The sequence below is a fragment of the Sorex araneus genome, chromosome 1 (assembly GCF_027595985.1).
Source record: "Sorex araneus isolate mSorAra2 chromosome 1, mSorAra2.pri, whole genome shotgun sequence".
In the NCBI taxonomy this organism is placed as follows: Eukaryota; Metazoa; Chordata; class Mammalia; order Eulipotyphla; family Soricidae; genus Sorex; species Sorex araneus.
The window spans coordinates 323,318,867-323,390,955 of NC_073302.1; the positions used below are offsets into that span (position 1 = coordinate 323,318,867).

At 42.3% G+C, this 72,089-nt stretch overlaps 2 protein-coding genes across 2 annotated transcripts; both read left to right on the forward strand.

Moving 5' to 3' along the window:
• The first annotated feature begins 20,561 nt into the window (after positions 1-20,561).
• FRG1 (FSHD region gene 1) lies at positions 20,562-45,724 on the forward strand. The gene is made up of 9 exons (XM_004610336.2): positions 20,562-20,836; positions 23,275-23,345; positions 29,472-29,597; positions 30,626-30,683; positions 33,010-33,124; positions 34,741-34,845; positions 39,522-39,613; positions 43,272-43,382; positions 45,624-45,724. The coding sequence occupies exons 1-9, from the start codon at positions 20,775-20,777 to the stop codon at positions 45,658-45,660; spliced, it is 777 nt and encodes a 258-aa protein (XP_004610393.1). The 5' UTR covers positions 20,562-20,774; the 3' UTR covers positions 45,661-45,724.
• A 3,731-nt stretch (positions 45,725-49,455) lies between these two features.
• Positions 49,456-51,539, forward strand: LOC129404430 (protein TFG-like). Its single transcript, XM_055137072.1, has one exon. The coding sequence runs from the start codon at positions 49,909-49,911 to the stop codon at positions 51,112-51,114; it is 1,206 nt and encodes a 401-aa protein (XP_054993047.1). The 5' UTR covers positions 49,456-49,908; the 3' UTR covers positions 51,115-51,539.
• The last annotated feature ends 20,550 nt before the right edge of the window (positions 51,540-72,089 follow it).

Consider the following 72,089-nt stretch of genomic DNA (forward strand, 5'->3'; position numbering starts at 1 on the left):
CAATTCTCACAATGGAGATGTTACTGGTGCCTGCTCGAACAAATCGATGAACAATAGGATGACAGTGATACAGTGCTACCATCCACAGCCCCGCAACCTGACATTAGCTATTTGCCAAGGTCCTAGACTGGGAGCACTGTCCTGAGCTTTAAGGCCTGAGTTGGATCTGAGCACCAACCTCAGAAGTAGACACAGGGCGTCTGATAACCATCACTATTGTTCAACCCACAAAAAGCCAACTGAGGGGGCAAATGGGGACTGAAATCCCCTTGCTCTCTGCTCTGGAGGCCACGTGCCCTGAACAGCTGCATCTCCACACTCCGTGGTGCTCAAGGCCTCCACCTGGCTCTGTGCTCAGGGGATCCTTTGTGCTCAGGGCACGATAGGTCCCAGAGACTGAACCAGGGCCAGCTGTGTGCAATTCAACACTTTACCCTCTATACTAGCTCTCTAGCCCCCAAGTGAGCATACCGTACCCCTGGTAGTAGAGCAGGTTGATAGAAGGGCATGAGATCTCAGAGAAATCTGAAGTCTCTTTCTGAAATGATTAGAAGTTTTCTTCCAGGGTTTGTGGAGCTGATGAAGTAGAACCTGGAAATGAGTCTGAATGACCACAGCCCACCATGAAGGGAAGACCTTTACTTTTTCTTTTGTATCTGGGAGGGCCTCTCTGCAGTGCTCAGTGATACTCAAGCAGCAGTGATTGCCCGAAAGTTCCAGGCTTGGTCCAGGTCCTGCAATTGGTGCTGTTTGGGCAGAAGCGCTCAAGTCTTTTTTTTTTTAAATTAAAGTAACATTGCATCGTAACATATTTTAGGTATGTATCATTGAGAACCAACACGCATATATACCATAGTTAGTTCACCATTAAAAATTCCGTTTGGGGGCTGGAGCAATAGTACACAGGTTGGACACTTGCCTTGCACATCACCAACCTGGTTTCAATCTTCAGCATCCCAGGTGGTCTACCAGGAGTAACCCTGAGTGCAGAGCCAGGAGTAAGCCCTGAGCACTTCAGGTATGGCCAAAATATAAAAAACTTGTCACTGTCACTTGTCATCCCATTGCTCATCGATTTGCTCAAGCAGGCGCCAATAACATCTCCATTCATCCCTGTCGCATACCAGTGTAGCCCAATGGCGTCTGCTCGCTCCAGGAACATGAAGAGCATCAAACCATTCATTCATATATAAGTAAACAAAATAAAATTAGATATAAGTCAATTTTTTTTTAAATTCAATTTTATCTTCTACATACTAGTGTTCTCTTTGTTTGAACTTACTACTTTTTCTCCTTCCTTTCTGATAACCACTAATGATTTTAGTTCATATATTTTTGTTTCATTTAGTTCATGATATTTTTTCTATTATGTACCTAACATGAGTGAAATGATATGCTGTCCTTCACCATTTCACTTGTTTCACTAAGCTTACTTTCTAGGTCCATCTATATTGCTAGAAATAGCAGGATGTCTTTTTTATAGTTGAGTAGTATTCCACTGTGTATATATACCACATCTTCTTTGCCAATTCAGTAGTCACTTGGGTTTCCATTTTGTGGCTATTATAAATAATACACAGGCCTCTCTCTCTCCCTCTCTCCAAGCAGTGATCAGGGGTCCAGGGGCCTCTTCTGACTGTACCTTTCTGCCTTGGGGCCAACTGATAAGGCACCTGTCTTGCATTTGAGTGACCCCAGTATTGCCTCTAGTTCCCTGAACACTGCCAGGAGTGTCCCCTGATTACAGAGCCAGAGAAAGGCCCTGGACACCACAGGGGGTTGATGCAGCAGGAGTGGAAAAGTCGGGCACCAGTTGAATTTAGCTGGTCAGTTTTAAATCTCGCCCACGGAAAAGGCATCCAATCAGAATCGATAATGCGATGCCTGGGAGTGGGAGCTAACTGCAGATCCCGCCAATCTACCTGCTCACACTCTCTTCCCATGTGCCTGAATGAACAACAGGAGCAGGTAGGGCTGGCATACCCCCCAAGATGGCTGAGCACAGGAGGCCTCAGAGGCCTGGAGGGTGCAGCCTACAGACAGGGTTCAAATGCCCAGAAAAGCTCAGGGTCAGGCAGGGCTCAGAGATGCCCATTCAGTGACAAGGTGCTGAGCACAAAACTCTCCCCCTGTGCACAGAGCAGTGGCCAGAGGTGAGGAAAGCCAGGATAAACGGCAGGAACTGCTGGGATACAGTAGAGAAGCCCGGGGGTCTCACTCATGCACACTGGGCTGTGGCCAGGAACTAGGAAAGCCACGACAACAGGAACTGCTGAGGTACTTTTGAGAGAAGGCCAGCAACAAGATTTCCGAAGTCATTCACTGGGCTGGGCATGTGAGGCAGAATAGTCATATATGGAGGAAGGAGAGGCCTGGACATTTGGGGAGGGACCCTGACCTGTCTACTTAAACTATGCAATAAATTCTAACTTCTTAACCTTCCAAGCTTTGTATGCAGATTTTTTCATACAATTCTCAAGTCACCAGGCCAGGAAAATCCACTTTCAAGCTTACAGTGGTTCAAACTCTCCCCACGCCACAAAAATGTAAAAGCTTTACTTTCAATAAATCAGCAGATTGCAAGGTTGTGAACTCGGTCCCTCAAAGCATTATCATGTCTGCAAGGCCAGGAGAAGAGTTTTTTATAGAGAAAGTGAATGGGGGAAAATGTTTTCTGGAAGGGTGAGTTTCAAAACAACAGGCACCAGAACAATAAAACCCCCCTAGCACCATCCTCTGAGCACACACAGGCACACTGTCTTAACCACAAATTCCAACAAAGTGAGTAAAACTTGTGAAGGGGGGTGGGGGATGGCCTTGAGGCTAAACTGAGGACAAATTGTCCTTATCTTTAGGCTTTGGGGAAAGGACAGTTAGCTGTCCTTGTCTGTATTACGCTTTGGCCAGGTTTCAGAAATGTAAATGAATTTTGCCTAGCAGAATGAAATTTATTACCAACTTGGGACATTAACCAATTTTGCATCTAATGTAAATTTGTTTTAACCTACCTCTTTGGCTGTGTGAGTAGTCTTTGAATTCAGCTTTCAGTCAGTTGTAGTATCTCCTTATTAATTAATGACCTTTCCAATCTTGGACACATTTATTTTATGTTTAAATGAGAGTAAATATTTTGCCTTTTGAAAAAAAAATATTCTTGTTTGTTTGCTTTGTGGGGCAAGGGTTTACTTACTCCAGGCTCTCACTCTTTACTATCTCTTTACCCATCTCCCACCCCCGATTATCCTCTAATACCAGCAATCCACCTACCATAACAGTTGGGAGGGGGACCATATATATGTTGCCAGTTATCAAACCCAGAGAGTCTCTTGCCCAAGCGCCTGGCTGTCCTCCCCAGGGCCCCTCGGAGGGGATGGACTCCAGTTTCCCTCCCCACCTGAAGCAGAGCTCCTGTGGCCGAAGACCTCCAGAGCCTAGCCACAGCCATGCTCAAGGCCCCTCTCCACATGTTCGGATGAGCCTCACACATAAAGGTACCGGCAGAGGAACCCAAGTACGTGGGACCCGGGGCTGAGACCTCCAACCCTGCTCGGATCAGGAATGGGCCTCTTCCATGTAGATGCCCCATTTTCCAGTAGCTAGGCAGTCACACCCAGGAACTGCCCCAGGCGCCGTGTATTCCCACCAACAGCCAACAGCCAGAGACTTAAAACCAAGCTCCTGGAAGTTTGCGGCCACTTTGAGGCCAAGCGACATCTTATAGCCTACTTCTCTGAAAGAACCTGGCAAGCTACTGAGAGTTTCCTGCCCACATGGGAAAGCCTCACAAACTCCCCATGGTGTATTCACATGCCAAAACCAGTAACAATGTTGGGTCTCATTCCCCTGACCCTGAAAGAGCCTCCAATACGGCATCTTTGGTAAGGACAAGTAAAGAGAGTCTTCTAAAACTTCAGGGCTAGGACGAATGGAGACGTTACTGAGACTGCTTGAGAAATTTGACAATCAACGGGATGATGATGATGATGATGATGATGATGATGATGATGATGATGATGATGGTGATGATGATGATGATGATATAACCCTAGGAACCAAACCCATGCAAGGGTGATTTACCCCAGGTACTATCTCCTAGCCCCCTCCCTCCAGATAATTCTTTAGTCACCAGCAACCCACCTACCACAGCATTTGGAGCGGAGGGGAGTTGCAGGCAGTTGAACGATAACTAGAACTGATCATTCTGTGATAGTACTTGCAATGTAAGGTAAGGAAGCAAAAATATTAGAGCCCAAAGTTTATCTGTCATAAAGCTAATATAAGGCAGAATGGAAGTTATCTTTGAAAACTAGCTATGAAAATATCTCCCTGAGGTGCCTCTCCCTGGAATATCTAATCTCCTTATCTTGCGGGCGAGGGGGAGAAGGAAGAACTTTAGTCTTTATTTTCTAAGCCTACTTAACTCTCTCTCCCAAATGCTCCTTTTGTTCTTCCCAATATCCTCTGCATTAGTTACCTGCATTTAACAGATAGCCTCTGGACCCGAGTGGGTGAGTTACTCAGCTGTATGGATCTTTCCCAGGGTAAGGAGATATGCATATTGTTAATAAATTTATCCTTAGTTTTCCTCAAATCAGTCTCTCTGGTACATGCCTGATTATTTATCCAGCCTCTGAAGAACCCAGAGGGGTACAGAATGCTTTCTTTGGTCCCAGACCATTCGATGAATAAAGGATACTCAAACAAAAAATGAAATGAGGCTTGACCAAAATTTTCATCTAGAGATACAGGGGTGGGGGAGAGGGGAAGGGACACACACATTTCTTATGTAAATAAAATCTTAGAAAGACAAAGAATTGCAATTTGATTATTTCACAAGTCAAGTCTGTTAAAAACCCATGGAAAAAATTCTGGGCCACTAGATGGTCATGGGTTTCAGAAGAGGGCTGTTTCAGTAGTAAGATAGGAGTGGATGACAGATCCCACACAGTAGGCAAGTGCAGAGGTGGACAGGGACACCAGGTAATCTAGGCAATTCATTAACTCCTTTAAAATCTCACCTGCATTGTGGTATCCAGTCAGGCAGCAGAAATAGCTAAGGGCAGGAATGTAGCACTGTCACTGTCATCCCATAGTTTATCGATTTGCTTGAGCGGGCACCAGTAACATCTCCATTGAAAGACTTGTTGTTTCTGTTTTTGGCATAATGAATACACCACGGGTAGCTTGCCAGGCTCTGCCTTGCAGGCAGAATATTCTCGGTAGCTTGACGGGCTCTCCGAGAGGGACGGAGAAATCAAACCCAGGTCACCTGCATGCAAGGCAAACGCCCTACCCGCTATGCTATTGCTGCAGTATGACCTGCCAACTTGGTGGCAGAGAAATGGGCCAGCATCACTTCTTCAAAGAATATGATACTGAGGTAGGCAGGATAGGGAAGGCCCCCTCCCAAGGCAATGGCAAAAGCTGACCTTGCAGAAAACAGAAAAAAAAAACAAAAAACCAGGAACTAAAGTCTGATAAGACCCTCACCTATCTACAGCAATAGACCCAGGGATGCTCCTGCAGAAACAAAAGGCCAGGAAAGGAATTTCAAAGAAGACCATCACCATTCCAACCCCCCTTGTAACCTCCTTAGCAATGACTTTCATCTAGGTAGAAGCCCCACATGGGGGCAAGTTGGAGAAACCCTATAAAGGCCACCTTGAACAAAGGAAGGGTGCGTATATGCTGCTTGCATCCATGTGATGTTTGCGCCCATGTGGCCGAGCACATGTGGCACCCGAGCACAATTGGCGCCCACATCTCCTGTCTTGAGATGTGTATTTTCATGCTTTCATGTCTAATAATGGATGTGTGTAGGGGCGCTCTCCACTGTTGGAGAAGCCCGGAGAAGTCTTGAGCACATAACTTCCTCTTCCTCCTTCCCTTCAAAACCTCCAAATAAAATCTGTTTTACTTCACTGTTTGTCTACTCCTGAAATTCTTTTTTGTGAGACGAGACAAGAACCCAGTAATCCTGCATCCTGGGTGGCAGAGGCAAATGGGGAGAAAGTGACCGTCTTTCTCCTCTCCGCTTCACATAAGTCACCAGTGGGGCCCACCGACATCAATACCACCAAATCTTCCCAGGTAGACTGGTCCAGGCTGAGAGAACTCTGAGACCTTCTCCAACGGGGCCATGCAAATTCCCTTCTCTGCCTGAAGGCCCAGCAGCAGAAGCCACACCCAACACCCTCCTACACACAAACAGCTCAGCTCCACAACTGATCTTCATCAAACTACAAACCCCCGAATTGTTCCCACTCTATGGCTGCCAGACATCACGGCCACATACGTGCCTTTCAACTCCGAATTTCATAGTACTGTCCTAGTACTGTCCGTCCAATAGGGTAGGATCACAACAAAATCTGATGAGAACGTTGCAGAGAAGTCCAGTGAGCCTCAACAACACAGAAGTCTCTACCAGCACGAGCTGGCACAAAGGATCCTCAGACAATGACTTTAGAGACATTATTGTCAGATATATCAATTATTACAAATTGACTCTTATTGATCAAAGTTTTGGAAATTCCATTTGCCTTTGGGTTGCTAACAAACAATATGAAGTAAATCTGTGCTTGCAAGGAGGCAGGCTAGGGTGGTGAGTGGGAAACTGGGAAATTTGGTGGAGGAAAGTCATACTGCTAGTGAGACTGGTGTTGGAATATTTAATGCCTAAAACAACTGCATTATGAACAACTTGGTAAATCATGGTATTGTAATAAAATGTATAATAAAATTTTTTTAAAAACCATCTCCCCAGCTCTAACCTTCTTTCTGACTCCCACACCTGCACACACAGGGACGAGAGATAAAACAACAGATCATATACACATGCATGGATGGAGAAAGACAAACTAGCAGGGCAAATGGCAGAAGGCACCAGCATGGAGACAGACCACAGAGCACCAACAGCAGAACTCTGAGTATTGGTTATCATGGGCTGGGCATCACAAGACCCAGACAGCCTGAATATTCTAGGATATGAACACTGGATATGGTGAGACCACAGCAGACTAAAGTCAGGATTCATACACCGAACAACATGGGACCAGTGTGGGACCAGCTTGGGACCTGAGACTACACACAGAAGCAGAAGCATACTTGCTTATGATATCAAAGTAACTACCATCCCCTATATGTACACATAATGGACTACTATGCAGCTGTATGGAATGACAAAATCATGCAAAGCTGCAATGTGAATGGAACTAGAAGATAATGTGTTGAATGAAGTATGCCATAAAAAGAACAAATACCACTTTCCTGTGGTTTATAAAATAATTGGGCAAGGAAATGCAATGTATAAAAGCAGGGATGACTCGATCACACATGACCCCAACGTATAAAAGGAAGATGACAGAGAAAGATAGAAATCGAGGTCAGGGAGAGGGGAGGGATAGGGATAAGAAGAGTCAGGAGAGAAATAATTGGGGACAGAGGTCAAAGGCCTCAGATACATCAGTGATGTAGAGAAGTAGTATAACTGTGTACATGAAGTGCAAAAACAACAACAGTGAAAACATTAAAATCAAACCACAACCAAATTTTAAAATGTGCTTGGCAGGGAGGCAGAGTGGGCTGAGAACAAACCTGGGGCACTGGAGAAGAGAAACTTACATTGTTGGTGGAACTGGTGCTGAAAGAAGTGTACATCTAAAACTCAACTTTGAATAACTTTATAAATTATGGTGCTTTAATTTAAAAAAAATAAAGGACTACATGCCAAAGACATCAGGGAGTCTCCCTACTAATTTTACTTAGTTTCCCCAAGGGTCCAGGAGATCACTGAGTTAAAAAGAGAAGAATGTGTAAATGAAAATCTTCCAGATGTTTAGCTGTTAAGAGAAAAACAGCTAGTAGCTAAATGATGGTGTAAACACCACAGGTTTGGGGGTTTTCTCTAATATAGGAGGATTTGACTATTTGGATGTTTTATTATTATTATTATTATTATTATTATTATTATTATTATTATTTAATTCCCCTTCCCTATGGTTATTGAGATCAACAGTGTGCACACAATTTTGTTTATAATGCACAAAAGATCCCACCATTTTTTTTTTGCAGTATGCAATCTCAAAGAGCAGTGCTGCTGAAACTGCTCTTGACACAGCCAGGACCATGACAGTGTTAACGTGTGAGGGGAGGCTGGGCACCAGGACACATAACGCCACTGGCCCTCATTCTTCTGTTTCCCCAAAGCATATTTTATGAAAAAAAAATATTTAAAGCAAATCTTTATTTCAAAAGGTCCAGGAAGCATATGAAGGAAGTTAACATCCAGCTGTGGATAGAGTTAAGAAGTCATTTAAGGAAAAAAAGTAGCAAAGACACTCCTGCAAACACAGGGCATGAAAGCCCTAAAGGGCAACACCAGTGCTGTCTGTCTGTCTCTTTTGATGGTTTCATATTTCCCACCATTCCTCTTCCCTCTCGCCCTCCTCCCCACACAGGAGTTTGAAGTCCACATCTCCAACTTTCATGACAACTCAAAACCATCATGACATCTGTAGGTGTGGTTTTGATATGTTAGAGCATTGTAATGACTGTATAATAAGCGAAGGTTCTCTTAGCATCACCTAGGACTGACCTATGTTTGCTTCCCTAATTGTAATAAAGGGAGAGAGACCTTGCTGGGTGCTATAACGTCCAATAAAGTTTTTTACACAATCATTAGAACTGGTCAGATTGGAGCCTCACTGCCAGGCAGCCTGTTAACATTGTTCATCCTACCCAGGTTCTTATGACCTTACTCGGACCATGTGCTTTCAATCTTCCTAATGAGGGAATCAAACTCAAAGCCTCACACTTGCAAGGCAGCTTCTTTTTCTAGTGAGCTATTCCTGGGCTCCCTAGTTGTATGTTCTGGCAGGAAGACTTTAGAAGAAAGTGAAACAAATAACTGATGGAGCAAAGGCCTTGAGGCTGAAGGGGAAAGGGACACACAGGATTTATAAGATTAACTCTGAGTAGAAGGAAAGAAGGAAAGCAAGCTAATGGGTGTAGTGAAAGAGAGCAGAAAGGACAGCTTTATGGCCATAATTTAAAGCAACTAGACAAAGATTATGGGATTATTTTAGAGAATTGAGAAGAAATCTAGCTAGAAATACAAATACTAGTCTATAAAAAAAATAAATATAGACTAATTTAGACATGATACTGTGATTTGTAAGAAAATATATATATTTGGAAAATAAGATAACCAAGTTATATTTATCCTGTGTACTTAGGCTTCATCTACAGTTTCTGGCTCACAGTTCTAAAAACCTTGGAATTTCCTAAATGACAATGTGCTAAATAGATCCATTGCTAGATTAATGAAGGAAGCGTTGAGGAAACAGCTAAGGATGGGAGCAAGTTGCTAGGTAAGCTATCTTAAATAGAATGTGGAACTTCCAGTCCTGCCTCTGATTTCAAGGGAAAAGAGGAGGATTGAAGGCTGAGTTCATTTGCCAGTAGCCTTGAGATGATCAATGATGCATCTGACAAAGACTGAAGGGACAATGTTTCAAAGATCTGAACACATGGCACTTCCTGGAGAAGAGCATGTCAGGAGAAGACATGTGAGCTGTGTGCCCTTTGCCTTGTGTGCTCCTTCTGTCATCTGTGAAAGCATAGGAACAACTGAATAGACAAGAGGGGTTTTATTGAGATTAAAACAACTTAATCTGGGAAGGATGCCCGCCAGCGCAGGTTGAAGAACAGCTTCTAAGAGTTCTGCTCTAAGAGTTCTGCTTCTAAGGGTTTCTGCTTTGATGTCCAGCAGAGATAGAGTCAAGTAACAGTTCATACATACTATTGTTTTTCTGAAAACATACATATGCGTGAGGCAGCACACCTAGCTTGGGGAAACAAAGAACATGTAATAAACAAATAGCAAATGTACAGCAAAAGACAGAATAACATCAAGATTGTGGTTTGGTTTGGCTTGGTTTTCAGTATGGCAATAAAGAGAAAGGAGACTAGAAGTTGAGAAGGATTCTACTGCAGTCTCCACTGGTCTGGTTCAGGCCAATCAAAGGCAAGAGAATGCAATGGTGTGACTTCTCCGAGGAGAGGCTGTCACGTCCTCCTAACTACAGGCCTCAGGCTTTCGCTATTTGAGAGCCCTTCTAAATTTGATGGGGTGGAGAGAAGGGCAAAGTTGGGAAAAGCTTTGACAGTTCCATCTGGCTGTTCCTGATTTATATCCTTTGTAACAAATTAATGATCTAATAAGCAAATGGATTTTCTGACTTCAGTGAGTCAGTCATTGTATCAAATTAATTGAGCCTGAGGAGGGCATCCGGGGAACCTCTGACTTTTAGCAGGTTGGTTCCAAGGGCAGGGAATAGCAGTCTGGACTTGAGCATCTGAAGTGGAGGATGCTCTTGGAAAAATGGCTCTTAACTGCTATTAGATACTATCTCCATGTAGCTAGTTTCACATGAACTACTGAGTCAGACCCCTGCATCCCTGCCCCCAGCTACTATCCAAGTATTGCTTGTTAGTGTGGGGGAGCCTCTGAAGTAAGCAGGCAAGAGAAAACCCTTGGCATTGAGTTTCCAAGATGTAATGTGAAAAGGAGTTAACTCTCCACCAGCCCAAGGACATAAAAGATGAGGCCCCTTGAAGAAGATTCTTTGGGAACTGTAGCACTGTAGTCGATTTGCTCAATCGGGCATCAGTAACGACTCCAAGTGAGACTTGTTATTGTTTTTGGCATATGGAATGCTCCACGGGTAGCTTGCCAGGCTCTGCCGTGTGGGCGGGATACTCTCCGTAGCTTGCTGGGCTCTCTGAGAGAGACAGAGGAATCAAACCCGGGTCGGCTGCATGCAAGGCAGATGCTCTACCCGCTGTGCTATCAGCTCCAGCCCCTTCAGGAACTAAGGTCTAATAATACTCTGAATGAAGCTAATCTAAATAGCAAAATCTGAAAACTTCTCCCCCTACCTCAACCCCTCTTCTTCTTAAAAGAAGATGTTTCAGCAGAAATAAATGGCCCTTTTAGGACTGAATGGAGACCACCAACAGTTCTTTGATAACCCCGTTATCTGCCACAAGCCTGGGAGGCTTGAAAAAGGTCAATAAAAATCAGCCTTGCTAAAAAGCAAGGGAGAAACTTTATCTCAGAATTGCCTACAACCCCTGTAACTTCTTCCCTTTACATTAAGGCACCTTCCGTTTGGGAGGGATCGCCTGCATCCCAGCTTGAGGAATAGTAAGCATTCCTTTATTTTACTTTGTGGCACCCTCCTTTCTTCCCTCTCTTTCCTGTCCTAAAGGAAAGCAGTTTAGTGCATTGTTTTCCCCTTAAATCTCTTCCTGAACAGATAGACAACAGAAAGGGTTCAGAGCTTCTGTGTCCATGCTGGAAGAGCTCAAGCAGGCTTTGATGAATCCCAACACTCCCAGGCACTTCACCAGCAAGGTCATGAGGGACTAGGCTGAGGGCAACGGCCTCTCTGTGGATTCTATTCTGGATACTTCCCACTCTGTGGGACTCTTCCCCAAGCTCCCTACATGCTACACTTGCACACGCTCAACTTGAAATTAGATTCAGAAACCCAGTGCAGTAACATTTATGGAGTGCTTACTAGTGACAGGGCACTTTCATATCTCTATCCAGGTAAAGTTTCTCAAATTTTCACACAATTGCATATATTTCAAAACTTTAAAAAAATTTAAAGTCTTTCTTTATATCTATTACTGAACTTCTCATTCCTTCTCAGGACAATGGGGCAGAAATGCTCTTAATTACCAATTATCTCAAGCCCTGGCACTGAACCATCACCTTGTTGACTAAGGCAGGTGTTGGGGGGATCAAAGCATGACAGCTAAATAGAACTTTTTCCCATTAACTAGTTCTCTTGCGTATTCTCCCAACTTGCAAGTCAAACTCAGGACTGTTGCTTCCTGAGCCAAAGAGTTTGCCCTCCATGTGTTCCATCCTGCAGAAGGCATCTTGGTGCAGAGAAAATTTAATCTACTTTCTTGGAGGTTATGGGGAAGTGGTAGTGTTCCTAGGATATATTGGTATCTGATACACAGCAGCAAACTCACTGAGTTCACCTATTAATGCAGACCAAAACAAAATACGCAACCAAGGTGGGGCTAGGTAAAGAGAAACTTCTCATGAACAGGCGCCTATATCCACTGGCAGTGTTTATCATAGACTAGAGGAAGCGTGGACTTGTTTAACAACTTCTGTGGAGTGTTTACATTCTACTTTCTGCTCACTTGGTTCACTCACTTGTTCTTTACACTCTTCAGCTTCCTTGTAAAAGCTGTTTCTGGCCTTCCTGAAGCTGGCAACTATCCTTCCTCATATCTTTGAGAGTCTGAAGATCTTCCTTAACTTAAAGCATTTTCAGGGCTGTTTTAGCTTCAGTTACATCCCACTGGAGGACTTTCATCTTCTAGGGACATTATGTTTTTAGATATTTCCACCCCCAATTCACCTTGTTTGGAAGATATACATTTTACTTTATTTAACGCTAGTGAAAGTGAAGTACAGCCTTACACTTATACTGGGATCTCTCTAGTTCCTCATAGGTTGCCTTCAAACGTTCACAGATTGACTCCCTCTCAGAGTTGGCAACCTTTAAAGATGCCTCTAAGTCATTGGGTTTTTACACATTTACCTTTTTCATCTGTTACTGAAAGAAGTTTGGGGTTTTGGGGGCTAGGAGGGAAGAAAAGCACACCCGGCTATACTCAGGGGTTACTCCTGGCTTTGCACTAAAAAAATCACTCCTGGCAGTGTTCGAGGGGCCATATGGGATGCCAAGAATGGAACCTGGGTTAGCCATGTGCAAGGCAAATACCCTACCCATTGTACTATTGTTAGGGTCCGTGATTCAAACATAAGGCACCCTTGAAGAGTTCAAAGATTTTATTAAAGAGACTTGTTACAGAGAGAGAGAGAGAGAGAGAGAGAGAGAGAGAGAGAGAGAGAGAGAGAGCTTGTTACAGACTTACCAGCCAGGGCTGCACCCCATAGAGATGGGGCATGACACCCACCAACTAGTTTAAGTACCCTAAAACCACATTGTTCTTTCTCCCTAACTCACCTGTGAGCTGACTGGTTACTGTCACCTGTGGGTGCCCCTTTGTTCTGTTCTTTCCATGCCTGGCAACCACTAGATTTCTTCTTTTTACTGATTGGCTAGCACTCTCTGCAAGCATTGTAAATTTTGTTCGTTCTGTTCCCTTTCCCAAGATTTGGTCTCAGATTCATATCCAGTTCAGCTGTCAGTTACATAATCATACAGAATAGCAAAATGGCTACTGACAACTCAAATGGCTGCACTTTTGGTTCACGCTGAAAATGGCTATACTTTGGGTCTAATACTGACACTAAGGCCCCATTTCTATAATAAGTTCTAAAAGAAGTTTTGTTTCCTTTGAGAGTAACTTCAGCTTTTTCCACAAAAACAAGAGAATAAAAATCCCAAAAAGAGCTACACAGGGGAGCTGGAGCAATAGCACAGTGGGTAGGGCGTTTGCCTTGCACACAGTTAACCTGGGTTCAATCCCCAGCATTTCCCGAGCACCGCCAGGAGTAATTCCTGAGTGCAGAGCCAGGAGTAAGTAACCCCTGAGCATCTCCGGGTGTGACCCAAAAGACAAAAAGAAAAAAAAAAAAGGCCACACATACCACCAGCTCTGATGAAAAACTAGAATCTGGTTTCTTGTCTTCAAACAATACTGCAACAATGCTGAGGAGCCGCTCCAGGGCAGACCCCATGGGTTGAGAGGGCACAGTCCTGTTCCCCTCCCGGTGTAAGGTCACCTGGCCTATCAGGCCACAGTTAAGACCTGACCTGGCAAAGGACACAAGGCACCAATGTGCAAGCTTGCCCGTTCTGTCTGGAACCCAAACATGGAACTGTGGAACAACCACTCTGAGGTCGCCTGCAGGGGGTTGTGATGGAATATGAAGCTACAAACAGGCTTCAGTATCCTGGCTGGTGACCTGGGGAGTCCACACCACCTTCCTACTTTTAAGTCTCCTGAGGCTCCAAGTGCCCAAGTCCAGCGCCCCCTTCTGGCTGTCCACCTCCTCGGTGCTCAGAAGCACATTTTGAAAAACCACCCTGCACTTTTCTTGTTGGTGTTTCTACTTAGTGCCACCACTGAGCAAACTCCAATAAAGCATATTTCAGCTGTGAGACGAGATACATACACCCTTGCCTTTTTCTATAATTTAATGAAAGTAGACACTATCCTTTAACAAAATAAGGCAAAAAGAGAGAGAAATATTGGATGAACTCATTCATGTGGAAAATAAAGACAGAAGTTAACAATGACCAATGAAACAGTTGCTGAGACTGCCAACAGAACTGGTTTTACTCACAGGGTTGAGCAAGGGGGCTGAACAGAAAGGGCCTACAACAGCAGTGGAGGGACATTGGCACTTTGGTGATGGGTGTGGTATATGCCTGAAATATTAATAATGCTGCTTGTGTAAGCCATGTCATCTCAATAAAAAAAAAGACTAAATTTTAAAAATGAGATCATCTGGTTACTCAAAGGTTGGAGTATTAAGTGAAAAGACAGATGGATTCCCAAACCAAAAAAGGTTTATGTGAAAGTACACTTGAGCTCAAATAGAGCAACTTTGTAGATCAGAAAAATGTGAGAGCTGGGAAGAAAATTTCCTTCCCCTTCCGTGGTAAGCCTAGTATCTCTCTGGCCCTTGAGAATAGTCAGCTTGGAAGTTCCAAGAAACAAGTCCCTTGACCTGAACAGTAAACTCCTCAATGAAATCTCTTGTAGCAATGATGGTGATAAAGCACCCCCAGCTAGGGCTTCAGAGGACATAGACTGGGGAAAAGCTTGTTCCTGGGGAGCCCCTGGAAAGCCTCTAGGAACATCTAGACTTGTCCACTGGGAACATCTAGCGATGATGCTGCATGAACAGCTGAAGACTATGAGTCAACAGAAACCATATACATGAGCCAGAGAGACCCAAAGACTTCTGGAGATACTCTTTGTTACTTTAGAGATGGGAATTCTATTAATGTGTATACACTTAATACAATTTCTGTGTAATTCATAATAATCCTTATAGCTATCTTCAAATCAATCTAAGCATCATTTAAATATAATTATTAATAAGTCAGGGAAAAGCAAAAAACAAGTATATTGTGTAGAACTATAGATGAGTATATTCACTTTGCACAATATCTGGTCTTTGATCAAACTGATGGAGTTGTCTAAAGCTGACTGAGTTTAGTTAGTTTGAAACAGTTAAGCTATAGTCAGATGAACAAGGGCATACAATACAGGATAAACTAACTATAATTCAAGTTCTGATGTTACTTTGGTACCTTTGTTTCTTGGATTAGTTAAATTATCTTTATCTTTAAACTCTTGGTTTTTGGCCTGGGGAAATAGTTCAACCCGTGGAAAACAGGAAATGGCCCCAAATGCCCCAAGCATTATAGGGGTGGCTCCTATAAACATATTAACTAAAGAATATGAAGAGAGGGGGCTGGAGTGATAGCATAGCGGGTAGGGCGTTTGCCTTGCACGCGGCCGACCTGGGTTCAAATCCCAGCATCCCATATGGTCCCCTGAGCACCGCCAGGATTAATTCCTGAGTACAGAACCAGGAATAACCCCTGTGCATCGCCAGGTGTGACCCCCCCCCCCAAAAAAAAGAATATGAAGAGAGCTCAGGAGCTAAGCATATGCCTTGTATGTGCAAAGACCCAAGTTCCATCTCTGCATTACCTGGTCCTTCCCACAGAAATTCTTTGTAGTAGAGCCCTCGAGGGCCCCTAGCACCATTGGAACGCCTCTGACCAAGCTACACAATAACCTTTGTCTCCTTCCAACAACAAGCCCAAAATTGTCTTTGGTAATAGGTTCTGCACATGCTCTGTATGTAAGGTTTGGATGATCAGCATAAATATCAGGCAGCATCCTGTTGGTGCTGGCTCTAAAACATGGTTTCATTCAGGGAATTCTGAAACAAGAACAGCTCAGTAGACTAGTTATTCTACAACCACAGGGGCAGAGCTACAAGAATGGTAACTGAATGGTAACTGCACTGGCTAACATGAGGTCAGTTATATCTTTTCTCTAGGAACTCTGCATTGATGTCTGCTGATACAATCAAAAGCATCTTTACTTAAACACATTCTGGCACCTACTGCTGAAATCTTTGGTCATCCACTACCATTTGTCTATAGTCACCAAAGATAAGAATATTAATATTTTTTATGAGGAGGGCACTATTATTATTCCCATTTTATGGGTTATTAATATTTATGTATTACAAGTAACTAGATTAAGGAAGAAGATATGGTAGGAATACAAAGAAGTAATGGAGGGATGGACCCCAGGGAGATTTTTTATAAGGTGGTAAATTGACAGTAAAGAAGTGAGAGTTGGGAAAAAATCAGGTCAGAGAGTGGGATTTTAGAAGTAGGTTTTAAGTTACTAAGAAGTTACATTTATTGCTATGAGAATGAGTATCTCAATGAAGTGGAAGTAAAAGTCAATGGAGGATTAAATTAAAAAGCATAATATATTACTTGGCACATGTAGATGCTCCAGAAATATTAATAACATGAAAAAAACAGGAACTTCAAGGCTATTTACAGAGAGAGGGCCATTTTCATCATACTCATATACACAAAAATATTATTCTATCTAGAGGGGAAATAATTCCACAGCTTTGTGATTGGCTATTATAAGCTTTCCTCAGAGCATGACCACTGAACAGTGTATCAGAATTGCCTGAGTCACTTATTGTAAGGTAAAGCATTTTCAAATAGGCAGAAGTCATTACTAGATGTATTCAGCAGAAACTCCACTTTGTCTAGCACAACATTCTGAATTATCTCATTCTATCAAAGTCTCTGAGCCTTTCATTGTGTTTAAGCTATTTGTTATGCTCTATAGATCATTGATACTAATATAAATATTTCTTGCTATAGACATTTAAATTAATAATACAAGTGTTAGTATAATTTCCGTCTTATCGTCCATAAAGAAGTGAGCTTTTAGTATATAGAGCAAATCTATTTCAGTGTTCCTTTCTGAGTACATATGGATCTTTGAAACCTTTTTAATTCATTGGGTTGGAGAGATAGTTCAAAAGTACAAATATACACTTTGCATGAAGGAGACCTCGGTTCAATTCTCAGCACTTGCTTGGTCCCCCAAGCACTGCCAGGAGCACCCCAAGAGCACTGAACCAAGAATAGACTGAGCACCAATGAATGTGATACCACCACTCCACAAAAACCACAAATCTTTGACAATGTTTCTAATTCATGCTTCTCCCACTCTTAAGTTATCTTTAACATTACTACTATTGCATAATAATCAGCTTGGAAAATGACACTGATCCCCTTACTCTTCAGCTATTTAATCACTCAAGTCCTTACTGATTACATTCAAATTTTTCAGCTACATAAAACATGTTTTGTCTTAGACATAGAAAGATTGCACTCATCTGTGGAATATAGAATAATAGACTAGGAGTCTAACATCCAAGAATAGTAGAAATAAGTACCAGGAGGTTGACTCCATGACTTGGAGGCTGGTCTCTCATTCTGGGCAACTCAGAGAAGGGAACACCAAGTAAAATGTGGTTGGAGGTCATGCGGGGGAAGGGTGACGCGTGCCGAATGTAGACTAGAGACTGAACGCAATGACGGCTCAACACCTTTATTGCAAACCACAACACCTAATCAGAGAGAGAGAACGAAAGGGAATACCCTGCCATAGTGGCAGTTTGGGATGGGGGGAGACGGGACTGGGGAGGGTGGGAGGGACGCTGGGCTTACTGGTGGTGGAGAATGGGCACTGGTGAAGGGATGGGTTCTTGAACTTTGTATGGGGGAAACATGAGCACAAAAATGTATAAATCTGTAACTGTACACTCACGGTGATTCACTAATTAAAATTTTTTTTTAAAAAATTTAAAAATTAAAAAAAAAACATGTTTTGTCTTGCTCTAGACCCTGCTCAGGTGCCAATTTGACTACTCAGCATCTCCGGATCCCTGAAACATGAAGCCTAGAACATCCCTCAGTATATTTTCACCACATCCTGTCATGGCATTTGGGCTTTTTGGAGCTTACTAGGCAGAGTTCAGAAAGCCTGCGGCCTCAACTATGACTCTCAGCTGGAGGGGTAAGTACTCCACTGTAAGGATCCAAGGACGCTGCTTGAGCACTGTGGTGCCAGCTATTACCCAGGCCACGCTGACAGAGCTAGGGGTCTCTAGGGTCACCCAGTGGTGCGAAGGAAGATGGAGATGATGGAGAGATGGGAATTGAACCTACATGCTTAGCTTGAACCCTAAACACTGTACTATCTTCCAGTCCCTGCAACAGTATTTTGTTTATACCTTCTCAAGCAATCGCTATCCACTAATAATAGTTAACATTAATAATATACTATTTATCAGGAACTTGGTGTCTTCCAGGCCCCAGGATCTGGCTCAGAGGTAGAACACTTACCTGGTCATGGAAAAGATCATGAGTTCAACAATCCCTGGCACTGACATTGTGATCCCCAGCACCATAATAGAGATGAGAACTTCAGATATAGCCATAGAAATCATGACAGCAATAATAAAGGGAAAGAAGGGATAAAGTTTTTTCATATATTACTTCATCTTCATCATAACTCTACAATCATCTCATTTTATATATAGCTGAAGACTTTCCTTCATCCTAATCATAACTTTAGAATTGTCATCTCATTTTACAGCTGAAAAACATAGACATTAAGAGCTTAAATAATTTATTCCAAATCATCTACCATATAGAAGCAGAGTGTGTCCACAAAAGCCATAGGTCTCCAGAACCAGTCTTAAATCTATACCCCACTATACTTTTTTTTGGGGGGGTCACACCAGGCAATGCACAGGGGTTACTCCTGGCTCATGCACTCAGGAATTACTCCTGGCGGTGCTTGGGGAACCATATATGATGTTGGGAATCGAACCCAGGTTGGCCGCATGCAAGGCCTTACCCACTGTGCTATCACTCCAGCTCCCCCACTACACCTTTTTTATGTTTTTGTGTGTTGGGTCACACCCGGAGTGCTGAGGGCTTATTCCTGGCTCAGTGCTCAGGGGTAACTCTTCGTAGTTTTGGAGTTATAATGGATCAGCTGTGTGCAAGGCAAATGCCTGACCTGCTGTATTTTCTCCCTGGCCTCTCACTACACATTTTTAACTTTGATGAAGGCCCTTATGATCAAGCCTTGAGCAAAGTGTTCTGAGGTCATCTTGGACACATGTTTGCAGTGCCTCTGAAGCAACGACCAACCAAAAAAATAATTGGTTGGCTCCTCTTTCTGGGTTACACCTGCACTCTGACTCTATGTGGACCTTTTGTAAACTGCCTCAGAAACAATACTACTTATTCTGAGCATGGTTGCACTCTGACTTGGAGGTAGGGTAGGGGGCCACATCTGGTGGTGTTCAGGGCTTATTCCTGGCTCTGTGCTCAAGGATCACTTCTGGCAGGATTTGCGGGGCAGAGTGGGGGCTAAACGTGGTGTAGGCTACATATAGCCCCAGCCTCTGATTCTTAATTGTATATTCTAACGCTAAGAACATACACACAATTTAGTCAGAGAAATAAAGGATATAAGAAGTCTCTTGGGGGGGGTAGGAAACAGAGAAAGTACAGTAGGTGGGGTGCTCACCTTGCACATGGCTGACCTGGGTTTGATTCCGGGCACCACATCTGATCCACTCAGCTGCCCAGGAGTAATCCCTGAACGAAGAGCCAGGAAAAAGCCCTGAGCACCTCCCAGTATGCCACCCGCCTCCTTCAAAAGGCCACTTTTTATCCACAGAAACGATGCTCAAGTTTGCCTGGAACTTAGTTTTCTTTGAAGGTGACACCAAGAGGTGCTCAAGTGACACTGAGCGAAAGTCAGCCCCCTCCCCCTATACTATCTCTCCAACCACTCTTGAAGTTTGCTCAGAGCCACTGAGCAGAAGGGGTGCAGGTGGAAAGCACCTTCAAAGGCTGCGGGAATTATCATGACTGCAACTGCAACCTGCAACGAGGCGCAGCGGTTGAGCAGTGGGACAAGTGGCCGTGGCCGGGAGGGAAAGCTAAGTGGGACCTTCGGAGAGCAATTTTCCTCCTTAATCCATTCCAATAAGGTAATTACGATTAGTTAGACTTTCGAAGAAAGCAGAAATATGATAGGAGTGTGGCTTGCAAGGAAGGGGAATTAGAAAACCATTGACCGGCCAAACTTATTCAGGATACTTATTCGGGCAAGAAAGACTTTAGTGACCTCGTTGACCCTGCACCCAAATTCTGACAGGCTTGGCCCTGCTGACTTTTCTTCCCTTAGCGTTTGCCGTGCCTTTCTCCAGCTTCCCTACACAAAACATTACGGTAAAGGCTTCCGGAACTGACAAGTGTAACGTGGCGACCACGGTCAGACCCTCAATACTTGGGACTGTGAGACCTGCCGCGGCCACCAGGGGTCGCATCTTTCCGCGGCTCCTCGTTCGGGGAGTTCCGGAAACGGACGCCGAGGTGATTAATTCAGGCCCATCGCGGCTGCCGTAGTTCCGGGCGATAAACAGGAAGTAGGTTTTGCAGGCGAGTAATTGCCTCGGGAGAGGGGCGCAGAGACCCGGCTTGCAATTAAAATTCATCCCTTCTTGCCGTTGCGAACGATTTTAGGGTCTCTGTGCCCCCGTCTCCGTGTCTGAACCCCCGCCAGGCCGTTTCTGCGCCAGCCGCGGTATTTTGTCCCGAGCCGGCTCCCGCCGCGTCCCCAGAGTCATGGCCGAGTACTCGTATGTCAAGTCCACCAAACTCGTCCTCAAGGGAACCAAGGCCAAGAGGTAAGGTCGGAAGTTCGTCCGGGAGGATCCCCAGTTCTTTGCTGCTCAGCCTCCGCGCCCGCTGCCCCGCGGGCCCGTGGGAGACGGTGGGGAGCTGTCCTAGGCGCCCCATCCTGGGGCCTCTCCTGGACCAACCGGGCCCCGGAGATGCGCATCGCCAAGATGCGCCCCCGGGACCAGACCGGTGAAGCGGGAGCCGCAGGTTGGAGCCTTCCTTGAGTCCTTTGCCCCCACCCACCCAGTCCGTTATATAGGACTGTAATCTGATCGTGTAGGCTACAATGGCCTCCTTTATTGGGGGTAATTATTTCCTCATCATCTTCCCCCCCTCCCCACGTACCTCCCCACCACCACCTCCAAAATTCTTGGTTCTTTCAAGCTGAGCGAGATGGAGCAGTATCACAGATGCGGCATCTTCTAGGGGTTTGGACTCTATTCTGGACTCCAGCAGTATTGTGATCTGTGGCAAATTGGTTAACATCTTTGCGCTTTTATTATTCGCTTATTAAGAAGAATGAATAATGCCCCCCCCCAAAAAAAAAGAATCCTTTGAAGGTTAAATGAGATCCAGTGTATTACCTTTTTGATAGAACCAAAAGCAAGGAGGAGCTTGTAAGTGTAATTCAGGACTAGTAGATTTTTAGGAAAAGCTAGATGCCCGTTCATAGCTTCAAATCATTTGGTTCTCTTTCCGGGTCATATCTGGGCAACGTCACGTGCTACTCCCTGGACTCTGCGCTGAGGGGGAGGGATACAACCTGAGACTCCCACATACAAATCATATACTCAGCTGGTTGAGCTATCTCCCCGCCCACTACCTCTCTTTTAACTGGTAGATCTACTTGAAGTTGATGGGTCATGTAAATGTCTCGTTTATACAATTGTCTAGTAAATATAATTTCTATATAAATGTCTAGTAAATATAATTTCATCCTAGTCTCAATGATCACGGGTATTGGGACTTTCAGGAACAGAACCCACTTGATGAATTCTTCCCAGGGTTCTGCCAGCAGGTGGGATTTACCCTGAATAAATTTTGTAGCTTCAGTTATAATAATAAACCTGATACCACTGTGAATTTCCAGGAGGGAGTGAGGAGTTTGCTTCTGAAAGGTTACTTAGCTCTAGATTAGCAGGTCTGATCATTTTAGGAGGGTATCCTAACACAGGTACAGCATTTTTTGTATGCCGAGAACTGTCTTAAACACCTCGCATTTTAGTTTAGGGAGAGTGGAGGGAATCTCCCAAGTGGTACTCAGGATGCCCTGGGCTATAGCAGGGAGATGACAGGCCTCCTGGTGTGGGAAACTTAGATGGGCTCTAACTTCTATGCCTTCTCGCAACCCCTGCATATTACCCTCTTATTACGCTTTGTTTTGTACTATGCGCAGAAGTTGCTCATGGCAATGTTTAGAAAACCATATGCAGTGTCAGGGATTGAACCGGAAGCTCCTGATGTAAATCTAGCACTGACGCTGTCTTGGGAGAGGCGGGGAGGAGGGTACCTATTAGCTTTTTCAAAAATATCACCTTCAGGGGGTGTGGGAGATGACTCAAAAGGTTGGGACTGTGTTCCCCAACCCCTGAACACAGAGATGAGTGTAGCCCCATAACTGGCCACAAAACAAACCAAGTGCTAATAGTTTATTATTATTCATCAGTACAATATCAGTATTCCATAAACTTACCTTTTAAAATTACACTTCACTGGACCTTTTAAAAATAATGATTATGGCCCCAAAATATAAGAAAATAATAATAATTGCCAAACATTTTCATGACCTCAGAAGGAAACCCTTCGCTGACTAAGATTTTATTTGGCGTACTCCTCATCTCCCATTCCCTAAAAACCACTAATCCGCTTTCTGTTCCTCTGGGTTTGCCAGTTCTGAATATTTCGTCTACATGGAGCTGTGCAACCTGCAGCCTGTTGTATTTTCTGAGGGGTCCTCCATCTTACTGCCCGGATCGGTTCTCATTCCTTTATCACGGAATACCATTTCGTTACATGAAAAACGGCACATTTGACTAACAGATACATTTATCAGTTGACGGAGATTTGCTGTTTTACTTTTTGCCTATTAAAAGTAACTGCGGTAAATATTCTTTATACAAGTCCCATGTGAACTTGTTTTCTTATCTCTTAGGTAGGAGTTTCATGAATCTGTTAAAATTTTTTTGGAAACTTTTCCAAAATGGTTGTACCGTTTTACATCCTCCCAAAAAAATAATGAAGTCACCTATTGACTCTTAATCCTCGCAGAGCACTAGAGGACAGGCCCGACATGCACAGAGACCCAGGTTCAAGTCCCAGCACTGCATGGCCTCCCTAGTATCCCAGTAGTAGGGAGGTCAAACAGAATTTTTCGAGATTCTATCTTCAATCATTAACATGCAAATAATATATCTAAACTCATCTATAAAATTATTCCCTGTAGTAAGAAAAAAAAGAGCAAAGAAAAAAAGAGAAAAAGAGAAGAAGATGAAGAAACCCAACTTGATGTTGTTGGTAAGTCCATTTTTAATAGTTTATTCTAAGAAAAGTTAGCATTTGTTGAGATCCCATTAAAAATATTTTCTGGGATTGTGTGAGTGAAAGGGAGGTTTTTCATCTTTACTCTTTTTAACTTTTTTTTAAAACTTTTAAAGATAGTTTATAAACTTCTAAAACATATAATCATTTTCATTGAAGTACCAGGATTTGCAGTACTGTTAATCATGTTACCCAGTCATGCATCATTCCAGTATCACACCCATCATTTGAGAGCCCATTTTCCTCCATCAGTGTCCCAAGGACCACCTCCCACCCCTGTTTTATAGACACAATTTTCAGTTCAGATAACCTTGATCACTTGTTGTTTCCTTCCTAAATTTGAAAGAGACATTTTTAAGCAATTTAAAAGAATTTTTTTTCTGGGCCAAAGAGATAACTGCACAAGCTCGCATGCAGGGGCCTGGATTTAACACTCAATACCACGTAGCCCCTCAGGCTTTGTCAAGAGTGACCCCCAAGTACTGAGCCCAGAATCCCTGGGCCCCACCAAGTGTGTGCACCACCCCCATTCCTATTTACCTTAAAGTACTTAGATGTTACTGTTATTGATTCCCAGCACAGTTGCTGGCACTGTGCCTTCTCCCACTATTGTCCCCCAGATACTACTCCGCACATCAGTTGTTGTTTCTTGTTTGTTTGTCTTTTTCGTTTTTTGGGTTATACCTGGCGATGCACAGGGGTTACTCCTGGCTCAGCACTCAGGAATTACTCCTGGTGGTGCTCAGGGACCATACGGGATGCTAGGAATCCTACCTGGGTCAGACATTTGCAAGGCAAACGCCCTACCCGCTGTGCTATCGATCCAGCCCGTTTTGTTTGTTTGTTTGTTTTTTGGTTTTTGTTTTTTAAAACAAAAAAAGCTTGTCAGTTTGCATTTTGAAACTTTTTGAACCTTTATAAAACACCACTCTTTTGCATTCTAGAGTGCTGATATTGTAGAAGACCTGCTTTAAAATGTTTTAAAAGTAGTGAATCAACAATTTTAAAGTAAGGGTAATTACCTTATGTAGGGAGCTAGTTGTGGAATTGTTTACCTGAAAGGGTAGGTGAACATTTAACCATATTAGAAAACTTCCAAAGACTGGGAATGGGAGGCAAATGGGGGTGTTTGAGTGTTGGGGAGTAGACACTGGTTAAAGATATGTGTTGAAACACTGTCTGGACAAAGATTGCACTCATCTGTGGAATATAAAGTAACAGAATGGGAGAGTAACACCCAAGAGTAGTAGAGATAAGGACTAAGAGGTTAGCTCCATGGTTTGGAAGCTGGCCTCACATGCCGGGGGAGAGGGCAGCTCAGATAGAGAAGGGAACACCAGGTAAAGGGTGTTCTGAGGACCCACTTGGGATGGGAGATATGAGCTGAAAGTAGACTATAGACCAAACATGATGGCCACTCAATACCTCTATTGTAGACCGCAACACCCAAAAGGAGAGAGGGAACAAAAGGGAATGCCCCAACGGGGGTGGGGGGAAGGGGAGGATCGTGGGAGGAATACTGGGATATACTGAGATTATTGATGGTGGAAAATGGGCACTGATGGAGGAATGGGTACTCGATCATTGTGTGACTGGAACACAAGCACTAAAGTTTATAACTCTGTAATTGTACCTCACGGTGATCCACTAATAATAAAAAATAAAAATTAAAAAAAATAAACTCTGTCTGCCTGAAAACCAATCATGAATAACTTTATAATTTCATAATGACAATTTTATAAAAATTAAGAGAAAAAGAAACTGCAAAAAAAATTCTAAAGTTATTGTAGCATTTTAAAAGAGTAGTAGACATCTGTTACCTATGAGGATATTCTAGCCTGTGAGGGTTTTTTTTTTTATTGTCTTAATGATACTTTTAGTAAGCAAAGGTTTTTTTTATGTTCATAAAGCTCAGCTTTTTTCTTACTATGATTACTACCTTCTCTAGTCTGTGCTTGAGGTCAGAGAGATAGTATAGCAGATAAGTCACTTGCCTCCTTGCAGGCAGGTGACCCAGGTTTGATCTTTGACATCAAATAAGGGACCTTATGCACTGCCAGGTGTGATCACTGAGTGCAGAGCCAAGAGTAGGCCCTGAGTGCAGCTGGATGTGGCCCAAAAACCAAAAGGAAAAAAGAAATCCCACAAGGTCACAGATACTTTTTATATTTTTTCCTGGAAGCTTTACTGCTTTTATTTTTGCATCAGATCCATCTCAGATTAATTTTGCATACCTGATCACAGTGTTCACACACGTCATTTGCAATACCCCTGTGGTTGCACAGACTTCGTTGACACTCTGGGATTTTCCAGTGCTGCCAATATCACTCTTAGCGTGTGGGTGATGCCGGCAATCAGACTCTCAGCCTTAAGACTGTAAAGCAGGCACACTGCCTCTGAGCTGTCCCTCAGCACGTAGGTAGAACTTCCTTTATTTGCTAAGCAGCCTTAGCATCTTAGCTAACGGGCTGTTGATTTTATGTTTGTTGATCTATTATTTCTGTACTGTCTGTTCCATCGGGTTGTCAATTTTCTATATAGTTCAATAAAATACTTATCTAATAATCATTACCTTAAAATAAAGTCTAGTTAAAATTATTTGACTTTTCTTTTAATCTTACCAGACTAGATTTTTTTGTTTGTTTTTTGCCTTGTTAGGCCTGTTTGGTTGTTCCCTTAGGCCTGGAATGTGACCCCTACTCTAGGAGGTGTCCCTACTCCCAGGCTCTGCAGACAGCCCGCTCCACTCCAGTGTCTCCCGGCATTTGGGATCCTCGGTATCTCCCATCAGCTCTCAGCCGCTGTTACACAGTGAAACCTGTGGATCTTGCCTTTCTGAGTTCCTTCTCAGTATCTGACTCTGAATTCATCTCACTTCTGCCCTCCAAATCACTTGGCTCACTGAGATTGCCTTTGTCTTCTTGGGCTCCATCTCCCATGGAGAAAACTTCCACAGACCTGACATCAGTTTTCTCGTATGTTCTGGACAGCTTCCTAATCATGGTGGGAGGCAGGTCCAAGAAGGGTCCCTCTGCCGTGGCTGGAAGAGGACGTCACTCTTTTTCTCTTTGCCCTCCCACTTTCTTTTATATTCCACTTTTCCTGTCCTTGTTTCAGCAGTGGAGAGCAGAAGGGGTGGGGGATTTTTATTATTTTAAAACTGTTTTGATCATTTCCTACAAGGATCTTAAGGGAAACTCTAAGCCTAAGTAAATTGGTAAATAGAATGAAGGAAATTACTCCTTTGGTGTGGGAAGTATCAAGTTTGGGCAATAATAACGCAAAGTGGCTGTGTAAGAAAATATCCTCTGTGAACTCGGCTAGGTTTCAAAGTACCTGAATTGATAGTAGAATAATTTGTGAAATTCCTTTATACTTTCCTTTCCCATGAATTAAAGTCAAGTCATTTCTGTGTCAGTTTATAGAACAGTGGGCTGGAGAAATAGCACAGCAGGTGGGGTGCACTAGCTGACCCAGGCTCAATACCTGGCACCCCTTATAGTCCCCCAAGTCCTGAGTTCAGAACCAGGAATAAGCCCTGAGCACCACCGAGTGTGCCCGCCTTCCTCCCACTCCCCACCTTCCTCCACCCAAAAAAGACTAAAGAACTATAGGGAGAGAAAGCTCCATTTCCAAAGCAGAGATATTTGGTTGCTTTGACAGTACAAAACAGATGTAGGGGCACCTTTAGCACAGAGGCTTTGGGTTGGGCCAGTCAGGAGTGAGGTAAACCACACACACACGGAATCTTATCTCTGTCACCTCCCCAGATAGTGGGTGTGTGCACATCCAGAGGAGGCTGTAGGTAGTACTCGGAGATGATTAAGCACAAAGGCCTTTCAAAATACAGGTCCTTCTGCTATCTTCAGTATCTGTAATAGCCTTAATAACAGAAAGAGTGGGTGCCATCGCAGTCTTTTATCAACTAGGACACTTATCGTTCAATATTTATAATATGTCTTCACTGCCTTCTCTCTGTCAGACATGACAAGGTAAAATAGATCTTGTCTCTCACGCTCCGTAGCAGAAATACCTAACAGTCTGCAAAGGGCTTGGGGACGGAGTATCTTGAATTACAGCTGTATTTTGTATTTTAAAATACCAAAAAATGGTTTAAAACGCATTGTCTAATTGAGCTTCATCTGCAGCCTGATAAATGTAGCTTGAGCCCTAATCTGATGCCAAAATCAGCAACCTCAGATTCCACTTTCCGCAGTCTTTACCTCTTTTTTTTTTCCCCCTTTTTGGGTCATACCTGGCGATGCGATGCACAGGGGTTATTCCTAGCTCTGCACTCAGGAATTACTGCTGGCAGTGCTCAGGGAGACCATATGGGTTGCCAGGAATCAACCCCGGGTTGGTTGCATGCAAGGCAAACACCCTACCCCCTGTGCTATCGCTCCAGCCCCTTCGCTGCTTCTTTCACAGGCAAAACCCAGGGTGACTGGCAAGAACTTTGGTGTGTTTTTATAGTCATTAAACATGGAAGCACATTTTATTCTAGCTAAAGCACAATTTAGGAGAAGGTTGAGATACATTTTTTCATTTAAAAAAATATTTGCTTTTGCAATAACTGTTTAAATTATTGGACCCTAAAGATTAACATATTTATTGGTAAACTATATTGGTATACACAGACATACTTTTACTGATTTTGTCTCTAATCTGAAATTGTAGTTAAGAATATTGTACTGGAAAGGATTTCTGAAAGTAGTCATGGATGGCTAGGGGCTGGAAAGAGACCCTTTAGTCATTTTATGCCTTCACATGTATTGCTATTTTATATTTTTAAAAGAACCTGATCTTGGGGCTGGAGTGGTAGTACAGTGGGTAGGGCACTTGTTTTTTGCATGTGTTCAATTCCCAGCACCCCATATGGTCCCTTGAGCACCACCAGGAATAATTCCTGAGTGCAGAGCCAGGAGTAACCCCTGGAGTGTGTACGTCCTCCCACCCCAAAAAAAAAAAAAAACTGTCACTGTCACTGTCCTCCCATTGCTCATCGATTTGTTCGAGCGGGCACCAGTAACGTCTCTCATTGAGAGACTTATTGTTACTGTTTTTGGCATATCCAATACGCCACAGGTAGCTTGCCAGGCTCTGCCGTACGGGCTCGATGCTCTCAGTAGCTTCCTGGGCTGTCCGAGAGGGGCGGAGGAATTGAACTCGGGTCGGCCGAGTGATAGCCCAACTGCTGTGCTATCATTTTGTTTTCCCCCAAAAAACAACAAAACAAAAACACCCTAATCTTGGTGCACTCCATTGTGGAGTTGCCCACATTCTCGTTTCTTCCTTTATTTTATGGGACTCTCTTTGTCTCTTCTATCTTTCCTCCCGCCTTTCCTCCCATCATCTCACTTCTTCCCCCCACCTCCCAATCTCTTATAACCTCTTTCCGGTCTCCTGTCTCTTCTTTCCTAATCTTAATAGCAGTAGTCTCCTTTATCTGCATACACACATACCAGTACACAGATGAGTACATTATAACTCATGAAATCTAACTGAGGTTATGAATTGTATCTGGGTCAGTTCCCTAGTTTTGATAATTCCCTAGTTTTGATGTTTGTATAACTGTGGATAACTATAGTTATGTAAGATAATAAATATAATTGGAGGAAACCGAGTAAAGTGTATATGAGATCTTGCTATATTATTAGAATTATAAAATTTAAAAAATTTTTAAATTACTGGTAATTTTGTTTGCTTGGAGGTTTTTGTTTGCTTTTTTGGTTATTGGGCAACTCCCTGCGGTGCTTGAGGGAAGCCATAGGGTACTGGGAATTGAACGCCAACCTCCCACTTGCAACTTATATACTTCAGCCCTTTGAACCATCTCCCTAGTTACATTTTAAAGATTAAAAACAGCCTTCGAACAATATCAGCATAAGAACCTTGTGTAGGGCCCAAGTGGTAATGGAGTGGGTATGGCGCTGCCTTGCACGTGGCCAACCCAGGTTCATCACACCCACGTATGGTCCCACAAGTCCTACAAGCAGAGATCCCTGGGCACAAACAGGAGTAAGCCCTGAGCACCACCCGCAGGTCCCAAAAGCAAAACAAAGAAACAAAGAACCTTGTGTAAAATAGTAATTGTATTTTTAGGAATCTGGTGGAAAGTAACAAACTTCGGTGAAATATCCGGAACAATAGCGATTGAAATGGATAAAGGAGCCTACATACATGCACTTGACAATGGACTTTTTACACTGGGAGCTCCGCATAAAGAAGGTTTGTGTCTGGAGGGGGGAAATGCTACTTCAAATATGTGTTTTATGATTCACGTAGGCCAGTTTCTGGCTAGCACATGTAATCTAAAAGCATTCAGCAGTTCTACTTTTCTCTGCATCCTTAATACCAGTATTGAGTTGGCAATACTGGTATTATAAAGTATATCAAATATACTTTAGGTATATTTGAAATATAGGATTCAAATACTATAAGTATTTGAAAATACTCTCTATAGTTCCAGAGAGTCAAGAAACAAAACAAAATGAATTGAAATAATAAGGGGAAAGACAAGGAAAACCCAAGAGGTTCACAGATTTGAAGTTCTCACCAGCCCTTTAACTCACTGAAACATAGTTAATGATTTGAAGTTTTCTCACTGGCTTTGAGCCCACCAGAGGAAGCTCTGCCTGTATAGAAATAATTAGAAGATAAAGAAATAGTATCATTTGATATGAAAGTCTGCTTTTTAAACTAAACATTTTAGCTTTCTAAAATAGTAAGTATAGTGCTAAAATAGCACTAATGCTTATTTGTCTGTGCTTATTTGGGGAGCGTTGAGGGCCCACACGCAGTGGCGCTCAAAGCGTACTCCTAGCTCTGTGCTCAGGGTACTTCTGGCATTGCTTTTAGGAAAACCATATGAGGTGCCAGGGATCAAACCCGAGTCAGCTGGGCTCAGTGAGTGCCTTCCTCACTGCACTCTCTCACCAGCTCTAGGTACAGTTTTTGTCTCATTTTTTTGAGCCATACCCAGCAGTGCTGAGACTCTCCCAGCTTGATGTTCTGGGGTTGGTCCCAGTGGTGCTGGGGGACCACGTGGTATCCCTGGGCCTCCTGCATTGCGGAAAGTGTGTGCTCAGCCTGTTGAGTTCTCTGGCCCCCCTGTGCTACAATTTTATCAAATTATCATAAAATTCTTCTATATTTAATTTTAGAAGGAAAAAATAACTTTTTAAAGTCAAGTGTTAACCTTTCCATGTATATTTGTGAAAAGTGCCAAATTTATTTCAAGTTTCTTTCTTCTACAGTGGATGAGGGCCCAAGTCCTCCAGAGCAGTTTACAGCTGTCAAGTTGTCTGACTCCAGGTAAGCTTGAGTTGTGTGAAATTAATAATTTTTGTTTTTTAATTTAATTCACTAAAATTTTTCCTTGTGCTCACAAAATAATTCTGATTCAAAAGGCAAAATAATTTATTTTTAAAAATAGACATCTTAAAAATATTCTATATCCTATAGAAATTCAGGTATTAAATTACATTAGCAATAAATGAATCTTTAAAGGAGATTCAAGCATCTAATCAAAACATGTATTATCAATATATAATGCTAGGGAAGAAAAATGAAGGTTAATCATGTTATAGACCAAATAACATCTTAGACCAACTAACATGAAGAAAATATATAACACAAAACCTGATCTAATGTTCTATAACACACTGATTAGGATTCCAGATCAATATAAAGTATCATTTTTGAAACCAGGAATATTCCATTATCATAGAGAGCAAAAGAGTATTTTACTCATATCTTTTTTTGGGGGGGTTGAGGGGAAGTGAGAGGGTGGGGGTTATATCCAGTGGCGTTCAGGGATCACTCCAGGCAGGAATTACTCATGGAGGACCCTGTGGGATGCTGGTATCAAACCCAGGTCACCACATGCAAGGCAAACACCCTAGCCGCTATACTGTCACTCCGGCTTATTCTTACAATGAAAAAGTACATACTGGAGGCCAAAGTGATAATACAGTGGGTAAGGTATTTGCCTTGCACATAGCCAACCAGGATTCAATCTCCGGCATCCCATTTGGTCCTCTGAGCTCTGCCAGGAGTAATACCTGAGTGCAGAGCCAGGAGTAACCCCTGAGCATCACCAGTTGTGGCCCAGAAAACAAAGTATAGACTAATACTCTGGGTGGCAGATACAGAAATTGAATCTCAGAATGTTGGTGGTCAGTTAACATGATAATGATCTGTATGTTTAAAACCAATTCTGATATCGCTGATAATTGGTAAACTAATTATTCATATTTTTTTCTTAAAAAAATAACACTAAGAGGATTTTTGTACTTTTAATAATAGGTATGGTAAAGAGATTTATTTATTTTTGTCAAAATTTAAAATAGTTCAATGCAGTATTAAAGTCTACAAAAGTATTTTGTTCATTGTGTTAGCTTTTCTAGGCTCTACTACCAGTCTTCAGTGTGTGAGACTTTTAAAGACTAAAATCTGAGGTAATAAAGGACATAATCTTCTTTACTACTGAAAGCCCAAAAATGTTCCAAAAATGTTATAAACAAAATTAATATATAGCTTAAAATATTTGCAGTAGCTGCAATAGTAAGTTTCCACTCTCCTTGTGTTGTATAGGATTCAAAATACTTAGAACACTAGAAAAACAAGAAGACCCCCACATGAACAAAAAGTACTTTTAAAACAGAAAAAGAAGTATAAATGTCAAACACAATAATAAAGTGGAAACTTAGTAGGGAGCTATTTTCCTATCACTGTATCACTGTCATCCCGTTCCTCATCGATTTGCTCGAGCGGGCACCAATAACATCTCCATTGTGAGACTTGTTACTGTTTTTGGCATATCAAATACGCCACGGGTAGCTTGCCAGGCTCTGCCATGCGGGCGGGATACTCTCGGTAACTTGCCGGGATCTCTGAGAGGGGCGAAGGAATTGAACCTGGATCAGCTGCATGCAAGACTAACGCCCTACCTGCTGGGCTATCACTCCAGCCCTGTATTTTGTTTTTTAAATTTTTTTTAAAGGCGTGTCAGGAGACCTAAGATGGTGGGGGTGGGGGGTTGTTACTTAATTTGAGTAATTAAACTAAATTGTTACAATTTTTTCTGGAACTTTCACCAGTTTGTAATAGGGGCTTTAAAGTTGATAATCTTTGGTCTTATTATTTCTTTCCTATTATTCTTCCTGGTAGTTCTCTGTACAGAAGAAATACCAACAGAACTATTTCTAGTATTAAACTATTTCTGGTATAACTTAATATGTCTGTGATAGAATATTACATAACCACTAAAAGTGGTATGTTTGAAGAATAATTTGGAGGATGTTTCATATGTAATACATAAGGTACTATATGATGGTGGCTGTAATGAAAAGCAGAATATAGGAACCAGGAAGTTAAGGACTGCATATGCTTCCCAGCACCACAGGGTCACCTGAGCACTGCAGGGAGAAAACCCACAACTCTGAGCCAGTGCTAGCACCAGCATATGTAATCTTCCCCCAAAAAACAATTAAAAGAATAATACAAAGTTGAGAATTATACTACAAAAAAAATAGCCACTAGCTTTTGAACAATTAAATTGAATATATATATATGTATGTATATATATATATATATATATATATATATACTTAGTTTTTTAACATATCTCTTCCTGAAGAATTGCTCTGAAATCTGGCTATGGGAAATACCTTGGTATAAATTCAGATGGACTAGTCGTCGGGCGTTCGGATGCAATTGGACCAAGAGAGCAGTGGGAGCCAGTCTTTCAAGATGTAAGTGCTGTTGTTTCTTGCCAGTGTAAGAGTAAAGTCTGTTTAATAGTCAATAAAGAACATACATTCTAAATAAACCCCAAAATCAGGAGTGGCAGTAGCTTTATCCACGGCCATTTCTGCACACCTTCTTAACCCCTTCTAGATGACCCTACTACTACTAATTATACCAACAGGAAAGGACAATATGTTATACAGCCAGGATGATGCGAGAACATTAGGGAAGTTGACTTCACTGATTTTGAAGAGACTAAGTTATATAAATTTAAATGTAATGACGTAGAGACTTAAAAGTCCCTGTTGACACCTGCAAAAAAAGACATTCAGCCAAAAGATTCAGCAGCACACACTTAAATCACCTTGGCCAGATAGTCGTTTCCAGTGTCACTGAAAGTCACCCAGATGTGAGAAAACCCAGCCCCTGCTCCCTCCAATCAGAAATGATAGCAGGGACTAGAAAAGGTACAGGGGTTAAAGCATAGGCATTGCATCAAGTCAGGCCAATTGTATCCCACATGCTCCATTGACCACCATCACCACTGGGGTGGGCTAGGAACCAAACAGTACCACACGCTCAGACCTTCACATTGAACCACAGGTTTAGGGGCCCAGGAATCTCCAGGGAGGGCCTCTAGTCTCCTGAGCACTGCTTAGGAGGCCCCCATCCTGACCAAAAAAGAGAAAAAAAATTACAACCAAATACATGTTATTAGCACTTTTATAAATATATTTTTCAATGTATTTTGTAATGATGGGCATTTATTTTTACACTTGATCTTAGCCAAAAGGCCGAGAAGTGATGGTGGGCATTTATTTTTAAAAGTACAGAGATTTCAGATGATTAATTCAGTTTCAGATATACATGAAAATTAGTTTTTTAAGTTTTGTTAATTAGAATCATGCTTTATTGGGCATTAAGCAGCATAACAGGAGTATTTGTTTTCACCAATAGAGTCCTTCAGGCATTGATTCTGAGCATTAAATTCAAAGGCAACAGAGCTCAGATATATATAATATGTTTTTATATTTTCTAATTACAAATATTTTTGCTTAAAATACATCTGGGTGAATTTTGTATATTACATTTTTATTTTTAATTTTAAATTACGCTTTTCAAACTGAGCTAAGGTCTATCTTCTGTAGTATTTGGGATTATCTCTGTGGAGGAGGAGGGTGCCTCCTAGATGCTCGGCTGTCACTCCCAGTGATACTTCCCTGCCGGGTCAGGCCTTTCGGTGCTGTGCCAGGGACCATACTCAGAACCCTTCAAGGCCGTACCCTGCAGTGCTCAGATGTCCTTGATAGCAACCCTGACTCCTGTGCCATCCCCCCAACCCCTTTTTAATGCATCTCTTAGCTGAAGGAAACAGTTCTGTTTCACTTAGAGTTTAGTACCCTTGATTGGGTATAATAAAATAATTTATTGTGGTGGTTATCTCTTGAATCAGACTATAGGGGATTTTGTTTTTCTTTTCTGAATTTTTTGTTTTTCAGCTTTTCTCCAAATTCTTTTTCATCATTGTTTTTAGAATTAGATAGAAAATTCATTTAGTCTCAAGATTGAAGAATTCTTTTGCAGAATCTCATACATTTTGTTGTTACTTCATTTTATTTAGGGGAAGATGGCCTTACTGGCCTCAAATAGCTGTTTTATTAGATGCAATGAAGCAGGAGATATAGAAGCAAAAAGTAAAACAGCTGGAGAAGAAGAAATGATAAAGGTAACTGACATTTTCCTCTCACTAATACATGTCACTTGTGTGAGCTGACCACATATCTGTAAAATATTGACTAGTCACTTATCTCATTTTAAAGACTTGATTCCTGGCTTTTTATTTTGTACTCCACATAATCTTTCAACAAACTAGTCACTTATCTCATTTTAAACACTTGATTCCTGGCTTTTTATTCTGTACTCCACATAATTTTTCAACAAATCCCATAACTATTGGCTAGTTTTATCACATGCAGAGAATTCTTAAAGAGCTATTTATTTTTTGTTTGTTTGTATGCCACACCCAGCTGTGCTCAGGGATCACTCCTCTCTGACCTCAGGGATCATTCCTGGCAGGACTCAGAGATTGAACCCAGGTTAGCTGCATGTAAGTGATACCTATTATCTCCATGTTTAAGTATCTTTTTCTGAATAACTCCACATGTTTTGAGGGGCCTGCGTTTTCTTCCATTTTTTTTCTTCCTTTAGAAATTTTTTTTGGTAGTTTTCCATTCTAATTTTTTTAAGTAATATCACTGTATCACTGTCATCTCGTTGTTCATCAATTTGCTCAAGTGGGCACCAGTAACATCTCCATTCATCCCAGCCCTAAGATTTTAGCAGCCTCTCCTTAACTCGACTTTCCATGATTGGAGGCTCTTTCAGGGTCAGGGGAATGAGACCTATTATTGTTACTGTATTTGGCAAATCGAATATGCCACAGGGAGCTTGCCAAGTTTATATATTAAGAAATATTTACATGCCATATATATTATATATTAAGAAATATATATGTATGTAAAAGCATGGCTCCTCATGCTTCTTTAGCCTTCTGGAGTTTATAAAAATATAAAAGTATGACTCAGAGAAGGGATCACCAACTATAATGTAGTCGAAGGCCATGTGGGGGAAGGGAGTTGTGGGCTGAATGAGGGCTAGAGACTGAGCACAGTGGCCACTCAACACCTTTATTGCAAACCACAACAGCTAATTAGAGAGAGAGAGAACAGAAGGGAATGCCCTGCCACAGTGGCAGGGTGGGGTGGGGGGAGATTGGATTTGGGAGGGTGGGAGGGATGCTGGGTTTACTGGTGGTGGAGAATGGGCACTGGTGAAGGGATGGGTTCCCGAACTTAGTATGAGGGAAGCATAAGCACAAAAGTGTATAAATCTGTAAATGTGCCCTCACAGTGATTCACTAATTAAAAATAAATTAATTAAAAAATATATATAAAAGTATGTAATTTTAATACTAAATTTGGCCTCCTTTAAACACTCTTAGACCTTGATTTTTTTATTTTGGAGATTTTTTTTCCTTATCAATATATAGAAAGTTTTCTCTTGCCTTTTTCTTTTCTTTCTTTCCTTTTTTTTTTTAATTGAATCAACATGAGATACACAGCTGCAAAGCTGTTTATGGTTGAATTTCCATCATACAATATTCCAACACCCATCCTTCCACCAGTGCTCATTTCTCAACACCACGTGTCCCCAGTTTCCCTCCAGCCACCGCCCCCACCCTCAGCCTGAATATGTATGGCAGTATGGCAGGCGCTCTCTCTCTCTCTCTCTCTCTCTCTCTCTCTCTCTCTCTCTCTCCTCTCTCTCTCTCTCCCCTCTCTCTCTCTCTCTCTCTCCTCTCTCTCTCTCCCCTCTCTCTCTCTCTCTCCCCTCTCTCTCTCTCTCTCTCTCCTCTCTCTCCTCTCTCTCTCTCTCTCTCTCCTCTCTCCTCTCTCTCTCTCCTCTCTTTCTCTCTCTCTCTCTCTCTTTCTCTCTCTCTCTTTCTCTCTCTCCCCCCCTCTTCCCCCCTCTCCCACTCTCCTTCCCTCTTTCCCTTTCTCCCTCTGTCCCTTTTGGGCGCTGTGGTTTGCGATACAGATACTGAGAGATTATCATATTTGTTCATTTGTTCATAGTTTCAGCACACAGTACTTATCCAGAGATCATTTCCAACTATAATTGCCATACCGTTTTTTTTTTTTTTTTCCTATCCCAACTGCCTTCTCTCCAGCACCTGAGGCCGACTTCCAGCCATGGACCAATCCACCTGTCGCTTTTTTCTACTGTCCATGGGTATTAGTCTCATACTATGTTTTTTTATGTCCCACAAATGAGTGCAATCATTCTATATCTGTCCCTCTCCTTCTGACTTGTTTCACTCAGCATGATATTCTCCATGTCTATCCATTTATAAGTAAATGTCATGCACTCATTTTTCCTAAAAGCTGCATAGTGTTTATTGTGTAGATGTATCATGGTTTCTTTATCCAGTCATTTGTTCTCAGGCTCTCAGCTTGTTTCAGATTCTGGCTGCTGTAAATAGTGGTGCAATGAACATAGACATGCAATGGTGTTTCTGCTGTGTGTTTTTCTACCCCCAGGATATATTCCCAGGAGTGATATTGCTGGGTCAGATGGAAGTTCAATTCTAGTTTTATGAGGGATGTCCATATTGTTTTCTAAAAGTGCTGTGCCAGTTGGTGTTCCCACCAATAATGAAGGAAGAGTCCCTTTTCCCCCTCATCTGTGCCAGCACTGGTTGAGTTCTTGTTCTTTTTATTATTTGCCAGTCTCTGTGGTATGAGATGATATCTCATTGTTGTTTTGATTTACGTCTCCCTGATGATTAGCAATGTAGAAAATTTTTTCATGTGCCTTTTGGCTATTTGTATTTCTTCTTTAAGAAAGTTTCCATTTAGGGGCTGGAGTGATAGCACAGCGGGTAGGGCGTTTGCCTTGCATGCGGCCAACCCAGGTTTGATTCCCAGCATCCCATATGGTCCCCCAACACCGCCAGGAGCAATTCCTGAGTGCAGAGCCAGGTGTAACCCCTGTGCATCGCCAGGTGTGACCCAGAAAGCGGGAAAAAAAAGTTTTTGTTCATTTCTTCTTCCGATTTCTTGTGTTGGATGTTTTTTTCTACCAGTGTGATATAAGTGAAGTTCTACCAGTGTCTTATATCTTGGATATTAACTCCTTATCTGATTCGTATTGGCTAAATAATTTTTCCCATTCCATGGGATGTCTCTGTATCTTGGTCACCGTTTCTTTTGAGCTGCAGAAGCTGATTTGCTTTATGTACTTGCCATAGCAGTTAGGTAAGAAAAAGATATCAAGGGCATCCAGATGGGAAAGGAAGAAATCACTATTTGCAGATGACTTGATACTATCCTAAAGATTCTACAGAAAAGCTCCAAGGAACAATAGGTTTGTATAGTAAAGTGGCAGGCTACAAAAACCAATAAGCAAAAGTCCATGCTTTCCTATAAACAAATAAAGAGAAGAAAGAGATATTTTAAAAAAAAAATCTCATTCACAATTGTGCCTTAGAAAATAAAGTAACTCAGAATCAGCTTAACTAAAGAGGTGAAGGATCTGTACAAAAAAAGAACTACAAAACACTACTTCAAGAAATGAAAGAGGATACAAGGGAAAGGAGACACATCCCCTGCTCATGCATCAGGAAGATTAACATGGTCAAAGTGTCAATACTTCCCAAAGCATTATACTGATTCAGTGTAGTCCCTATAAGGATATCCATGACATCTTTTAAAGAAATAGATAAAACACTCCTGAAATTCATATGGAACAATAAATTTTCACAAATAGCTATAGCAGTCCTTACGTAAAAGAAGATGGCAGGCATCACCTTCTCCAACTTCAAACTGTACTACAAAGCAGTAGTAATTAAAACCGCATGTTATTGGAATAGAAACAGACCCTGCAGACCAATGGAATAGTTGAATATCTTGACTCAAACACTCAATTATAAGGCCACTTAATCTTGATAAAGGAACAAGAAATGTGAAATGGCGCAAGGAAAGCCTCTTCAACAAGTGATGCTGGGAAAACCGAACATCTGTATGCAAAAAAAGAAAAAGAACTCAGATCTCAGATCTCTCTCAAATGCCAGGCTCCAAAGCCAGATCAAAATGGATTACAGGCCTCAATATCATATCTAAATCCATAAGGTACACGGAGAAAAAGACTCTCCATGACATTGAAGCTAAAGGCATCTTTATAGTTGAAAAACCACTGACCAAGCAAGTGGAAGCAAAGATAAACAAGTGGGACCACATTATACTAGGTTGTTTTGAGTATAATATTTAAGCACTAGTTAGTGTCTAAGTATATAAACATAGAAAAGCTTCTGGAGTTCAGTGCTTGGCACGCACGTAATGTTGGGTCCCCCACCCTCAACACTGCTTGCATGGCCCTGAGCAGTACCAGGTGGCCTGGGTAGCCCCCCCTCCCTGGGCCAGAGCAGCACGGCATCCTCACGCCATCACTGACCACCAGCTTGACGCACCAAGACTCATTGGAAGAGAGGCCCCTGGTCCCCCTGAGCACCACTGTGAGATTCCCACCACCCCCTCCCCACACACACACTGTTCTTCAAATAAGGGAAATCATCTAGAATTTTCTTATGTGGGGGCTGGAGAGATAGCACAGCGGGTGGGGCGTTTGCCTTGCACGTGGTTGACCCGGGTTCAAATCCCAGCATCCCATATGGTCCCCTGAGCACCGCCAGGGGTAATTCCTGAGTGCAGAGCCAGGAGTAACCCCTGTGCATCGCCAGGTGTGACCCAAAAAGCAAAAAAAAAAAAAAAGAATTTTCTTATGTGAAGATGGGGAAGGGAGAAGATAAATGTGTAACCTCTTGTTTTTATTTCGAATACACAGATTAGATCGTGTGCTGAAAGAGAAATTAAGAAAAAAGATGACATTCCTGAAGAAGACAAAGGAAATGTTAAACAATGTGAAATCAATTATGTGTACGTATTCTTTCCTTTACCTACACATCTGCCTATAGTTCTCATGAGGTAGCCCCCCAGTTTTACCTACTGCCCCTTGGAAAATTCTTGGGGCCCATAAAAGAACCTATGACCTTTAGTTGAACAATGTTGATAGATTTTCTGACAAAGAAGTGAGCTAAATGTTTTTCTATTTTTAAAACTTAGGTTTTCCCAATTCCCCCTGTTCCTTAATAGAATTCGGCTTAATTTCCCAGTACATATTGCCAATCAAATGCTAGTCATAGGAAAGAAGGGACTTCAGTCAACATTTCCTTGCAGAATTGGGAGTTTTGAGAGCAATTAAAACAACTACCTTTTTTTATGATGGTAGAATACTAAGCTATCTCTTTTTTTTTTTTAGTTTTATTTTTATAAAGTTATTCACAATACATTCAATATTCCAGCACCAATCCCACCACCATTACACCTTCCCACCACCATTATTTCCAGTTTTTCCAACCACAACCCAAGCCCGCCCCAGTAGCAGGCCCTAAATAATTTTTTATGTTGCTTGTTATGAATAATTCACTAAAAATAATCAAAAAAGATTTTCTTAGAAGAAAGTATGTGAAAATTGTTGTATTTCACCCTGGAGCCATCAAGCCTTATATAGAAGATTACTAACATGTATAAAAGATTGCTAACATATTATTACAGGTTAAGCCTTGTGCATTAATATTTTCTCAATCAGATTGGTTGCCTTCTACTTTACATCCCATCCAATGTGGTGTGCTACTCCTGGTATATCAATGGTATGGTTTGAGATGTCACTTAGCCATGAATAAGCTCATCTTTATAGTTGAAAAGCTGTAGGTAATTAAGAAAATACATATTTGCAAGGTGTGTAAACACAGAATAAGAGAATGACAGCAGCGTGGTCTCTCTTGCTCTCCACATGGTGGCCATGAGCCACGTCACCATGCCAGTCTGCAGCAGTCGCCAACAGACGCATGAAGGAGGAAACAGGCTGGTTGGTGTTTAGTTGCAGTTTTATTCCATTCTCCCCTCGCGCATGTTCCAACTTCACTAAGTGCCTCATTCTAGTCTCACACTGCCCCTCATTTCCATCTCCTCTAGTGCCCCATGTTCTCCATCTCACCACCTTGGACTACTTACCCGACCAGCACTGGGGGTAGCAACTACACCTAGGTCAGGTAGCGCAATTAACATATGAAAGCCCTTCCTGCAGAGGGAAGCTCTTCTAAAATAAGACAAAGATCTCCTGCAGATAGGAGATCTCTCAAGGGGAAAGTGCCATCTGGGGCTGTGTTTCTCCTTTCCTTAGTCCAACGACCATCTTAGATTTACTTTCTAGTCATTTTGTATGGACACAAGAGATATATGAAGCTTGTAGCATGGCTCTCCTGGGAACATCTCGCTATAGATCCCAGACTACAGTGCTCAGGCCAGATTAGTCTTTCCTAATCCTATCAGGGTCCTAATCCAGTTGTTACTCTTTGGATCATGACAGAATTTGTCCATGATCACGCTCTTAACTTACAGTATTATGGTGCTTGGCCTGGCCCATTTTGATGCTTGGGTAGTTTACAGCTTGCTCTGGGTCCATCCAGTCCCTCGTCAGGACCCTGCTTTGGGGATGCTAAGAAGTAAGGGCAACTGAGGCTTACATCAAGAAAACAGATGCCCAGGAGTGAGTATTATTTGGAGTCAATTAACTCCCAAGTTACAAAAGCATAGCATTAACTGTCTTCCTGTACCTATACAAAAAACACATTGCTCTAAATTAAACTATGCAAAAGAACATAAGGAAAGGAAAAAAGCAATATTTCACTGACAAACACAAAATCAGAGATTTCTGAGAAATTTGACTTTACAAGTGACAGGTATTGCTTAGGGGAAATGAGTGATTAACTGGTTGGGGGAGTGAGCACAAAGAAGTTAAAAATGAACACCGAAGAAATGGGAGTGCTTCAGGAGCACTGTGAAGGGTGTAACCCAGTAAACCTAAACTCCCTGTGGCCAAGAAGAAATGACAAACCAATGCTATCCTATAGTAAGGTTATCAGTAAACAGGTATGTGTGTTCACAGAAGAGGACTGCGGCGCTCTCTCTCTCCCGCTGCCCGCGTTCGGTAGTCTCACGCCACTTCCCCCACCCTGGGGAGGCTGATGGAGATGGGCAGATGAAGGAAGGAACAAGTGCCAGGCTGGTCGGTATCAGTTGCAGTTTATTCCCATCTCCATTCCCCTTCTGCTTCTGTCTCTCAGCCCCCTCAGATCTTACAGTCTTAGTTTATATAGTAATCACATAGGGTAGTAACACAAAGGTGGGTCGGAACATTAACACATCAACAAAGAGAGGTAGGACCACTCCTCAAGGACAAAAATCTCACCTAAGGAGATTACTCCAGATTACTAGGAGATGTGCTCAAGAGTGGGATCCAAGCAAAGGTGTGTCGCTTTCTTCTTTCCTCAACTAGTAATCCACTTAAATAGTTGTAGTAAATCTACTTCTAATATTTCTAGCAATGTCATTCTGTATGAGCACAATAAGAGAAATATCAGACTTAAAGTTTGGTTCTTCCTGAGGACATCTCACTATACATTCTAGACCACAGTCCTCAGGCCAGGTTAATCTTCCTAACCCCAGCAGGGTCCTAATCTCATCATTACCTTTGGATCATGACAGTATTTGTCCATGATCATGCCCTCAACTTATAGTTGAGTATTGTGGCGTTTTGGCCTGGCCCATTTCAATGCCAGGGTAGCTCACAGCTTATCCTGGGTCTTTTCAGTCCCTCATCGGGACCCCAATTTTGGGATGCTAGTAACTAAGGGCAACTGAGTAGAGAAAGCCCAGGAGTAAATATTATTCGGAGTCAATCAACTCCCAAGTTACAAGAGCATAATATTTTTTTTTTTAATTTTAAATTTATTTATTTTTAATTAGAGAATCACCGTGAGGGTACAGTTACAGATTTATACACTTTTGTGCTTATACTTCCCTCATACAAAGTTTGGGAACCCATCCCTTCACCAGTGCCCATTCTCCACCACCTGTAAACCCAGTGTCCCTCCCACCCTCCCCAATCCCATCTCCCCCCCACCCCACCCTGCCACTGTGGCAAGGCATTCCCTTCTGTTTTCTCTCTCTAATTAGCTGTTGTGGTTTGCAATAAAGGTGTTGAGTGGCCGCTGTGCTCAGTCTCTAGCCCTCATTCAGCCCGCAACTCCCTTCCCCCACATGGCCTTCGACTACAATGTAGTTGGTGATCGATTCTCTGTGTTGACCTTTCCCCGGAACGTGAGGGCAGCCACAAGAGCATAATATTAACTGTCTTCCTGTGTCCATACAGAAAGGACATTGCTTTAAAGTAAACAATGCAAAAGAGAGAAAAGCAATATTTAATTTACAATACAAGTTCAGTGTCCTAGAAGGATCTGATCTTACAAGTTCTAACAGAATCTGATTAGGTGATTAACTGGTTGGGAAGGAGGGTACAGAGAAGAGTTTACAGATAAACAAAGCAATGGGAGTGCTTCGGTAGCACTGTGATGGGTGTAACCAGATAAACCTAAGTTCTCTGCAGCAAGTCTTAAAGGACAAACCCAATGTTATCCTACAAAGGTATAACCAGAATTTGATATATTTTTTGACAAATATATTTTATTAACAGAAAGAAATTTCAGAGCTTCCAAGACCATAAACTTAAAATAAGTAAAGAAGATAGTAAAATACTTAAAAAGGCCCGGAAAGATGGATTTTTGCATGAAACACTTCTGGACAGGTTAGTATTATTTTACTATTTCAGCTACTTTCAGGAGCCATAGAAGCATTATGTGTAAAACTAACATACTCTTTAATTATTATAGTTTTTAAATTGGTGCCACTATTTCTGATTTGTGATGTGGTAATGTTATTTTTGTGGAGGTCAGGGGAGGGGTCATGCAAGGCGAACACCCTACCTGCTGTACTCTCTCCAACCCCAGTAATGTTATTTTTAACAGGCACTAAAGTTTGCAAAAATATTGCCAAGAAATAATATTTTTTAAAAATAAACCCACGGGGGCTGGAGCAATAGTACAGTGGGTAGGGCATTTGTCTTGCACTCAGCCAACCCAGGTTAAATCCCTAGCATCCCATTTGGCCCTCCATGCACTGCCAGGAGTAATTCCTGAGTGCAGAGCCAGAAGTAACCCCTGAGCATCACTCGATATGACAAAAAAAAAAAAAAAGAAAGAAAGAAAAATTAAACCTATGGCCAGATTCTGTTCTTTATACTTCAAGAAATCCAGGCTTAACTGGAACTAATTTTATCTTATTTTTATAATTAGTCAATTTGGGTTAGTTCTAATAAAATTTAACTCAGTAGGTTCTTTTACCACAATTCAGTGCTACAGATTACTTATAAGATGATAAAGTAGACCAATTTAAATGCATATAGAAGCTAACTAAATTGAAACACTAATTAAGTTAGATTCATAAGTACACAGAATATCATCACAGTATAATATTTTATAAAACCAAGGTAATTATCTTAGATTTATAGCATTTTGAAAAATGGATTAGAGATACATAAGTTATGAGTTTGCCAAGTGTGAGCTAGGTAAATTGTCATATTGAAAGAGAATTTAGCAATCTCCCATTCATTCAAATCCTCTGTTGCAAAATTAGTCTTAAAATCTTTATTTACATGGGGTTAAAGTCTCCCACCACTATTGCGTTACTCTGATATATTTCCTCAGGTCTATTAGCAGTTGCTTTGTGAACTTTGACTCCCCTTTCTTTGGTGTATAAATGTTAATAATAGTTAAGTCCTCTTGATTTATTATTCCCTTAACTATATTATGTCCATCACTATCTCTTATCACTTCCTTTGGTTTAAATGCTTTTCTGTCTGATGCAAATGTGGCCATCTCTTTTTTTATTTTAGTTTGCCATTTGCATGTTTGTACATTCCTTGATAAAGGCAGTACTTAGTCATGCTTTCTGTTACCTAACTGATCAGGTTATTAAATGAAGACCTTAGAAGTGATGTTTTGGGCTGGAGGGATAGCACGTGGGCAGGGCGTTTGCCTTACATGCAGCAGACCCGAGTATTATCCCCAGCATCCCATATGGTTCCCCGAGCACTGTCAGGAGTAATTCCTGAGTGCAGAGCCAGGAGTATCCCCTGTGCATCACCAGGTATGACCCAAAAAGCAAAAAAAAAGTGATGCTTTTTTCTCAGCTGATCATATTAACTATAAAATTTTTAAATGTGATATAAGATATAATCCAAAAATGAACTTAAATAGAATAAGGTCTTCAGCCCACAATTTTCATCACCCTAAAAATAACACATTGCTGTCCAGTTGAAGAGAAGATTTAGGGCATGCTTAATTTCAGGTATAATTAAACTTGCTGTTATAGATTGAAGTGCTTTATATACATTGGTTAAATACTAGGAAAAGACTTTCATAAAAATAGAATCTAGGGGGGGGCCGGAGCGATAGCACAGTGGGTAGGGCGTTTGCCTTGCACGCGGCCAACCCAGGTTCGATCCCTGGCATCCCATATGGTCCCCCAAGCACCGCCAGGAGTAATTCCTGAGTGCAAAGCCAGGAGTAACCCCTGAGCATTGCTGGGTGTGACCCAAAAAGCAAAAAAAAAAAAAAAAAATAGAATCTAGGGGCTGGAGCAATAGCACAGCGGGTAGGGCATTTGCCTTACACATGACCAACCCGGGCTTGATTCCCAGCATCCCATATGGTCCCCTGAGCACCGCCAGGGTAATGCCTGAGTGCAGAGCCAGGAGTAACCCCTGAGCATCGCCGGGTGTGACCCCCCGCCCCCCCACAAAAAGAATAGAATCTAAATGGGAAACATAAAATTGAGAAGTAAAACTTGAAAATATTTTAGTATGACTGCTGTTATCATAACCAGAATTGAGAATTCAATGATCATTAAGTATGTATATTCAGTAGCAGTTGACATTATATGACATATTTCACATGGGTTAATTTTATTGTCCGTCTTTACTCCACAGGAGAGCCAAATTGAAAGCTGACAGATACTGCAAATAACCAGGATTTTTGTTTCTGTCTTCTTTGTTGTTTTATTTTCTGAATAAAATGATGGAATACATGTCTTTAGTTATTGGCTTGTTAAGGGATTACTGACAGATTACTGAAACTATTCTGAATTCTCCACGATGTCCTGTTTTTCTTTCAGTGCAGGGTGCTGGCAGTAGGGCCAGACCCTGTGGTGCCAGGGCTCCATCTGGCACCTGGCTGCAGGGATGCCTGTGGCAGTGCTCAGGGAACCAGACATTGCAGGCCATCAAACCTGCGCTTCCTGCATGCAGAGCATATGTGTCAGCTCATTTGGCTCATGATCTGCTTGTTTGGGGGTGTTGTTTTTGGTTTTTGTGAAATGAAAAGTTTCATTTAGAGAAATTGAGAGAGAAAAGAGTTACTTATTCAAGAGAGCACACACTTCTCCAGAGAGAATGCGGACTTCTCAAATTGAGGTGTGGGCAGTTCTGCAAGACAGACAGTGCACCTGCAGAACACAGTATTTCACGTATGTATAAAACAAGTTTCACACTTACAGTACCAGAGAATTTTTTCTCCCTGGATTTCAAAGAGTGAGGCAATTCTCTAGGAAACAAGTTTCTTTTAGAGCTTGTATTCTGTCTTCCTAACTTGTACTCTTACTTGTTAGAGATGCTTGCTTATTAGGTACCCTTATAAGGAAATCAGGAACTCTGGACTGAATCAGTGAACAAGACTTTGATTCCCTCTGAACTATTACCCAAGTCATGGGCAATCCAAACAAAAATCAGAGCCAGGGCCAGGGCTGTGGTTCTGCAGCAGAGTTCATACCTTACATACGTGAGACCTAGCACTAATCCCAGCATTGCAAAACAACCCCAAAAAGCGAGTATTAGAACAAGAAGACTAGTCAAAGAGATAGAAATTAGCTATTAGGGAGTGAGTTGAGAATAGAAAGGATTACATATGAACAAGTAGAAGAAGAGAATGAAATTGGAGAAAATTCCTAATGAGGAAAGTTAGCCACCATGGACATATCTAAACCTTTCGTCCTGCTTTTGTCCTCCCTGGTTGGGGTGAGGGGTGCAGACACCAAGTGTCTACTGAGGCAGTTTCATTCCTAACCTGTCTCTCCAAGTCCTGAACACATATTCCGGCTGTCATCCTGTGGGTGTTTCAGAATCCAGGTTATATAGCTTATGCCTCGGCTTCACCCTAGGAAATTGAGCTTCAGAAGGAGAGATTGGCTGAAGCATCTGGTTTTTATAGTTCCACACTGATACAGTACACAGGCCAGGGTCTGAGGATTGGCCTAAGCTGTAAGACCCCATTGAGCTCACAGCCTTGAATCCCATCTGTCACCAACTCAAGCATTCCCTGGCCCCTCTATAGAAATGCTGCCAAGCTGCCACTACTAGCCTTCCAAAGGAGCCCCAGCTTGGCATTCCAATTAGTAGTTGTGTGTTCTCCTGTCCTCGGTTCTCTGATCCTTGGACTGGAAACCGGCTTACTACTCTGAATCCCTAAAGCAGAAGTTCTCTGCAAAGTCTGGAGATTTTTTTTGTTACAATTGGTCTTATATGCAGGGTATTAAGAGCTAAGATGTCCTGTAATGCCTCAAATAGCCTCCTCCGCAAAGTATCCTGTCTAGGGGCCAGGGAAATAGTTCATAGAATAAAACAGCAGGTAAGCTGCTTACCTTGCATGCAACCAACCCAAGTTTAATCCCAGGCATTTCATATTGTCTCCTTGAGTACCACCAGGAGTGACCCCTGAGCGCAGAACAAAGAGTAGGCCTTGAGCATAGCTAGATTTGGCCAGAAGAAACCCAGAATGGAATAATATGTCTTGCCTGTAGAGGCCAAGTTGGATTCCCAGCACACAAGTTTCCCAAGCACTGCTGGGTGTAGGCCTAGTGGCCCCCAGCAAAGACATTGTCACTGTCACCCCGTTGCTCATCGATTTGTTCAGGTAGGCACCGGTAACATCTCTCATTGTGAGACATTGTTACTGTTTTTGGCATATCCAATACGCCACGGGTAGCTTGCCAGGCTCTCTGAGAGGGGCGGAGGAATCAAGCATGGGTCAGCCGCGTGAAAGGTGAACACTGTGCTATCGCTCCTGCACCCCCAGCAAAGAAAAAACAAAAAACAGGCTGGAGCAATAGCACTGCAGATAGGGTATTTGCCTTGCACGTGGCTGACCCGGGTTCAATTCCCAGCATCCCATATGGTCCCCTGAGCACTGTCAGGAGTAATTCCTGAGTGCATGATCCAGGAGTAACACCTGTGCATTGCCAGGTGTGACCCAAAAGCAAAAAACAAAAATAATCACTATCAGAATCAAGATCCTGTCCAACCACTTCTCTATTTACCACTACAATGATCTTATCAAAAAATAAGGTCATCCACACGCAACTGGCCAACCAAGTGGAAACAGAGATCAATAAATGGGACTACATTAAACTATGCACCGCAAAAGATACAGTGACCAGAATACAAAGACTATCTACAGAATGGGAAAGGATATTTACACAATACCCATCAGATTAGGAGTTGATATCAATGGTATATAAAGCACTGGTTGAACTCTACAAGAAGAAAACATCCAACCCCATCAAAAAATGGGACGAAGAAATGAACAGAAACTTTCCCAAGGAAGAGATACGAATGGCCAAAAGGCACATGAAAAAGTGCTCTACATCACTAATCATCAGGGAGATGCAGATCAAAACAACCATTAGATACCACCTCACACCACAGAGACTAGCACACATCCAAAAGAACAAAAGCAGCCGCTGTTGGAGAGGATGTGGGGAGAAAGGGACCCTTCTATACTGCTGGTGGGAATGCCGACTGGTTCAGCCCTTCTGGAAAACAATATGGACAATTCTCAAAAAACTAGAGGTTGAACTCCCATTTGACCCAGCAATACCACTGCTGGGAATATATCCCAGAGAAGCAAAAAAGTATAGTCGAAGTGACATATGCACTTATATGTTCATCGCAGCACTGTTTACAATAGCCAGAATCTGGAAAAAACCTGAGTGCCCTAGAACAGATGACTGGTTGAAGAAACTTTGGTACATCTATACAATGGAATACTATGCAGCTGTTAGGGAAAATGAGGTCATGAATTTTGCATATAAGTGGATCAGCATGGAAAGTATCATGCTAAGTGAAATGAGTCAGAAAGAGAGAGACATAGAAAGATTGCACTCATCTGTGGAATATAGAACAATAGACTAGGAGACTAACACCCAAGAATAGTAGAAATAAGTACCAGGAAGTTGACTCCATGGCTTGGAGGCTGGTCTCTCATTCTGGGTAACTCAGAGAAGGGAACACCAAGTAAAATGTGGTCGGAGGTCATGCAGGGGAAGGGTGATGCATGCCGAATGTAGACTAGAGACTGAACACAATGGCCACTCAACACCTTTATTGCAAACCACAACACCTAATCAGAGACAGAACAAAAGGGAATATCCTGCCATAGTGGCAGTGTGGGGTGGAAGGGGGGAGACGGGACTGGGGAGGGTGGGAGAGATGCTGGGTTTACTGGTGGTAGAGAATGGGCACTGGTGAAGGGATGGGATCTCGAACTTTGTATGGGGGAAAGATGAGCACAATAATGTATAATTCATTTCAATTCTTAATGTAATTTTATTAGATTAATAAAGTCCAGATGACAAAAAAAAAATAAGGTCATCCAATGAAGAACCGATTGCTGAAGGTAGGTAAAGGGAGAAACATGATAATCTTTATTTTTTTATTTTTTAAGTATTATTTTCATAAAGTTGTTCACAATAATGGATTACATTCAATATTTCAACACCAATCCCAGCAACATTACACCTTCCCACCACCACTCAAGCAAATGCTAGATAATTTATTTTGTATTACTTGTATTGTTATGAATAACATGAGATATCACGCAACCACTGAAGCTCCTGGAATTCTAGAATTTTTAATAATTTGGGTCCGCTTCTTGCTCCCGCCCCTCTTCTTCCCCCGCCTGCCACGTACTGGGCCCGACTTCTCGCTAGGCTCGGTGGGTCTGTGCGATTGGCCCGGGCCGCGCGAGGCAACGAGCAAGGTGCGGCGGCCTTAGAGGGCAAACGAGTGGGCCGTGACCGTCGCCTGCTCCCGACGCCCGAGGCCTCGGCGGCGGCTTTTTCCTCAGCCCGGTGCCTGGAGGTCGGCGGAGAGAGGCGGTAGAGGCTTCCTCAGCCCGCCGTCTTTTCTAGAGTTGTGTATATAGACCATCCTGGAGTCCACCATGAATGGACAGTTGGATCTAAGTGGGAAACTAATCATCAAAGCTCAACTTGGAGAGGATATTCGACGAATTCCTATTCACAATGAAGATATTACTTATGATGAATTAGTACTAATGATGCAACGAGTGTTCAGGGGCAAACTTCTGAGTAATGATGAAGTCACAATAAAGTATAAGGATGAAGATGGAGATCTCATAACAATTTTTGATAGTTCTGACCTTTCCTTTGCAATTCAGTGTAGTAGGATACTGAAACTAACATTATTTGTTAATGGCCAGCCAAGACCCCTTGAATCAAGTCAGGTGAAATATCTCCGCCGAGAACTGGTAGAACTTCGAAATAAAGTGAATCGCCTATTGGATAGCTTGGAACCACCTGGAGAACCAGGACCTTCCACCAGTATTCCTGAGAATGATGCTGTGGATGGTAGGGAAGAAAAGCCTGCTGCTTCTGATTCTTCTGGAAAACAGTCTACTCAAGTTATGGCAGCAAGTATGTCAGCTTTTGATCCTTTAAAAAACCAAGATGAAATCAATAAAAATGTCATGTCAGCATTTGGCTTAACAGATGATCAGGTTTCAGGGCCACCCAGTGCTCCTGCAGAAGACCGTTCGGGAACACCTGATAGCATTGCTTCCTCCTCGTCCGCAGCTCACCCACCTGGAATTCAGCCGCAGCAGCAACCATACACAGGAGTTCAGACACAAGCAGGTCAGAGTGAAGGCCAGGCGTACCAGCAGTACCCACAGCAGGCTGGCTACAGTGCTCAGCAGCCGCAGGCACCACCACAGGCACCGCAGCAGTATGGTATCCAGTATTCAGCAGGCTATAATCAGCAAACTGGACCCCAACAACCTCAGCAGTTCCAGGGATATGGTCAGCAACCAACTTCTCAGGCACCTGCTCCTGCCTTTTCGGGTCAGCCTCAACAACTGCCTGCTCAACCACCACAGCAGTACCAGGCGGGCAACTATCACCCCCAGACTTACACTACCCAGCCCTCTCAGCCGACTAATTATACTGTGCCCCCTGCCTCACAACCTGGAATGGCTCCAAGCCAACCTGGAGCCTATCAACCCAGACCAGGTTTTACACCACCTCCTGGAAGTACCATGACCCCTCCTCCAAGTGGGCCTAACCCTTATGCGCGTAACCGGCCTCCCTTTGGTCAGGGCTATACTCAACCTGGACCTGGTTATCGATAAATAGGTTCAGCTACACTGAAAATTGTAGCTGCTAGCCATTTGCCTCCCAAAAGACTCCAATACTATTTTATTTTAATTTGTATTGAAGTTCTAAAATTTAAAAAAGCAGAAGCATTTTTTTTTTATATCATCGTTGCTGTTAAATGAAAGCATAATTTGCTGGAACTCAAAAAAAGACCAAAAAGATTTTTCTTCCCCTGCTTAAGTATAGCAACTTCCTAGTTATTTTGGAACACTACTCTTACATGTGTGTAAAGTGATTGACTTTCTAGCTTGCCTTGTTCAGAGGATATTAAAATGCTAGGTTGAAATTTAGCCATCTTGGCTTTTTACTATTAACATGATGTACTAAAATAGACCCTTTTGAGAAGACAGCTAGATGTATAAAATGTAACATTGACAGGTTAATAAACATGATTGAATTCAAAAAAAATAATAATAATTTGGGTCCGGAGAAATCTCTGCAACAAGCTACTTGGTTCTGAATCTCTGTGAATATTTGTGAATCTCTGAATCATGGCTGTTAAGGAGCTTAAATGGCACCCGGAGGCAGTTTGTGTGCGTGACAGCCAGGCTCCTGCAAGGAGATGGGAAGGAGCTGCCCATCCCAAACCCTTGAGTTTACAGTCACTGGTCCCTCGTATCTGGGTTTTTCATTGGGTTCTGGAAGTTTGCAGTTGCCAGGATTCATAGAGGGCAGGTAGAGAGACGACGCCTGCTCCCATCTGAGGTACCCTGGTGAAATAAGTCTGGCACAAGGCCCAGATTCATCGCAGCAAGTTGCATGATAACCTTTTAGTATCTCCTATATTGCAAGCTATAATGCCAAAGAGAGAGAAAGAGAGAGCGGAAGGGAGTGGGGAAAGGAGAGAGAGAAAGAGAGAGAGGTGCTTGCCATCAAGGCAGGTTGGGGGGGCGGGGAGGCAATGGGGTAGTGGGAGGGAAACTGGGGACATTGGTGGTGGGAAACAGACACTGGTAAAGGGACTGGTGTTGGAACATTGTATGACTAAAACCCAATCATGAACTACATTGTGTATTTCACAATGATTAAAAATAAAAAGTAAACTAATATTAAGGTCACAAACAGTAAAAGCACAAACTAAAAACCTCCACACACCCAACTTAGAACACTCATCATCATCATCATCATCATCATCATCATCATCATCATCATCATCATCATCATCATCCCGTAGATCGTCGAATTTCTTGAGTGGTCTCAGTAACATCTTCATTCGTCCTAGCCCTGAGATTTTAGAAGCCTCTCTTACTCATCCTTCCCAACAATGCTGCATTGGAGGCTCTTTCAGGGTCAGGGGAATGAGACCCAGCATTGTTACTGGTTTTGGCATGTGAATACACCATGGGGAGTTTGTGAGGCTCTCCAATGTGGGCAGGAAACTCTGGGTAGCTTACTAGGTTCTCCCAGAGGGAGAAGTAGGCTATAAGATGTTGCTTCCGGGAACTTGGTTTAAAATCTCTTAAGTGTTGGCCATTGGTAGGATTACACGGCACTGGGGGCAGTCCCTGGTTGTGACTGTCTAGCTACTGGAAAATGGGAAATCTGGGCAGAAAAGGCCCAGCCCCAATATGAGCAGGCTTGGAGGTCTCAGCCCTAGGTCCTGCACACCTGGGTTCCTCTGCCAGTACCTTCATGCATGAGGCTCATCCGAACCTGTGCAGAGGGGCCTTGAGCATGGCTGTGGCTAGGCTCCAGAGGTCTTTGGCCACGGGAGCTCTGCTTGGGAGTCTCTTGCCTGGCTGTCTTCCCGGGAGCCCCTCAGGGGATGGGCTCCAGCTTCCCTCCCTGCCCTGAGCAGAGCTCCCGTGGCTGAAGACCTCCAGAGCCTAGCCACAGCTAGAATCTCTGTTCTGTTCTTTGCATTTTCATTAGTTCTGAAAGTCTGTCCCCGGAATGGCAAGTTCCAAGATCAGTTAGAGATTTGGGTGGCGTGATGACACTCCATGGACCTCTACTTTTCAGGAATTCCTTCGTACTTTCCTTGCTCACTCTGAACTCTGTTCTCTAGATACCTCAGCAAATAAGAATATCTGAGGTTTTTTGTTTGTTTGTTTGTTTTTTTGTTTTTAAATTTAAATTTTATTGAATCACCATGTGGAGGGTTACATAGTTCTCAGGATTATGTCAGTTATACAATACTCAAACACCCTTCCCTTCACCCGTGCCCATATTCCATCACCAACCACCCCATTATACCTCCCGCCCCCTCCCACCCCCCCAGTCCCCGCCCTTGTAAGTGATAAGTTTCACTTCATTTACGCTTTATCTTGGTTATAGTCCATGTTTCAACACATAACTCACTATTGTTGCTAGGGTTTCCCCCAAAAAAAGAAAAGACAGTCCCACTGTCAAGGAAGCATTTGATGGCTCTCCATTGCTGAGAATGTAGAGATATTAAGTCCCGCTGTTTGTTACATAACTTTTCTATTTTTTCCCCCCTCGTCCCGAGCCACCGAGATCACACCTGTTTAGTAATCACCACGCTGCCTGACAAAGGGAAAACAAACCAAAAAAAGATGGTTATTTCTCATCATCAGCCGGCGTGGGGCTCTGGCTTAGTTGATAGTCTGGTAGAATGTCTGCAAGCAGTTTCTGGAACCAAAAGTAATATGCTGGTATCGGCCCCGGCTCGAGATTCCACCAGCGTCCCGCTGTTCCAAGTACATAGTAATTTATTCCCTCGTATCCCATTCCCACGCCACCAGGTCCGTGTCAGCTTAATGGACATCATACTATGGCTAACGCCACGCCGCGTTTCTTCCCGAGAAAGAAGGATATTTCTTCTCAGCCGGCGTGGGGATATGGCTTAGTTCAGTCTATAGAGATGGCTACCACTTAGGATTTCCCACCAAAGTCCGACCCATTAAAAGGGAACCGTTTTATATTGGTGATGATTAAATGACAATAGGTTGCGCGGCCATGGCAGCGGCCTCGCGGCTTTGAATTTCTGTATAAAGTCCAGGGAAAGTACAGCCAGAAATTACACGTCGCTACAAACTTTAACCCTATTATGGTCCCCCCAAAGTCCAACCCATTACAAAGGAACCATTTCATATTGCTGATGATTAGATGACATTAGGCTGCCGCGGCGCGCAGTTTTGGTTTTCTATATAAAGTCCAGGGAAAATTCTGCCTAAAATTCTATTGCTACAATCTTTTACCCTTCAACAAAAAACTTAGTACTATTGTTTGGAGTTCCCCCCCCCCCGCCCCCGTTAAGCCCTGCCAAAAAGGAACATTTACACATTGCTCACAATCAAGAGATACTAGGTCTATCACAGCTGCGTGGTTTTGGATTTCTATATGAAGTGCAGGGAAAATTCTTTTGGTAATTGCATCACTCGCTGGCAGCACCTGGGCCAGAAGCTCCGAGCACACAGTTTGGAGGCATTTTGGGGGCACCGCTCGTGTCCAAAGTGGTTCAGTTGCCTCCGGGGTCGATCTCGCGCGGGGCCGGAAAGGAGCGTCCCCACATGGCTCTGTGCTTAAATGTCGGCCGGCACAGGACGGATCCGGAAGTCCCGCCCATCGGCTTTCCCGGGCTTCCTGTAGAGTTTAAAAACCGGCTATTGCCTCGCTGCGTTCAAAAAGAAAGAGTTGAGAGAGGAAAGAGCATACCCTGCCGGCAGCGCCTGGGCCAGAAGCTCGAGCACACAGTTTGGAGGCATTTTGGGGGCGCCGCTCGTGTCCAAAGTGGTTCAGTTGCCTCCGGGGTCGATCTCGCGCGGGGCCGGAAAGGCGAATATCTGAGGTTTTGATAAGAATATAAATTATTCAAGGGCTGGAGGGATAGCACAGCGGGGAGGGCGTTTGCCTTGCACGCGGCCGACCCGAGTTCGAATCCCAGCATCCCATATGGTCCCCTGAGCACCGCCAGGAGTAATTCCTGAGTGTAGAACCAGGAGTAACCCCTGTGCATTGCCAGGTGTGACCCAAAAAGCAAAATATATATATATATATATATATATATATATATATATATAAATTATTCGAGATAAAGAAGTGAAAAATACAATATCTTCTTCATTGGAGTTATTGTCTTTCAAGTTTCTACCTGCTTTTGCTCACTTACACATACTTTATAGTACCTTTTTCAGAGTTTAATGTTAGAATGGTTAAGGGTTTGTCCAACACAGTGTTTCTCAGAGTGTAGATACCACTCCTGGTGTGTGTGTGTGTGAGGGGAGAGGGAGGGGGAGTCTTAGGTAGAACTAACTGGAGAGGCACGTTCTCTTGTTCTCTTAATGAAAAGGCAGATGGTGGCCAGATAGTACAGCTTGGGTAAAGTGTTTGCTTTCCACACCCGGGTGCTGCCCAGCACAGTGAGGTGTGATCCTGGAACACAGAGCAGGAGTAAGCACTGAGCATAGCCAGTTGTTCCACCCACTAATCTCCCCAGTCCCCATCCCCAGAAAGCAGTACCTTTCCAAGGGACATTGAGTATTATTTTTTGTTTTCTGAAAAGGAGCAATAAGCCAAATAGGTTTAGAAGCCTCTGGTCTAGCACAAACTCCTCCACTGTGACCTGCTTGGATGCTTCTTAATTTCTTATTCTCTCTTCCCTAAATGAAGGCCCTACCTGGGCTTTCCCAGACCCAAATACAAAACTCTAACATTCTAAAGAAAGAAGCCCCACCAGGAATGATCCCTAAGTGCCGAGCCAGAGCCAGGAATAAGCCACAAGCACTACTGAGCGTGTTCCCAAAACAAAACAAAACAAAAAATGAGTATCACCACACATCTTAAAATAAGCCTGGCTTTCCTGGAAGGGAGCATAACATGACATACACTATAACCATGCCACCATCCCCTGCACCAGGCTGTTTCACTCAGGGTGCCCTGGAGGGGGTCGAGTGAGACCCCTTCCTGCCCCAAGGGACCTGGACCCGGCAGCCAAAACCCTTCAGAACTCACCACCTCCATGCACACGGCCGCTCTCCACATGCTCGGGCAGAGCCTCACCCAGAAGTGAGCGTATTTCTGGACCATGCGGCCACAAATGCAGCAACTCATACCTCACACCACCCATACTCCAAAAGTACCACATCACATTTGATGGGGTTTAAAGTAGGATGCAACCAATATTAGAGGGAAATATTTTTTTACAGATATATATACATATATATATGCACACAAGACTCAACCTTCAAAACATGTTAGTAATCTCTTATAGAAGGGCTTAATGGCCCCTGGGTGAAATACAACAATCTTCACTCTCTTTCCTCTAAGGAAAATTTTTGGAGCATTTTCAATGTTTTTTCATAACAAACAATTCAAAACAAATTATTTCAGTTCTGCTTTGGGGCAGGGGTTGGGGTTTAGGATGGAAACAGCCAAAATATGGTGGTGGGAAGGTGTAATGGTAGTGGGATTTGTGTTCGAATATTAAATGTAATCAAATATTGTGAACTACTTTATAAAATAAAAAAGATTTTAAAAATAAAATAAGCCTGAATTCCTAAAATGAACTCATCCAACCAGATGACTCAGTGCCTGCCCAGATACACCAAAGTTGTTAGGTCAGCCCTAGTGTAGACACTAATCAATCCATGACTTATCATCCAGTCACAGTAACTATATTTACTTGGTTATTCTAAGCTCTTGTGACACTATAAATAAACATTAAAATATGCTAGCTTAGTACTTTATTAACCAAATTATTCTGGCATGGTGGTTTTCAACTTAGATGAAAAACATTACAACTGACTTTCATTTCATGATAGATAACTCTTCTTTCATGGTATTTTTGCCATAGTCAGTATTAGTTTGAGGAACTTAATGTAGATAGGCTTCATTATACTTTTCTCAGGCATATTGAAATACATTCCATTTAATGAAAATAGGTAACTTCTTTTATGGTATTTTTGCCATCAGTATTAGCTTGAGGAACTTAATGTAGATAGGCTCCATTATACTTTTCTCAGGCAAATTGAAATACACTTCATTTAATGAAAAGATTGCAAAAAAAAAGAGAGAGAGAGAAAGAATCATTTCATCCCTTGCCCTGACACACCTATTAATTTCTACTTTTTTTGTTTGGATAAAAAAGTCCCACCTGTGGGACTTGGGCTGAGAGACTGTAGTGCCAAGGATCAAACCTAGGGTTTGAGGATGCAAGTACCCATTTAGCCATCTCCCTCGCCCTTAGTTTATACTACTTGATTTTCGTTTGAGCTTTTTTTTTAGTTTTAGACTTCTTTCCTTTCTTTCTTCCTTTCTTTCTTTCTTTCTTTCTTTCTTTCTTTCTTTCTTTCTTTTCTTTTCTTTTCTTTCTTTCTTCTCTTTCTTTCTCTTTCTTTCTCTTCCTTCCTTTCTTCCTTCTTTCTTTCTTTTTTTCCCACTTTCTTTCCTACTTTCTTTGTTTCCTCCCTCCCTTCCTTCCTACTTTCTTTCTTTCCTTCCTTCCTCCCTCCCTCCCTTTTTTCTTTCTTTCTTTTTTTCCACTTTCTTTCCTACTTTCTTTGTTTCTTTCCTCCCTCCCTTCCTTCCTTCCTACTTTCTTTCTTTCCTTCCTTCCTCCCTCCCTCCCTTTTTTCTTTCTTTCTCTTCCTTCCTTCTTTCCTTCCTTCCTTCCTTCCTTCCTTCCTTCCTTCCTTCCTTCCTTCCTTCCTTCCTTCCTTCCTTCCTTCCTTTCTTTTTTTTTGGGTCACACCCAGCAATGCTCAGGGGTTACTCCTGGCTCTGCACCACTCAGGAATTACTCCTAGCAGTGCTGGGAAGACCATATGGGATGCTGAGGATCGAGCACAGGTCAGCCAAGAGCAAGGCAAATGCCCTACCCGCTGTACTATTGCTCTGCCCTTTAGACTTCGTTTTAAAGAATATATTTTATTAAGGGAATTTGATATTAAACCAATTCTTCCATTGTGTTGTGTACTGGGGTTTTGTTTCATGGTTTGGGGTTTGGGACCACACCTAGGGGTTTCCCAGGGGCTACTCCTGGGCATGTGATGAGGGGCGGGGTTTACTCACAGTGTCCCCAGTAAACTCTGCCGTGTCCCGAATGAATGGGCTCCTGTCTGCAGAGCATGTGTTCAGCCCCCTCAGCTAGTGCTCCAGCCCAGGCTCTTGGTTTCTCAACACTTCTTGTCTACTACATCTAGGAAAATCTTTTGACATTATTTGTCAGAGTTTTTGTTTGTTTTGGGATCATACCCAGTGGTGCTCAGGACTTACTCCTGGCTCTGTGCTCAGGGATCACTCCTGACAGGACTCAGTGGATCTTATGCTATACCAGGGATCGAATTCAAGTCAGCCACATACAAAGCAAGTGTTTACCTGCTGTACTGTCGCTATGGCCCCCTATTTGGTGGGTTTCTGTCTAATTTTTTACCACAGGGCTACTCCCCTCCCTCTATTCCCTCCCTCTCTGGTGGTGGTGGTGGTGGTTATTGTTGTTGCTGTTGTTGTTTTCAGATGAGGAGGCTCATACTTGGTGGTGCTCAGGGATCACTCCTGGCAGGCTCAGGAACCATATGGAGTGCCAGGGATTGCACCAGGGTCGGCCAGGTGCAAGGCAAGTGCCACACCCACTGCACTGTCTCTCCACGGGGTACTTCTTTTGAAGTTGAATGTGGCTTACTTTCCGTCCTGGAGAAACAAAAGGTCTTCTTTCCAATGAGACTTGTGTTCCAACACTGCCTCTGTATTTCAGAAAAATACAGTTTCCTTTTCTGAGTGCAGAGTAGAGATTTAAAATTTTTAATCTGCAGGTATTTATTTTTCCTACAGTCTTTTGCAAATCTAATGAGGTTTCATAATCCTGTTATGAGAGCTGCTAGTAGTGTGAAAAAGGGTGTAACACTTCTTGGTACTGTTTATTCTTCCATCGTGCAATTTCCTAATCCTAGTCCTTAGACACTAAGTGGAACTATAAGGAAGGGAACAAAGGAAACAAAATAGATCTTTTTCATGCCTTTAGAAAGGTGGATACTTAAACATAACAATACTCTAAGGTAAGGATTCAAGTCATGACTAACTGCCACCTGACAAATTTAGTTGTATGGCAGTTGTCAGTCACGTAGGAAAAAAATTGATATTGTTGTTGTTTTTGTTGTTGTTTTCAATATGTCCAGTATTTTGTTGTTGTTTTCAATCGTCCAGTATCTTATTATTTCTATGCCCTAATGTTTGTAGGAGTTTTGCTACCTATTTTCTAACTGTACAATAAATATATTCTCCCAGGGCTTTTCTTTTTAACAGATACCAGAAAAGACAGGGGTATCCTAGGTTCAGGAGAACTTAAGAGAGTAGTTTAGCTTTATTTCAGTCTAGTACTACTCATACAGGTCTGTAAAAATGACTTTCTAGAGATAGATGACTTGTTGGAAAATGGTTCTTGTACCCAGACTAACCAGGGCCTATAACCTATAAATCCTAGATAAATCAATTTTAAATCACATGACAAGAAATTGAATGTGTCCCTTACTGCTGTTTAGGAAAATTATTTTTCCAACTGCCTTCCAAAATAATCTCTTATATGTTCCCTTGTTCTTCAGTTTTAACTGATATATACATACATATATGTGGTAAATACATACATATATCAAATAGTTTTATATATGTTTATATATATGTATATATATCGAAATTTTTCTTCAGGCCCCACCAATGTACTCTTCCCACAACATATAAAAATGTACAAAATGTTAACATTTAATAGAAGGGTAAATAAAAACTATGAATAGACAGATTTATTCTTCACTCTTCCATAAAAAAAAAAATGTCTGTTTTGGATTTTTTCAGTGCTTATTTCAACTTCTTCCAGTTCAGTGCACCCAGAGTAGGAGAACCTTATATCATGACCCCAAGTACCAGTTTTGAAACTCATTATCTTCATCCATCAACTCGAACTTTGAAACACACAGCACCCACACCCATTTCCATTACAATTTCACATTGTTCTTTATCAGTGTCCTTTGCCCAACTGAAGCCTGCTTCACATATGATCTTTCTTGTCACTGAGTTGCTATCCTCCATGTCCTTGACTTCAGCATTCACACTACTGTGACTTTACCTTCAGCTGCCTTCAGAATTCTCTTTCTAGGTCAGGGAGATCTTTCAAACGGAAGCACACATGCCTGGCATGTGAGTTTCATTGTCTCTAACCTGCCCTCCACCCCCAGTATCCTTAGATAGAGCCCTGGGGCCTCCAGCACTGTCTGACTGAGCATCAAACATCACCAGGCTGAGCATCTCTGGGAGTGGCTCTGGGCCCCCCAAATTCTGTTGGGTGTGTCCTCTATTAAAAAGAATTCTTGTTTCCTCCACTGATACTTTGCTGCATACTAAATTAGTTATTGACTTATAATTAGCGACCCAGGTTCGATTCCTTCACCCCTTTCGGAGAGCCTGGCAAGTTACCGAGAGTATCTTGCCCACACGGCAGAGCCTGGCAAGTTACCTGTGGCGTATTCGATTTGCCAAAAACAGTAACAAGTCTCACACAGAAATGTTACTGGTGCCCGCTCGAGCAAATCGATGAGCAATGGGATGACAGTGACAGTGATTTATAACTAATAAACAGTGTCTTTTCCTCACACTTCCTAGGTTGGAAAGACTTCTCTCTCAACAGGAGACCCTGGATGGAGCATGGTTGTCCCTGAAAGATCTTTTCTCTGTTCCAAGTCCTCTCATTGTTATCCAATGTCATCTTCTTACATGTAGTGTCTAATTTCCAAACCTAGTAAACAATTTGCTCTTTTGTTTGCTTGTTTTGGGGGCCACACTCAGCAGTGCTTTGTACTGCTCCCTGAAAAATGCTTGGGGGTTATTCCCAGTGGTGCTGGTGACAGAACCCAGGCCACATGCATCTTAGGGCTGATACAAATGAAGACGTTACTGGCGCCTGCTTGAGTAAATCGATGAACAACTGGATAACAGTGATATAGTGACAGTGATACAGTGATAGATTTGTTTATATATATAATATATTACTTAAATTATCAAATTTATAGTATGTCAAGTATAATTTTCAATACAATACTAGTATATTTTAATGTTAGAAATGCATTACCTCTAAGAATTTCTATATCTTGCCCAGGTCCATCTATAATTAGAGAAGATGGAGTGATATTACAGGGGTTGAGCCGTTTGCCTTGCACACAGTCAATCGTGGTTTGGCCCCCACACCATAGAAGGTCCCCAAACACCACAAGGAATGAGCCCTGAGCACAGAGCAGCCTGAGCACCACTGGCTGTGGCCCAACCCTTCCCCTCAATTCTCCTAAAAAAGCTATGATTTGAATCCTCAGTTCCTCCTTTTTTTTTTTCAATTCCTCCTTAATCCTAGAAAATTACTCATTGTTTTGTCAGTTCATATAAAGAAGAAATGAAAGATGAAAAGAGATTAGTTGGGGAATTTCCCTTTGACTTTATTAAACCAGGGCTTCCATTTTCAGCAGTTTGGCAGATTTAAAACAATATACTGGATAAAATATTCTAATTTTTTTTATTGAATCAGTAGAGAGAGTAAGAGGGAAACTGTCTAATTTTTTTTAAATGCCATTTCTCTATACAAAAGAAAGGAATCTATAGATACCAAGCCAAGGGAAAACAGGAACTCTCGGAAGCAAATAAGCACCGAAGTAATATTTTTCTAGCTACTGCCAAATCCTGGTGACTTCGTGCTTTTGCTCTAACAAGTACTCAAGACACGAAAAGCAGAAACCTAAACTCACTCCAGGGCAAATCTGTGATTAAAAAATGACCACCTATATAGGTAACATTGAATTAAATGTAAATCTTAGTGCATGAAAGGGGTATAAAGAAAGAAGTTGTCTGGCTTGTTTATGAGTAAAAAGGAAGGAGGAAAAAAAATCTTCCCTGGGATAGAACCACAGGGAAGTTTGTGACCTGAAATAACACTACCTCTAAGTTACAAAGAAAATTATCTCAAGGAGAGAATTTTAAGTTGTCTTAATTGGTCCTGCCTTCTTGGTTTTCAAATAAATCCTACCAAGTGATTTATTTTGTGGGGGGGGGCAATACACAAGCGGGCTCAAGAGCCCACTACCTTGCGGAGAGGTCACACCTGGTGATGCTTGAGGAACCATGAGGTATCGGGGTAGAACCTGGCCGCCTGCAGGCCCAGCATGCTCACTACCTCTTTGATCTATCTCTTTGGCTCCTACCAAATTTTTTAAAAAGAAAATAGCACCTCACAGACAATATTAAAAATAGGGAAATATGTCACCATTAATGAGAAACAAGTGAAACAAAAACAAAATACACATAGAACATTATACTATATATGTATAAATATGTAAATAAATACAACTTGGGCATGATCATAAGCAGGAAATATGAGATTATATAAAGACTAAACAAGAGATAGGCTGTGGGTGGAAGGGAAACAGGTGGCATTGGTGGAGAGAGGTGGACACTGGCGAAGGGATTAGTGTTGAAATATTGTAGAACCAAACCCAATAATGAAACATTTTATAATCCATGGTGACTAAATAAAAAAATTTTAAGTCTAAGAAAATTTGAAGGAAATCACAAAAACATTAGTAAAATCAGTAGATGAAGTATTAGATTAAACACAGCTGAGGAAAGAATTAATGAACCAGAAGATAACTGACTAACTTACCTACATATAGGCAACACAGACATGGAGATTGGCTATCCAATGAAATAAAGATCAAGGGACAGAACATAATGAAAATGGCTAATATTTTAACATTAAATCTTAGTATTTAATTAAATATTGAAACAACAAAAAGGATACCAGAAAGAATGGAAAGCAGAAATAGAGGTAACAATAGATAAATTCAAAGGAATGCATTTTGGAATGCAAGAAAATTCCAAGCATAATAGAACATTCACAAAATATGATAGTGCTTGCAGAACTGCATATGAAAAAAATGTCTCATAAGCATCCAAAAAAATTTTTTATTATCCACAATGGTATAACAATTCAGCTTATTGCTAACTTCTCACCAGAAACTTCAAAGTCAAAAAACAGAAGAATGTGTTTTCCCTTAGCTGCAAGGAAACTCTAACTCTATAAGCTATACTCTCTGGAACTATCTTTCAAGAATAAGAAAAAATTAAGAGTCCAGAGCTATAGTACACCAGGTAGGGCACTTGCCTTTCACATGGGCAACCCAGGTTTGATGTCTGGCATCCTGTATGGTTCCCCCAAGACTCACCAGGAGTGATCCTGAGCACAGAGTCAGGAGTAAGTCAGAGCAGCACCAGGTGTGATTCAAAAGCAAAAGAAAAAATAACTAAAGACACGGCTAACAGTTCAAACTTAAGAAAATAATTTATCATCACTAAAGAAACTATAAAAACACTAAGGCAAAAGAAAATAATCATTGAGAAAAAGTTAGATGCAAGAAGAAATATTAAGCAATAATATTGATAGTTATAGGTAAATCTAAACAAACTTATTCTATAAAAATTATAACTAAATGCTTATTAAAAACAAAATAAAATATTATATAAAATAGTATATAATTAACACAAAAAGGAGGATTGAAAATAATCCACCACCACAAGGTTTGAGATTTAAGAGGAAAGAAAAAGATGTAAATTCACTTTAGATTCTCTTAGGCAGGTAAATTAAAGTACTTAGTGTAATTACCAAAAGAAGAGTCATAGCACGTAACATTCAATAAGCAGTAGAGTAAAACCCCAAATAAAGCAGAAATGGAGGTTCATTTTCTACCCTGGAGATTCACCCATATCTCAATCTGAGATGTTTATTCTCAGCTTTCTCCCCCACCCACTCCACTGGAGAAACCCGTGTTCCTTTTTTAAACATGTTTTACTCCCCTCATATATGTATGTTTGCTTTTTGGGTCACACCCACAGATGCTCAGGGGTTACTCCTGGCTTCTTTGCACTCAGGAATCACTCCTGGCGGTGCTCAGAAGACCATGTGGAATGCTGGGAATTGAACCTGGTTCAGCCAGGTGCTAGGCAAGTGCCTTACCTGCTGTGCTACTGCTCCACCCCTTCCCTTATATTTTTCTAAACAGACTTCTCCAAATAAAATGATTTGTTTTGTTGTTGTTATTGTTGTTTGTTTGTTTTTAGGTTTTTTTTGTTTGTTTTGTTTTGTTTTGCTTTTTGAGTCACACCTGGCGATGCACAGGGGTTGCTCCTGGCTCTGCACTCAGAATTACTCCTGGTGGTGCTCGGGGGACCATATGGGATGCTGGGAATCAAACCTGGGTTAGCCCCATGCAAGGCAAACGCCCTACCCGCTGTGCTATCCCTCCAGCCCCCAAAACTATGTTTTACTTTCACTGTCATCACTGTCACCCCATTGCTCATTGATTTGCTTGAGCGGACACCAGTAATGTCTCCATTTTGAGACTTCTTGTTACTGTTCTTGGTATACCAAATATGCCACGGGTAGCTTGCCAGGCTCTGCCATGCGGGGGAGATACTCTGGGTAGCTTGTTGAGCTCTCCGAGAAGGGTTGGAGGAATCAAACCTGGGTAGACTGAGTGCAAAGCGAACAACCTACCTCTGTGCCACATTAAGAAAAAAAAAACTAAATGGGAGAAACAAATTGGTGAGAAGCATATAATATAATGTAAAAAGCATATGTGTACGGGCCGGAATGATAGCACAGCGGGTAGGGGATTTGCCTTGCAGGCGGCCAAACCAGGTTCCATCCCCAGCATCCCATATGGTCCCCTGAGCATCGCAAGGAGTAATTCCTGAGTGCAGAGCCAGGAGTAACCCACGTGCAACTCAGGGGGGAAAAAAAGGTAAAAAAATTCAAATAAACAAGTATCCAATTTTCAAAGTCAAGAAATTATCTAAATAAATCTACAGCAAATAAGAGGGGGGGGGGAAACAAAATGACTATAGGATTTGCGAAACAAAAACTTGATTCTTTGAGGAGACCTGTAAAACAGACACGTCTCTGATGACTGTAATCAAGAAACGGTTTGCAGCAGGCGCAATAGCACAGCAGGTAGGGGTTTGCCTTGAACATGGCCAACTCGAGCTCATCGTCAAGACCTCAGGAGTGATCCCTGAGCACAGAGTCATGAGTAACCCTGAGCGTCACACATTTTGGTCCCAAAACCAAAATGATAATAATAAGTGTTGGTGACAGGCCTAGGCACCCCTGCCTCTGTCCCTGTAGACAGGGATGGGGATGGAGAAACTTGGCGGGAGAGCGAGCCATCTCCTGACAGCAGACCTGGACAGGGGGCTGAAGGGCCACCATGCTCTGGCGATCTGCCTCGAGAGTAAAGCTGAAGGGCCACCATGCTCTGGCAGCTGGACTTGAGATGAAGTGGAAGGGAGGATTGGCTCATATCCGCCTTAGCCATGCCCAAGGCCACATCTCCATTTCTTGTTTCTCAGGGCTGAGATAGGGAACCGAAAACCAAGAAGGAACTGAAAAACAAGTAATGTTGGCAAAAATAAAGTTGCTTGCACAGCTTGATTAATATCGTTTATGAGGCTTATGTAACCAGCTGATCATTACTAAACTTGGGCTATATAAACCAGCTTGGATTATAATAAACTCGCTGTATGCCGTTTATTGCATGCAGTCTTCCCTATCCCACTCAGCTCTCATTCCGTCTCTCCTGCCAAGGTTCAGGTTGGCCGCGTGGGCCGCAGCAAGAGGAAATAAAGAGAAAGTATAAATAACTTAGGGGATGAAAAAAATGGCCATAATTACAGATGCAATGATTAAAACGAGGAATTTCATAGAAAAGTAGTATCTGAGAACTTAAATAAAACAATACTTTCAAACAAAAAAAATAATCAAAACTGGCTCAAAAAATAAAATTCTGACTGGTCTTAGGGACATTCTAGTAAACTAGATCACAAGGGACATTCTAGTAAATTAGATCACAATGTAACCTTTTCAGAAATAAAATACCAGCAACAGGGGCTGGAGCAATAGCACAGCGGGTAGGGCATTTGCCTTGCACTCGGTGGACCCGGATTCGATTCCCAGCATCCCATGTGGTCCTCCGAGCACACCAAGAGTAATTCCTGAGTACAGAGCCAGGAGTAAGCCCTGAGCACCGCCGGGTGTGACCCAAAAAGCAAAAAAAAAAACCAGCAACAGAGATAAATTCTGTCAGCCATCAAAGAATAGACAAAAATAGACAAATTCAAATTTAGACAAACTCTTTTTTTTAAGAAATATTCTATTGAACCACCGTGAAAAAAAGAAAAAAAAATACAAAGCTTTCAGGTTTAAGTCACAGTCAAATACTGATTAAACCCCCATTCCCTTCACCAGTGCACCCGTTCCACCACCAAGAACCCCAATACACCCCCCTCCCACCCCAACCCCCATCTAAGTAGCTAATGATAATCCCATTATTCTCTATATACCTTGAGTACATTCCATATTTCCATACAGAATTCACTATTATTGATTGGAAATTTTCCCCAACAATCAGGCCTGATGAATAGGCATCATCTAATAATTTCTCTTCATTGTTGAGAGTGAAGATTTTGAGCGCGGCCGCGCGGTTTTGGGTTTCTAATATTTTAGCTCAGTTCACAGTCAAAATGGGTGGCTGCAAGAATCCGCTCTGGTGCCAAAATGGGTTAGGAGACCTCAGGATCACAGTCAATAGGCGCAGAAGGTCTGCTTCTCGTGCCGCGGCTCCGGTTCATCTCTGGGCGGAAGGCGTACCTCCTGGTTGAGGGGTCTTAGAGGGTGGCTCTCACCACGTGGCTGCTGCCGCTGCCGCCATTTTCGCTCAGAAAAATGGGGTGGAGAGGGAAAAAATCCCTCCCCGGGCTGCACGAGGTTGTAGCTCAGTTCACAGTCAAAATGCATGGCTGCAAGAATCCGCTCTGGTGCCAAAATGGGTTAGGAGACCTCAGCATCACAGTCTATAGGCGAAGAGGGTCTGCTTCTCGTGCCCTAGGCAAACTCTTTTAAAGAGCATAACAACATCAACAAAAACACTACTAAATTTTTTAATAAAATAAGCATAGCTTTGATGCCAAAATGAGAGATAAAATATAAATTTATGCCAAAAAAGATAGGAGCCAGAGAGATAGCATGATGGGTAAGACAACTACCTTGTAAACAGCTGACCTGAGTTTGATCCCTGACACAACCTAAGGGTTCTGGTTCCCTACCAGGAGTGATTCCCTGAGCTCAGGCCAGGACTGAGTCCTGAACACCCATCAGGTATGGCACCTCCCCAATTCTTTTGAAGAATTATACAAAGAATAATTGCAAGCTCAATTTCATCCCTGGAGATTACTGCAGATCTCCTAAGCAAAATATTAGCAAACCAAATCCACAATGTATAAAAATAGAATAAGACAAGGCCTGTTCTGGTTATACTAGCAATGCAAGTTTGAGTGATTATTTTAAAATTAATTTGTCATTGTATTTTAAAGAACCAAGCCCTAAAATGACTTCCACTAAAAAACTGCTTACCTAAGTTCAATCTCCACTTGTTATTTAAAAAACAAAACACAACAACACCTAGGTTAATTAGAAGAAAAAAAAAAACCTTGGGGCCGGAGCGATAGCACAGTGGGTAGGGCGTTTGCCTTGCACGCGGCTGACCCGGGTTCGATCCCCGGCATCCCATATGGTCCCCCAAGCACTGCCAGGAGTAATTCCTGAGTGCAAAGCCAGGAGGAACCCCTGAGCATCGCTGGGTGTGACCCAAAAAGCAAAAAAAAAACAAAAAACAAACAAACAAAAAACACCTGAAGACATTCCTTTTAAAAGCAGGAGCCAAACCAGGATACACTTATACCATCCTATTAATCAATATACTGGTGATTCTAGGGCTGGAGGGATAGCACAGCGGGTAGGGCGTTTGCCTTGCACGGGAACGACCCGGGTTCGATTCCTCTGCCCCTCTCGGAAAGCCCGGCAAGCTACTGAGAGTATTTTGCCCACATGGCAGAGCCTGGCAAGCTACCCTCAACATATTCGATATGCCAAAAACAGTAGCAACAAAGTCTCACAATGGAAGCGTTACTGGTACCTGCTCAAGAAAATCGATGAGCAATGGGATGACAGTGACAGTGACTGGTGATTCTAGAAAATATGAAAAGGTAAAATGAGATATAAGGTATTTGTATTTGGCTTTTCTGGTAGTGCTTAAAGGCTACTCCCAGCTCAGTGCTCAGTGCTTAAAAGCTACTCCCAGTTCAGTGCTCAGGTCATTCCTATAGTTGCTCAGTGAACCATGTGATTTCCTATATGCTTCAATCAGGGTGCTCCTGTGTGCACAGCATGCATTCCGGTCTGTTTGATTTCCCCAAACCTACAAAATATTATAAGTGGAAAAAGCAAAAATGTTACTAAAGATAATATGTAAAAAATTCAATCTTTAGATATTTTTTAATTAGAAAAATTTACTGAAGCTACTGTATTCAAAATCACACACAAGGTCAATGGCATTTCTATTTACCAACATTTTCAAATTGATGTATTAAGTATATATAACAACATAAAAGTAATAATATTTTAATAAGAAATCTGAAGGACTTAGGATGTATATGAAGTAGTAAAGGTGTGTGTAAATTTTTGTGATAAATTACAAACCTTTTTGAAAAACTTTACAGATAATTGGAGACATACCATATGGTTTTGCATAAAAACTCTACTCAAATCTATAAGAATAACCTTGATCTTGACAAGACTGTTTGAAAATTACGTAGAGGAGGGCAGGAGAGATTGTTTAGAAGATACCTGTACTAATATTCAGGGAGATTGGAACCTGTAAGTATTCTCTGCATAATACTTCAGGAGATAGTACTGCAAATAAAGAGCTTGCCTTGCAAGAGACTAATCCAGGTTCCATCCCTGTAGTCCCTGCTAGGAGTGATCCCTGAGAGCAAGGGGTAAATCCTGAACACCACTGAATGTGGTCCAAACCCCACACAGAGAAAGGAAGAGAAGGGAAGGAAGGAGAAGGGAAGAGGAAAGGAGGAGCACGCGTGGCGGTCTCAGCCCTGGGTCCCGCACACCTGGGTTCCTCTGCCGGTTCCTTCATGTGTGAGGCTCATTATGATGTATAATGAGAAAGAAATTAAGATAATGAGACATTGTCACAGAATTAGATCAGTACAACTGAAAGACTTTCACCTATATATTCGAACTTGATAAAAGCAGACATGGCAAACCAGAGGATGAGATGAGGAAGAGAAGGAGGTTATTCAATCAATGTTATTGGAGCAGTTGAGTATCCTTACAAGAAAAAAAATATTATACTTAGTGAAATTTAAAAAAAAAAATCTTAGGGACTGGAGCGATAGCACAGCAGGTAGGGTGTTTGCCTTGCACATGGCTGACCCAGGTTTGATTCCGAGCATCCCATATGGCCCCTGACCACCACCAGGAGTAATTCCTGAGTGCATAATCCAGGAGTAACCCTTGTGCATTGCCAGGTGATCCAAAAAGGAAGAAAAAATCTTAGGGGCTAGAGAGTTAGTACAGAAGTTAAAGCACAGGCTTTGCATGCAGTTCACCTCAGTTCAACCCCCTGGCCCCACATGGTCCCTTGAGCACTGCTAGGATGGCCTCAGTAATCTCTGATACCGCTGGACCCAAACAGCATTGCATCTCCAGGAGTCGCATTGATCACTCCTTCCCTCCCTTCCCCTCAACTACCTTTTGGCTGAGAATTGTTCAAATGGGTCTTCAGACTCCGTTGTGTAAAAAATTACAAAAGCGTGCAAGCGCGGGAGGGTGCGATGTGTGTGTGTGTGTGTGTGTTGTTCAAGGGCTCTCAGGGAGGCTCTCTCTCTCTCTCTCTCTCTCTCTCTCTCTCTCTCTCTCTCTCTCTCTCTCTCTCCATTCATGTTCGGTGCTCTCGAGCCACTGTGTATGAACCGGATTGGTATGGCTCCTCCTTGTGCTCTGCTTTTGTGTGTGCCGCTGTGTTCTCTTCTGTCTGTCTGTCTGTCTGTCTGTCTGTCTTCTGTCTGTCTGTCTCTGTCTCTGTAGTCTCTCCTCTGGTCTCTTCTGACCTCTTTCTGTCTCTGCTTCTGTGTCTTCTCTCTTGCTTCTGTGTCTTCTGTCTTGCCTCTGTGTCTTCTCTCCACTTCTGCCTCTTCTCCTTGCTTATGTGTCTTCTTCCTACTTCTGTTACAGTCTTAGTTTATAGCAATCACATAGGGCGGTAACACAAAGGTGGGTTGAACATTAACAAATCAGCAAAGAAGGGTAAGACCACTTCTCCAGGAGATTAACAAAATCTCATCTAAGGAGATTATTGCAGACTACTAGGAGAACTGCTCAAGGATGGGATCTAAACAAGGGTGTGTCGCTTTCTTCTTTCCTCAGCTAGTAATCCGCTTAAATAGTTACAGTAAATTTACTTCTAATATTTCTAGCAATGTCATTCTGTAGGAGCACAGTAAGAGATATATCAGAATTAAAGTTTGGTTCTTCCTGAGGACATTCACTATGTATTCCAGATCACAGTCCTCAGGCAAGGTTAGTCTTCCTAACCCCAGCAAGGTCCTAGTCTCGTTGTTACTTTTGGATCATGACAGCATTTGTCTATGGCCATGTTCCAACTTATAGTTGAATATTGTGGCGCTTTGGCCTGGCCCATTTCAATTCCAGGGTAGCTCACAGCTTTCCCTGGGTCCATTCTGTCCCTTGTCGGGACCCTGCTTTTGGGGTGCTAGGAACTAAGAGCAACTGAGTTGAGAAAGCGGATGCTTGGGAATAAATATTATTGGAGTCAATCAGTTCCAAAGTTACAAAGCATAATATTAACTGTCTTCCTGTGTCCATGCAGAAAGGACATTGCTTTAAGGTAAACTAATTTCCCTGCAGCAAGGCTAAAAGGACCAACCCCATGTTATCCTACACCATTGCCTGAGAAGACCCAGAAAAGAAAAAAGCACTTAGATGTGAAAGGTAAAACTATAAGTGTTTTAGAAGTCAAATAAAGTATTTTTTTTATTTTTTTTGTTTTTTTTTTCAAATAAAGTATTTTTAACTTTGATAATAGGAAAAAAATTAAGAGGGTAAGATAAGAAATAGATGCGACTGCTTTACAAATATGGGCAAGCCCAAGAGAGAGCTCAAAGGGCTGAGCATGTGCTTGGCAGAGTGGTTTGATCCCTGGCACTTTGTGGCTCCCCTGGCATTGCCAAAAGCAGTCCCCAAACACAAAGTTAGAAGTTGGCCTTGACCACCAATGTGTGTACCCACTGCCCCCGCCAAAATGTAATAATAATAATAATAAATTTAGGCCCACAAAGATAGTTCAAGTGATGAGAACATGTGCCCTGGCCCAGGGACGATGGAGGCTCTGGGTTTGATTCCCATTAGTGTATAGCCCCCTTCTCCCAGCATTGAGGACGATCCCTGAAGCACTTACTGGGGTGACCCACATGACAATCTGAACAATTTAATAAGAACAGAAGACTCGGGGCTGGAGAAATAGTACAGGGATCGGGGCACTTGCCTTGTGTATGGCTGCGGCTGTGACTATGGTGTGAATCCCAGCATCACTGGGATTCCTGAGCCACTACTTGGTGTGACCCCTAAACAGTGCCAGAGTGGCCCCTGAGCATTTATGGGTGAGGAAATTTAAATAAATTTTTTAAAAAACATCAGTGAGGGAATGTGAATATAAACTGCCTCCAGAAGAATATTTATTTAATCCTAATTAAGCATTATTCTTTATAATATTTTTAAAAACTGGATGAATTCTGGGGTTGGAGCGATAATAGAGCAAGTAGGGTATCGCTTTGCACTCAGCTAACGCAGGTTCGATCCCTGATACCATATGTATACTCCCTAAATCCCTCCATGAATGATCCCTGGGTGACAGCCAGAAGTACTGGTAGGTGTGGCCCCAAAAACCAAACCAAACAAAGTAAAATTGGATGGATTTGGAAAAATAAAAGATCCATTTTCTTTTTTTAAAATTGTCCAAAGACACAAACAGGTATGCTAAAATCTAAATAACCCTTATGTCATGCAGTCAGGGAGCTAGTTCAGAGGGCTGGAGCA

What these genes read in the sequence shown, in the direction of transcription:
- FRG1 (XM_004610336.2), top strand. Translation starts at nt 20,775, where the DNA reads ATGGCCGAGTACTCGTATGTCAAGTCCACCAAACTCGTCCTCAAGGGA. An exon ending in AACCCAACTTGATGTTGTTG is followed by an intron (nt 23,346 to 29,471) that starts GTAAGTCCATTT and finishes TTGTATTTTTAG; the next exon opens with GAATCTGGTGGAAAGTAACA. An exon ending in CAATGTGAAATCAATTATGT is followed by an intron (nt 39,614 to 43,271) that starts GTACGTATTCTT and finishes TTTTATTAACAG; the next exon opens with AAAGAAATTTCAGAGCTTCC.
- LOC129404430 (XM_055137072.1), top strand. Translation starts at nt 49,909, where the DNA reads ATGAATGGACAGTTGGATCTAAGTGGGAAACTAATCATCAAAGCTCAA.